A 72,089-nucleotide genomic window follows, 5' to 3' on the forward strand; every position below is an offset into this window, starting at 1 on the left:
AATGATAAAGAATTCTTGCCAGATTTTTGTTGGGTCCAATTTGACAATGAAGAAGTCTTGAATAATGGAAAACATTGCTACATGTGATATGCTCAGACTCAGTTATATCTAATAACTCCATATGCACATTGGATAACCTTTTAGAGACAATGCTTCTCTCATATCGTTACATTTCCTGTACATATTAACAAGAGCACTGCCCAAAATCACCTTCCTATTAAATCCATATAATTTTATTTATCTGAAATTTCTCTTAGTTTTGTTTAAGTTTCTTTTTTAATCTTTACTTAGAGTTATAGTTTAAGTGATGTAGCTGAAATTTTCAGTGAGGGTAGGAAAGTTTCTTACTTGGAATAAGGTTCAAAAATACCCCTAACGTTGACCGTTAGGATCAATTTTACCGCTTGCGTCTAAAATTGTACAATTTTATCCCAAACTTTGGCAGCCAAGAGTAATTTTACCCTTAACGTTGGTAAATTGGGTCAATTTCTCAATTTGGGTCAAGTACTATGGTAAATGGCCCTTTAAGTGTGTATATGGAATTCAGGTTCTGTTTCAATATGTTTACACTCAGTAGTGATCTGTTTATGAAATTGATTTAGATGTTAGTTTTTTATATTCTGCCTTTTGACTCATTGTTTCGTTTGCAGGAGTCTGTCTATGTAGCTTTCTCTACTTTCATTCTTTTGTACGATAAGTTGCCTCTAACTTAACACAAGATAGGAAGGCATGCTACCAATATGTTGGTCTATGGCATATTTATAGGCTCTTATCAATGAATTTCTGGTTCTGGACTGCTGTTTTTCACACTCGATAAGCTTCTTTTTTTGTAGCTAGATGATCCGTTGCTACTGTGTTTATCAAATTGACTCAAATTTCCAATGTTAAGAGTAAAATTGCTCTTGATTGCCAACGATAGGGGTAAATTGCATCATTTTAAACGTTAGGGGTAAAATTGATCCTAACTATTAACGTTAGGGGTATTTTTGAACCTTATCCCTCTACGAATTTGTAGTTATGTTGATATTCCTCTTTGTGTGTTGATATCCTATAATGCTATAAATAGTAGGATTATATAAGGTTTGTGTTAGATTATAAATCATCATATTTTTCCTATTCATAAATAAATTGTTTAAAATAATGATAACATGTATTATTCTTATTTGCAGTGACACAACACATGGATTCTCTTGGCTTGTAGGCTAGCGTGTAATACCTAGAAAATCGAAGGAATTATCAAATGGGAACGTTTCTTCTTCATATGTAGAGGAATTGACAACAAAGATAAGAAACCAACTTGAAGAATAAATGGATAAGAAAATTAACCAAAATTGATGATGAACAAATTGGGAGAAGCTAATCCCAATCTCAAAGTTGAAGTAGAAGAAATTGGAACCGACAATGTTGTAGTTTCTTATAAAGATGATGCTCCATATGAAGAGATAAAGGATAAACTATATTATGTTTATATGACATTATAATTCTTTAGTTTTTTTTTTTATCACATAGCAATGTTAAATTCCAGTGCTCACATATTGACCTATGGTTGTACTTACATTTAAGAATATTGTTTTTTAACCATTTAACAATATTCTTATGCTATTATTTAAATTAAAAATGGTCTTTTAAAAAAATTATGTTGCATATAATAAGGTATTATATTAAAAAGTATTACATCGCAAAAAAAAATTGTTGCAATTGGATACAAAAAATTTGCTTCGAACAAAAAAAATATTAAATTAAAAAGTGTTGCAACTGTAAATAAAAGGGTTGCATTTAAAAGTGCATGTTGCATTTAAAAGTGTTGCAATAGTGTAAGAAAGAGTTACTTCGAAAAAATGTGTTAGCATAAACCAGTGTTGCAATTTTGTACGAAAGTGTTGCATTAATGTTTTTCTGTAAAAGTGTACGGATCTATAGATATGGCAACACTTATATTAGGGTTGCCTTAGGATACGAAAAATGTTGCTATTGTTATGAATGGTAACACTAATAGTGGTGTTACTACTGATGCGGTAAAGTGTTGCTAAAAACTCTATAGCAAGACGAAAAAAGGCAACACTTGTTTTTGGTATAAAGTGTTGCCATTTCTGCATAGGCAACACTTTTACAGCCAAGCCAACACTTAATGGGAGTTGCAATAGAGCATTTATGGTGTAGTGTTGATGTAAATGACCATAAAATCAACATCGTCCGTGGCAACCAGCAGATTGGAGTAGAACTCAGTTACAAGCCTTGGGTAGGTCAACCCGTTTAAGGAGAATAGTTTGGTCCATCCGTTCTTGGATATCCAGTCACTGTAAGGTTTCACAGTTTCTACGAAGCTTTTTGAGAACCATCGTGAAGCTACAACGTCTAAGCCTTGAACGTCGGAGTATACGGATCGAAAGGTTCTCTCCTCAGGTTCCTTAGTTTTCTTACCCTTGTCCTTCTTCTTTTTCTTAGAAGGAGTTGAGTGCTCAGTGTAAGGATCAACACTGAGAATGCTGACCTCGTCCATGGGTTGGTCATGCTGACCATGTCCAGTATGAGCCTCATCTTCTGGAGTATCAACATACTGTTGCTCAGGTGGGGAGCTAGGATTGATGTCTGAGCGATTATCCTCATATTGGTCATCAGAGAGATTCTGGGAATCAGACATGGTGTTCTTGAGAATTTCTTTGAGAAGATTTGAAGTTCAGAAGTTTAGAGAGAGAGAAGGTTCGAGTGCGAATTTCAAGCGTAGAGAGTGAATAGTGAGAAAATGTTCACTATTTATAGACGATGGATGGAGACTTGATAGGTTGGATGGAACGGTGGGAATTTGAACCGTCGAAGGTCAGTTATCACTAACATTAATTGCGAGAAACGGCGCATGCTTCTACTAATGATGACGCTTACGTCATCCTAGAGACTACGTAAATACGCGTGCAAACCCTAATTGTGCAAATTGCCTTACTCAGCAACGTAGTTGCTCAGCAGTTCAAGTTCTGAGGATATAAAGCAGTTTTAATCCATGTATGGTGAAAGATACTCAGCATGTAAAGCAACTCAGCATGTATGGCAACTCAGCATGTAATAAATCACTCATCATGAATCATACTTAGATTTTATTGAAGAGGATTAAACATACCGATAGCTTCTCTAAGAATGTTAAATTGCTCACGAGCCAGTAGCTTAGTGAACATATCTGCAAGTTGCTCATCTGTTGGGACGTAGGTCAGCTTTATCTCTCCATTGAGTACATGGTCTCTGATGAAGTGATGTCTTATGCTGACGTGCTTCATCCTACTGTGCTGGATTGGGTTCTTTGATAGGTCAATGGCACTTTTGTTGTCACATTTGACTTCAATTGTTTTAGTTTGAACACCATAATCTTCTAGTTGTTGCTTAATCTAGAGAACTTGAGCAACACAGCTTCCAGCAGCAATGTACTCAGCTTCAATGGTTGACAGGGCTACTGACGACTGCTTCTTACTGAACCAAGAAACAAGACAGCTTCCAAGGAAATGACATCTTCCTGAGGTGCTTTTCCATTCAAGTTTGTCTCGTCCGTAGTCAGCGTCAGTGTATCCAATGAGTGTGAAATCATAAGTATTGGGATACCATAAACCTGCATTCACTGAGCCTTGCAAATATCTAAGGATTCTTTTTACAGCTATGTAATGAGATTCCTTAGGGTTAGATTGATATCTAGCACAATAACATACTGAGAACTGAATGTCCAGTCTACTAGCGGTTAGGTAGAGTAGAGAGCCAATCATACCTTGGTACAATTTGCTGTCTACTGACTTACCACTTTCGTCAGCGCAGAGGACAGTGTCAGTGCCCATTGGGGTAGATATTGACTTGCAGTTCTCAAGTTCATACTTCTTTAATATCTCCTTAGCGTACTTGGTTTGATTGATGAAGATGCCATTTTTCCCTTGTTTGATTTGAAGTCGAAGGAAGAAGTTGAGTTCTCCCATCATTGACATTTCAAACTCAGTCTGCATCTGCTTACTAAATTCCTTACACATGGACTCATTAGTGGCACCAAAAATAATGTCATCAACATATATCTGAGCCAGTAGGGTATCTTTACCCTTCCTCTTAATGAATAAAGTTGTATCAGCTTTACCCCTGACATAATTTCTAGTCAGCAGGAAACTGGTCAGCCTCTCATACCAAGCACGTGGTGCTTGCTTGAGACCATACAGAGCCTTTTTAAGCTTATAAACATGGTTTGGGAACTTGGGATCCTCAAACCCTGGAGGCTGATTAACATATACTTCCTCGTTTATAACTCCATTAAGGAATGCACTCTTAACATCCATTTGAAATAACTTAAAGTTCATGTAACTAGCATATGCACATAAAATTCTTATAGCCTCTAGCCTTGCCACTGGGGCGAAGGTCTCACCGTAGTCAATACCTTCTTACTGACTATAGCCCTGAGCTACAAGTCTTGCTTTGTTCCTGACTACGTTCCCTTGTTCATCTAGCTTGTTGCGGAAGACCCATCTTGTCCCTATGGTCTTCTGGCTTCTTGGGTTTGGCACTAAGTCCCATACTTCATTTCTCTTGAACTGATCAAGTTCTTCTTGCATTGCACCCATCCAGAACTCATCGTGGTCAGCTTCAGAGAAGTTCTTTGGTTCCAGAACTGAGACGAATGCTACATTGCCGAGGTATCTCTTGAGTTGATTTTTGGTCATCAGGGTGTTTTCAACAGCATCAAGAATAGCACTCTCTGAGTGTCCTCTTGGTATTCTGATCTCCTTTGGTAGAGTGATGTCTTGAGCTGGTTGTGTTTCAACAATCTCTGCAGGTGTAGATTGGTCAGTGAAGACAATTTGAGTTTCGTTTTTACCTTTGGTCAGCCCTTGAGGTAGTGACTCAGCGGCTGTTTCTTGGTCAGCAGGTGCTGAGTGTGGATTATCCTCCGTCAGCTGCTTGTCTTTTCCTGCAGGGTTAGTTTCATCGAACTCAACATGTACGGACTCTTCTTAGACCTGAGTTCGTTTATTGAAAACTCTGTATGCTTTGCTGTTTGTTGAGTAGCCTAAAAAGATCGCTTCATCAGCTTTTGAATCAAACTTAGCAAGGCTGTCTTTAGTATTTAAGATGAAACATTTACAGCCGAAGGCACGAAAGTATCCAATGTTGGGTTTTCATCCTTTCCAACGTTCATAGGGAGTCTTCTTTAATATGGGTCTGACTAAAGCCCTATTAAGTATGCAACAAGCTGTGTTGACAGCTTCTCCCCAAAAGTACTTCGGAAGCCTATTCTCACTCAGCATTGTCCTGGCTATTTCAACCAAGGTTATGTTTTTCCTCTCAACTACCCCATTCTGTTGAGGCATTCTGGGAGCAGAAAAATTATGGTCAATGCCGCTGGCTTCATAGAATTCAACAAACTGTTGATTTTTGAATTCTCCACCATTATCACTTCGGATGTGAGCTAACTTTAGGTCTTTATCATTTTCAAGTTTTCTTACTAATGTTGAAAACGTCTCAAAGGTTTCATCCTTGCTACTCAACAAGATGATCCAAGTGTACCGAGAAAAGTCATCTACAATGACCAAGGAAAATCTTCTACCACCCAAACTCAGCGGCTGGACTGGTCCGAAGAGATCCAAGTGTAGCAACTCGAGCGGACGCTTGGTTGAGACAATGTTTTTACTGTGAAAAGATTTTTTAGTTTGTTTTCCATACTGACAAGCATTACATAACTGATCCTTTTCGAACTTAAGTTCTGGCAATCCCTCAACTAATTGCTTTCTTGCTAATTTGGCCAGGAGGTCCATGCTTACATGACCAAGTCTCCTGTGCCATAGCCAGGAATTTTCTTCCTTTGACACTAAGCATACATTTTTTGAAAATTTCTTTTCCAAATTCAGCATAAATACATTATCAACACGAGGGGCAGTTAAAATTAATTCATTTGTTTTTCCCTCGACTATTTTACATCCAGTGTCATCAAATATAACTTTTTTGCCGTTGTCGCATAGTTGAGCTACGCTCAGTAAGTTATATTTAAGTCCACTGACTAGGGAGACTGACTCAATAGTAGGATTACCACCAACGGTTCCTGACCCTACTATCTTACCCTTTTTGTTGTCTCCAAAACTTACGCTTCCACCTCGTTTACGCACAAGTATGATGAACTGAGTTTCATCACCAGTCATATGCCTCGAGCATGCGCTGTCAATGTACCACATTTTTTACTTCTCAGCACACCTCAGGCTTACCTGCAATATAGCTAGTTATTTTTAGGTACCCAAGTCTTTTTGGGTCCTTGTTTGTTAGGCTCAGCAGGTGAAACATCATATTTAATCTTATGACGACACACTTGGATAGTGTGCCCATTTTTCCCACAGAAGTGACAGCTGACCTTTCGTTGGGGATATCTCACTGGCTGGTCAGCACCCCAATGCTGAGCATGCCAGCACACCTTTGTGGTGTGTCCTTTCTTCCCACAGAAGTCACACTGGACATTCCGCTGAGGATTCCATCTCTACTGACTAGTACTTCGATACTGAGTGTTCAGAGGAATATTTCTTTTATTCGGAATCTTGAATTGATTCTGAATAGATGTGATGTCCTTTCTCAGTTTCTTAGAATCTGATTAGACCTTAGAGACAAACTTGTGCATAGTTTCTACGTTGCTATGCAAAGTTGAGTTGTCTTGGAGAAGATATCGAAGGTCATTGAGTTTGACCTCTTCAATCTCGTCACATCGCCTGCTGAGTGCTCTAACCTTCTTGTTACACTTTTTGATAAGTGTGTAGAGGTCACTCAGGGCATTTATCATTTCATTTCTGAGCAGGGGTAGTGATATTACCTCAGTTGAGTGTGCCTCATCGTTAGATGCAATGGAGGGGTCAGCATGCTCAGAAACACAGGGCTCAGTAAGCTCATCATCCATGAAGCAAATCTTTGCTGACTCAGTGGCATCAGCTTCTGATGATGATGACTCATCACTGTCACTCTAGGTTGCCACCATTGCCTTCTTGCTGTTCTTCTTTTCCTTCCTAAAGGTAGAACAACTTGATTTGATATGGCCAGTTTGATGACATTCAAAGCAAGTGATGGGCTTTGAGCTGTCCTTCTTGTACTTGCTGTCGCTGGACTCAGCTTTGTACTTGTCAAACTTCTTGTAAGGCTTCTTGGAGTATCTATCATTCTTTCTGAACATCCTTTTCATTTTTCTAGTGAACATGGCCATTTCTTCATCGTCTGTTGAGCTCCCATCAGTGGAGTCAGCTTTCATGACAAAAGACTTTTGCTTCTTGTCCTCAGACTTCTCCTTCACCTCAAAGTTCTTCATTGAGATCTCATGGGTCAGCAGAGATCTAATGAGTTCATCATACTTGTAGGTGGTCAAGTCTTGAGCTTCCTCAACAGCAGTTTTCTTGGCTTGCCAGCTTTTGGGAAGACTCCTCAGTATCTTCTTGACTTGCTCTTCCACAGTAAAGATCTTGCCAAGTCTTTTGAGCTCGTTGATTATGTTTGTGAATCTTGAGTTCATTTTAGAGATTCCTTCATCATCATTCATTTCAAACAGCTCGTACAACCTCATGTGCTGGTTCACCTTGGACTCCTTAACTTTGTTGGTTCCTTCATAGGTGACCTCCAGTTTCTTCCAGATTTCCTGTGCTGACTGACAACCTGAAATTTTGTTGTACTCTGCAGCATCTAACGCACAGTGAAGCATGTTTATAGCCGAAGCATGATTTTGTAGCTTCTTGAGGTCATCTTCTGTCCACTTAGTCTCAGCTTTAACAACCGTTTGGCCGTCAACAGTTTCAATAGGAACAAATGGGCTTTGGACTATAGAAAGCCATGCACTCATATTTGTTGCCTGAATGAAGTTTTTCATTCTGTTCTTCCAAAAGGTGTAGTTAGACCCGAAGAATAGAGGAGGCCGAGTAATGGACAGTCCCTCAGGAAGAATCTGAGTTGTCTGATTTCCTGGGAGGAAACGAGTGCTGTTCTCAGCCATTGTGGGGATCAGCTCAAGATAGTTATATCTTGCTCAGTGAGCTTTTAAGCTCTGATACCACTTGTTAGTCCCGTATAACATGATAAGATTAGTTCCAAGGGGGAGGGGATATGAACTATTCAAAATTTTTGTCCGTTAAGGCTGACTTCTTTTCTTTAAGAAAAGGTTTATACAGCGGTGCTGAGTAGTTTAAGACACAAGCTTAGTCAACTGGTGACTAAGTCTGTTTCTTTTCTTGAGTCAGGAGATAGCACTTGAGTCTATTCCTGAACTCAGCTTCTTAATGCACTTAACTCAGCGTGAGTTCGTTACTTGGTCAGTTTTATAGCAAGCAATATATAAAGGAGTTAAGGGTTAGAAATATGTTACTCAGCAGACATATCCTGGTTCGGCCTCTCCGCCTACGTCCAGTCCCCAGAACTCGTTTCGAGCTTTTTGAATCCTCTACTGAGCTCTTTAAAGGTAGAGCACGAAACCTTTTACAACAGAAGCTGAGTATACAAGAGTACCTTCCTCTATTCCTCTACTCACTCCTATTACTACCGCTGAGTACTATAACCGAGTACTCAGCTTCTCCTTTCTATACTTCTAGAAATGATAAGTGCTTGTCCTAAACAACAATTGCTAAGACACTTTAGATGAATAAAGTCACTCTAGACTTTTACACAAGATTGGAATTGGTGTAAGATTTGCTTTGCTTTTCTCACAGAACTTCAAGTATCAATTTGGTCAGCGTTTTGACTTGATTGAAGATCTGCCTCGAATGAAGCATTTGAGTGGCCTATTTATAGTGACACTTGAGGCACCGGTGATTTCGAATTTTGAAATAACCGTTGGAGTAAAACGGCTTCCTGTCGCTTTCACTCAGTACGTGATCAGCGTCCTCGGCCAATCATATTCTTGTATCTTCTGTCTTCGCCAATGCTCAACAGCTTTTCGTCAGATGAAACAGAATGTTCCCACATTTATGGCAAAGTCTTCCAGACAGCTTCTTGCGCCTTCTGAGCTTTACCCAAAGTAGAAATACTTTGTCTCCAAGTTTATTCTGTTCTGCCGCTGACTTGTACTTCTTTTCGTTCAGCTCAGCAGCTTCATCTTGAAGCAATTGGTAGAAGGCTTCTCGATCCTTTTTGGTGCTGGGCTTGTGTCTCACTCAGTACAATGGCGTTTTGAGTCTACTTGGACCGTGAGGCTTTGATCTGTTGACTTGGGCTTGACTTCCTCTTTTCGGCCTTTAGGCTTTTTTATCTTAATGTCTTATAAATCAAATAACTCAACATTGAACAAACACATTAGTGTGAATAAATCAAAGCATTTAAATTTAATGTGTTTAGAATATTTTTTCATCATTAACATGAATAATTTTGTCAAATCAAAATCATGTGGAAAGGTGTTTCAACAAAGTTCCCAACCATGGGATACCCATGTGGATGCAAGTTCAGAATTTTTACAATACCAATGCCTATAAGATCCAGATCGAATCTATAGCTAATGGAAATCCAGAAGAATTAGAACCTCAAGCATTGTATGAAGTGATCGAGAGAGTTGCAAACACTAGCTATAATTGTCATTCTATACGAAGTGATGGAAAAAGAACTTCAAATGACCCAAGTGCATATGCAATAGCAAAACTGTCGGCTCAGATGGAACAGCTCATTAAGACAATGGGAAATATGAACGTTTCTATTGTTTAGAGAAGCACACCTATGCATAATAAGATGACATTAAATGAGGCTTGAGGTGGAGGAATCATCCAAACTTTTCATGGAATGCAAACAGGCAACCAACTGTGCAATAACCTTTTAAGTAGACTCACCAAAGACAACCATTTCAACAGCAACATGCATCCAGATCCGCAAAACCATTCCACAAACCACTTGTTGAACAACATGAAGGGAAACGAGATTTAGAATCAATGATGATGTAGTTCATGAAGCAAACCAAAACCTCTATCAAGAATCTGGAAACACAAATGCAACAGTTTGCCAACATCATTGCATCAAAAGCGAAGGGAGCCTTACCAAGTGATAGGGATAAAACTATCTAAGTCCTAAAGAGCAAGTGAACTCTATCATATCAAGTAGTAAATGTTCCTAAGAACAGTATCGATCCCTCCGAGACTAGTATCTAATGCCTTACTCGTACTCGAATTCTATATTATCTAACGATTGAATTAAACATGCTAAGTCAGTAACCTTAACTACTAAGAAAGCAATTAAGCTAAATAAGCAATTGAACAATTAATATGTTTAAATGAATGAATGAGAAACTAGGATTTAGGATCCCGGTGCTAACTTCTAAGAATCGATAAGTGTATATTGTATGAAATTAAAGGTTAACTCGAGACGGTGATTTTCCAATGGGAAATATTAAATCTGATCAACAACTCACTAAATCTACCTCAAACACTATTAGGTCGATGCTTGGTTATGCAAAATCCCTAAAAGTGTTTGAAGGCATTAGACGCTATGAGTACCAAGGCTAAGCCGTAACCTAGACTACGAAGCCGCATTATCCGATTAAGGTATAGGATTAACTAACATGCTAAATTGATTCGTTTACTTGATTAGGTTTCACAATTCAACTTCTCTACCCAATTACTTGGTTAGGTTTCTTAGATAGAGGTAAGCATTGATTTTAGTTAATTCTCGGTTAATCCTACACGCTTATTTGGTAATCCCTATTTGCTAAGCACGGTTCACCAATATCCTAGCCTAAAGTGTCTTAGCTCATGTTTGAGCCAATGCACGGAGGCATAATGAGATGTTTGAATAAGGACTTTAGTTTATCGAGTTTAGATTTGTTGATTCAATAATAAGATGAAAGAGGATGGAACTTGAAATCAAATAAACTGAACTTGATTCATAAAAGGTGAAGAACAATTAAATGTCAATTTGCTTAATTTAAATTAATGACGAAATGGAAATAATACTGAAATATAAAGACATAAAAGTAGAACTGAGCTAAAGATAAATCTACTCTATGTTAAGTAATAATAAAAATTGATAATAAACTTCTACTAATAACTGATTGATTCTTAGAACATAATTTTGCTTGCCGAGCACACAAGTGCTTGCTCACCAAGTAGAGGTCCCAAATGAGTTGACCCAAGCGTTGACTGTCTATTGGTGATGTGGCATCGATTGGTGAATGTTGCTCGCTGAGTGCATCAGTGCTTACTCGCCAAGCACTTATTGGCAGTTCCCTTTTCTTCCCGTTTTACTCTGTTTCTCGTGCATTTATCCCTGAAACAGCTCAAAACACTCGTTAGATGATAAATAGATAGAAGACACTATAAACTAGGGAATTCAGGTTAGAAAAGCATATAAAACGGTGTTAAACTGCATCTTAGACTCTATATAATATGGCGATAACAACATCCTCACACTTTGAACCTTGTTTGTCCTCAAGCAAGTCTTCGGATCAAGATAAAAACAAACCTCAAACATTTAAGCTACTATAATTAGATAACAGGACTGATTTCACTCAACATTCTACCATCCTTATTTGTGCAAAACAAAAGATGATAGAAAACTTAGGACATAGTTGAACTTGATCCTTAGGCTTCGATTTTCTAAAAAAGCATTACACTATACAATAAATGCTAATATTGAAAGTGTGAACTACTGTAGAACCTCACAAGGTGACCTCTCAAGGCTTTGGATTTTATGTTTTTGAATAGCCTTTATCTTTTTTCACTCAGGGTTGAAGTGTTTGCACAGAAATTATATACAAGCATTGCAATAAAATGAGAGATGTATTTTGGTTCCTTTAATCGCCACCACTTGCTAATCTAATTGATGATTTAATAAAAAAGGTCTTTACAAGGGTTGTAATGTAGGTTGAGGAAAGGTAGGGATGGGGAATAATATGCTAAAATGGAAATAACTCTAATCATGTGAACAATTTTTGGAGTAACTAGTGTGTTTTGTGGAATGAATGATGGTGTAAAAAGTTAGAATTTGTGATTTTTCTTTTGGTTTTTCTAACTCTGTTGTGTTTCTCTTTTTCTTTTATTTTTCTTTTCAGCAATTTTAGCTCATTTGAGCTTCAGTTTGTGCGAGTGGTATAATTTCAGCTGCGCATTTGATGGTGCTCGGCGAGCTGAGTGAGTTGCTCACCGAGCAGCTGCTGTATCAGCTGTTTTGAGTCTTCAATCCATGAGGTTGGTTTACATATACTTCTTCATTTATTAGTCCATTAAAAAATGCACTTTTTACATCCATTTGAAATAACTTAAAGTTCATATAACGGACATAAGCACATAAAATACGAATAGCTTCTAACCTTGCTATTGGACCAAATGTTTCTCCATAGCCTATACCTTCTTGCTAGTTGTACCCTTGGGCTACAAGCCTTGCTTTGTTTTTGACTACATTGTCTTCTTCACTTGGTTTGTTTCAGAAGACCCATCTGGTTCCAACTGTCTTTTTATTCTTGGGATGAGGGACCAAGTTACATACATCATTCCTTCTGAATTGATCCAATGCTTCTTGCATAGCGATCATCAAATATTCATCATTTTCAACTTTGGGAAACGTCTTAGGTTCCAAAACTGAGACAAACGCAGCATTGCTCAAAAGCTGCCTCAGCTGGCTTCTGGTCTTTATAGCGTTTTGGATAGAATCGATTATGTTTCCTTCAACCTCTAGGAATCTTTACTTCTATTGGAAGAGGGTTATCTTCACTGTGTGTGTTTCAACAATTTCTGTAGGGAGAGGTTCGCCAACAAAAATAATTTCAGGTTCAGTTTTACCTTTGGAAGTTCTGACTTAATTTGACTCAATGGTCTGACGGTTCTCAGTAGGTGCTGAGATTGGTTCTTCTTCTAGATCATTGCTAGACTTCTCTGCAGGGTTCTTTTAGTACTTATTCTTCTAGTACATGGGTTCTTTTATTGAAGATTTTATATGCTTTGTTGTTTGTTGAATAACAGAGAAAAATGGCTTCATCAGCCTTTAAATTGAATTTTGTAAGACAGTCTTTAGTGTTTAATATGGAACATTTATAACCAAAAGCTCCGAAGTATCCTATCTTGGGCTTTCGCCCTTTCCATAGAGTTTTCTTCCGTATAGGCCTAACTAGAGCTCTATTGAGAAATAACATGTTGTGTTAACAACTTCTCCTCATAAATACTTCGGGAGATTATTTTCGCCCAGTATTGTTCTGGCCATTTCAACCAGAGTTCTGTTCTTCCTTTCAACTACCCCATTTTGTTGGGGAGTTCTAGGAGCAGAGAAATTATGATCAATGCCTCTGGTTTCACAAAATTCATCAAAACAGTTGATTTCTGAATTCTCTACCATTATCGCTTCTGGTATGAGCAATTTTCAAGTCTTCCATTCTCAATTTTCTTATAGAGTCCCGAGAATGTCTCGAATGTTTCATCCTTGCTATTGAGCAGGATGACCCAAGTATATCGAGAATAGTCATCCATTACAACTAGTGAAAATCTTCTTGCACCCAGACTCAGAGGTTGAACTGGTCCGAAAAGATCCAGATGTAGCAGTTCAAGAGGATGTTTAGTTGAAACTAGGTTTTTACTTTTAAAAGATTTTCTAGTTTGTTTCCCTGATTGACAAGCATTGCATAAATGATCTTTTTCAAATTTAAGTGTTGGCAAACCTTCAACAAGTTTCTTTCTTGCGAATTTGGCCAGAAGGTCCATACTTACATGACCAAGTCTTCTGTGTTATAGCCAGGAGTTTTGTTCCTTTGTTACTAAACATATATCTTTTGAAAACGTATTTTCCATATTAAGCATAAATACATTGTCTATCCTAGGAGCAGTAAGTATAAGAGAGTTGGTCTTATTGTCTATTATTTGACATCCAGAGGCGTCAAAAGTTACCCTTCTACCTTTATCATAGAGCTGAGCCACGCTGAGTAGGTTGTACTTCAGACCTCTGACTTGGGAGGCTTCTTCAATAGCAGGGTTGGTTCCAATAGATCTAGAGCCCATTATTCTTCCTTTCATGCCGTCTCCGAAACTCACAGGTCCTCCTTGTTTATGTTCTAATGTGATGAATTGAGTGTCATCATCTGTCAAATGCCTTGAGCATGCGCTGTCAATATACCACATCTTTGACTTCTGAGCACATCTCAGGCTTACCTGCAAGATAATCAGTGATTTTTAGGTACCCAAGTCTTTTTGGGTCCTTTGGGGTTAGTTTTAACAAGTTTAATATATTCTTCCTCAAAATATCCATTCTTGTGCCATCAGTCCTTAGTGGTGTGGCCAAACTTTCTATAGAAGTCACATTAGACTCTTGTTCGTGGATTCCATCCTTTCCTACTAAAAGTATTACTTCCAGAGTACTAACGATGGTGGTTATGTTGCTTCTAAGTTAAATGACTCTGAATCGATGTGATGTCCTTTTGAATGTTATTTAAATCCCTTTGGACTTCAGTGACAAACTTATGCATGATTTTCAAGTTCTCATCTTGCCTAGTATTGTCCTGAAGGAGATGTCAGATGTCTCCAAGTTTTACTTCCTAAATTTCATCACATCTTCTTCCTAGTGCCCTAATTTTTTTATTGCACTTCTTTACAAGTGTATAGACATCACATAGGACATTTATCATTTGATTTCGGAAGACAGACAGAGAATTTACCTCAGCATTCTGATGATCCTCATCAGAGGCATTGGAGGCTTCAACTTTTTCAGCAGCTACTTGTACTTCTATCTCCGCAGCCATGAAACATATGTTGGTTGTTTTAGTAGCTTCATGTTCAGAGGATGATGATTCATCATTGTCACTCCATGTAGGTTTGGAGGGTTCCTTTCTGAACTTGATATCACCTTGCTCTCTTCTAGATTTGTCAGATCGTCTAAATGGCTTCTTATATTGATCACTCTTTCTGAACATTCGCTTCATCTTGCGATCGAACATTACCATCTCTTCATCATCAGTAGTGCTTTCTTCTGAGGAGTTAGCTTGCAGCACTATTGACCATTGTTTCTTGTCTTCTGACTTCTCTTTGGTTTCAAATTTTTTCATTGAGATCTTATGTGTCAGAAGAGAACCAATCAGCTCATCATATTCGTATGTTGCTAGGTTCAGAGCTTCCTCAATAGCCATCTTCTTAGCTTGCCAACCTTTCAGAAGGCTTCTGAGGATCTTATTGACTTTCTCCTCTTCCGAGAATACTTTCCCCAATCTTTTGAGCTTGTTTATGATATTGGTAAATCTCATTCATGTTAGAGATGCCTTCTCCTTCCTTCATTTCAAACAGGTCATATAGTCTCATGTTTTGGTTCATCTTGGACTTCTTTACCTTGATGGTTGCTTCATAGGTTACATCCAGCTTGGTCTAGATCTCTCAGGCTGTCTCACAGCCTGAGATTTTGTTGTATTCTGTAACATCTAAAGCACAATGAAGCATATTTATAGCTGAAGCATTAGTTTGCAACTTTTTCAAATCATCTTCAAACCATCTATCCTGTGTCTTTATGACAATAGTTCCCTCTGCTGTCTCAGTGGGTTTATATGGGCCTTTAGTTATTACCAACCAAGCGCTCATACTTTGTGCTTGGATAAAATTCTTCATTATGTTCTTCTAGAATATATAACTAGATCCAAAAAACAGGGGAGGTCTGGTAATGGATAGACCCTTTGGAAGAATTTGAGTGGTCTCATTACTAGGGAGGTTTTTTGTGCTATTAGCAGCCATTAGGGATCTTAAGCTTAAGATAGTGTTATCTTTTTAGTAGAGCTTGTTAGGCTCTGATACCACTTGTTGGTCCCTTGTGAGGTTATATTAGTTCCAAATTAGGGGGGTGAATGGAACTATTAGTTAATTTTAATTCTTTGAAAATTTAATCATTTGGCATTCTTTGATTATAGAGCACAAAGGCAAATACTTAATATTAGAGGCAGGTTCAGACAAGCATAAAATGCCATCTACTGAGCTTCATTCTGATTTTAGATAGTACACTTATAGTTGCCTTTTAGTTGGATAGAGCTTCTGATGATGATGATGATATATATATATATATATATATATATATATATATATATATATATATATAAAGACTGATCAAATAGAAGCAGTAAATATCTATAGAGAAACGACATCAGAGCATAAATCATCAGAAGCAGTAAGGTAGAGTTAGAAAAATGTTACTCAGCAGATTTATACCGGTTCATCCTTTAGTCTACATCCAGTCCTCATAATACCTTATTTTGAGCTTTAATCCACTATAGTACTCCTTCACGGCTAGAGCACAAACCTTTAAACAACAGTCAAAGCCTCTGTAAAGTACATTCCTTTACAATATCTCTCAGCTATCTATTTTTCTGCTATTTGCTTATAACCTAAACAAACAACAGAGCTTTTGATGTAATATTATGAACAAAAAGAAGTTCTTATAAAGAACACAATGAAGATCTAAATATTTCTTTTGGACGAACACATATATGAACAATGACTTGTGTATTTGAATATTGCTATAGACTTTTTGAAGATTTGATCTCTTTGATTGCTTGTGAGTCGTCAACTTCAAAAGGAGCAAATGGCTTGGTATTTATACTAGAGACTAATGAAAGATCCATTTGAATTTGAACCAACCGTTCTGAGGAAATAGATCCTATCAACATCAGCTTCTGACGTCCATTGTCCTTTTAACAAAAAGATTTCTGTTGCATACTCCAGAGGCTCTTCTGTCTTGAGCCGTGGTTTTCTATCAACTTTTTACTACAATTGTGACAAAGGCACTATTGAAGGGACATTGCTTCTGTAGCATATACTTCTTGTCAGACTCGGAAACACGCGTGATGTCCTTTGTCAATGCTAGTTGTCATTCCTTTTTGCTTCTAGGCTTCGATTAGAATGAGGCTCCTGGATAGTCTTTGGGCCTTTTAATTTTTGTGAGCCCTTTTCCTTTTGTTTACTGATAATGCCTTTGTCTTAAATCATTCAACAACAAAATTAGTGAAAGCAAATCAATTTAAATTTAGAATTCCTGATTAATGAATTTTGTGGTTCTGACTAAATTATTTTTGTCAGAATAAAAAACTCTTGGAAATTGTGTTTCAACACACGTGTCCTTCGCATAAACAACTACACCGAGATGGAATAAACACTAGACAAAATAGGTGGTTAGAAGGTAGCTAGCTAAGCATATAATTTACAGATTTCTTTTTCAGCCCCAACAACGGCGCCAAAAACTTGGTGTGGTAAATATGGACTCTAGCAAGTGTACTAGGTCAAATGTAGTGATGGTAAATCCAAGTATCATTTCCACATGGATTGAGAAGCAAACAATGTGAAATATTGATGCTCGAAATATGTAACTAGCAACCTAAAGGCAAGTGCACCTTATCGTGATCAAGTAATAAGTAGTAAGAAAAGTATTGTTCCCACGAGGATTCTATTTATATCTATTGATTTATGTGAATTTCTATTATCTAAGCAATCGAAACTTGAATTGTTTGAGATACTAAACTAATGAATTTAAAACAATTGAATAAAGTAAACAAAGAAGGAAACAAAATGAATTTAAATATGATGTAAGTCACTAGAGCAAGGCTTCACCTAACCTAATGTATATAATCCACACAATAATCCTATCCAAGTTCTTAAGTTTTAATCTAGAGACGGTGATTATTTCCTAAAGTAATTAACCTAGCTTTGGTCTAGTCAAGATTAATATAAAGGTATAATGAAAGCATTAAGTTCTCTGAAATAACCCCAAAGTTAAGTCGTGAAACTAAACCCTAAAAAACTGCACCGCATAGACACGGGTCTAAACTATGCAATTCCATTAATTATCTTAGTGTCGGCCAACCAAAATCATTAATTGTAATTTAGCTAAATATTGGCCAAATATCTAACTAGAAAATCAAGCTCTATAGTTTAATTCTCTAATTAATAAATTATGAACTCGAAATCAGATTGCAAGTAAATCATATACTTCGATTAGGATCCACCATGTCTCTAGCTATGGAGGAGTTAGTTCATGGTAGATGGAAAGAAAATAAGAAATTTAATAGAAAACATAACTAAAGTAAAGAGAAGAAAAGATGAAGTGAGAATAAACTTTGAAATAAAAACTAGAATTGGTTACAAAGGTAGAAAGGAAATGAACAACAAGAAAACTACAAAAAGTCTAAAAGAGAGAGATATAGAGAGTGTGGCGAGGTCTGTTCCATGTCTATCTTCATGCTTCCCAATGTAGGTATTTATAGTTGCACATGCCTTCATGCATTCCTTGTAACTTCCAACTTTAATGCCATTAAAGAGAAGATTGATGGAGGTTTGAATTCTTCTTTGCAACTTCATAACTTTAATGCAATTAAAGAGAGCATTAAAGGAGCATTAAAGGAGCATTAAATAGCGTAACTCCCCCTTGAGCATTCAAAGACTCTTCAAATAGTCATAACATTCCTTGGTTGGTTATTGAGGAATTTATAACAATAAAGACTTATTTAAAGAGGCATGTATTCTTCATTCTTGAACTGCTACGAGGTCACCGACTAAAAAGACTTTTGATAGGACAACTTTATTTACTTAAGTAATGATTCCATAATTGAATGTTTGCCCTAAAAATACCTAAAAACACGGAAAATTTTAGGGTACTCCTGGAGTAATACTCCCTACCACTCAATCCATGACACGTGTATATGTATTTCTCTTTCCACCAATCGTATCCATGTAGTGAAATTCTATCACAATTTTGATTGGCCGGGAGTATTACTCCAGGGGTACTCTAAAATTTCTCCTAAAAACACATAGAACAAGCATTAATTCTTAAAACATAAAACTAAACATAAAATAATTATAAAATATTAAAAACTATCTTAAAATGCATGATTAATAGAATTAAAATATATTAAAAACTATATGAAAATGGAAGACAACAAACATTACCTTAAAAACTAGAAAACATTAGGTGAGGGTGTATTGAAATAACACATATAAAATAATAATAATTTAACAGGTGTTTGAAATAACTTGATAAAAGGTACATGTCTAACACAAACTCATGTAATTGCTTTGCACAACTATTCCAATCATACAAGAATGTTAAAAGTTCATGGTTCGGATCTCTTTCTTCTTAAGTCACTAAGGTCCGGTCTCCCATACTCCAAAGATAATAAGAATACAGAACAACCAAGTCTCCTTACATCATTTTTACTCAAGCATTAAGTTCTAGAAAGCATTTCATAAATGAAAACCCCGATGCATGACTAATCATGTCTCCATCCATAGTAATGCATGCAAATATGTGATTGTGCAACTTGAGAGCACTCTTATGCCATCTCTCATTACTCTAACATAGATTGATCAACCCTAAGAATTAAAAACCCCTATCCACAACCATTCACAATAAACATTCTTCATTAATTGATAACAAAAGTACTTACAAAAAACCAAATCAAGGCTGGCTAGACCTACAAAAATGACTACTCACTCATTGTCATGAGTGAACAGCCAACTCGCGTTAAGAACGACCCCTAAAGTTAGAGCTTTTACTTCTATAATAACTATGGCGGTCCAGAGATCAGATGCCTCCACCAACCAACAAAAGATTCTTTATATACTTACACAAAAATTAACCTAGGTCAAAGGGAAAAAGTGCCAAACAATTGTTCATTATAAAATGAGATTAAATCTTGAACCTAGGTTGAACTACTAGTGATTACAAGTCTTGGAAGTGGATGTTAGCTGTAATCCACATCTCTTTACTCTCTCTCTCTCTGTCGTTGGATGACCGTGTAAACCAATAAACTCATCAAAAGATCTGTTTCTATCATGAATAGGATGTTCTACCCTTCTACGAAGCTGTTTAGGAGGAATCGTTCTCGAGCTGTTATTTCTGGTTGTTTCTTTCTTGGATGGATGAAAGCTTTGTCTTTTTAGATGCTTTTCCATGAATGCATTACCTCACAATCTCATCCATCTTGCTCGTATCACATTCCCCCCCCCCTAATAGATTTAGGACATGGTTTCTTATAACCTACTAATTAATTAATAAAACATAAATGAACAAACTCACTACAACTTATAAAAAAAATATAACATTAGAATTCACTTATTGGGATTAGTCAACTTATGAAGAACACCAATAATAATAAGTGTATCTCATCCATGAAGAGAGTCGCTTCTCATTCTTACTTCATCAATAGTGCACTGAGTCATTCATCTCTAAAGGATATATGTATCAAAATTTGTTAACATAAGACGAGAAATTCCTTATTTTGCAATGCAGTTAATTTCTGTTCAATGAAAGAAATAGATATGCTAAAAATTTGAATGCACAAGACTATGAATTAGTATTTGTTTGATCATGATCAAAATAAGAATCAAGAAAATTTGTCTCCCATTTTCTAAATAGTATCGATAGCCGCACGATGCGTGGGTTATATATTATCGTTTAATTAATATTTTGCTTGACATTTTAAAATATTGTGTTATTATTGTAATTGTTTTTACTATTTTTCTTTTGTGAAAATAATTGTGTAATTATTATATTCTTTAAATTATTAGTTAATACTCCATCTGTTTCTCAATGTTTGTCGTTTAAGAGAACAAAATTTGTTTCATATTAGTTGACGTAGTGGTCATTTCAAGAAGATAAATCTATCAACTACCCATTCTGTCCCTGGTTTACTCCATCTTTCCAATGAGCAGTACTCCTCCTGGTCTTTCACTATTTCCAATACATAAAGGATAAAGAAAAGAAGTTTTCAATAAAAAATTTGAATAATGCACTGCCGTATTTAAAGTGACTTTTGGAATTTTGTTAAATTACACCATGATCACTAAACTTTATCCGTTTTAATATTATGGTTATTGAACTTCAATTCTTAACGGTATGATCACTGAATTTTACATTTTTAACACCGATAGCTACTCAACGCCTCAAACTGACTGTTGACGGTCTCAAAATAAAAAATTTGAAAAGTTAATGATATTTTAAAGAACTTTAATTCTTAAAAATTTTCTTTTTCAGGTTATTTAGGTGTTACTGAACTTCAATTCTTAACTGTATGGTCACTGAATTTTATATTTTTAACACCGTTAGATACTCAATGCCTCGAACTGACTATTGACAGTCTCAAAATAAAAAATTTGAAAAGTTAATGATATTTTAAAGAACTTTAATTCTTGAAAATTTTCGTTTTCAGGTTATTTAAGTGTTGTTTGGTTAGGAGAATGTAAATTTCTAGAGAGATAAAACTCCAAAAAAGATGATTTTGGAAAATAATTTTTTTTGTTTCATGGTAAATGTCGTTCCGAACAACTTTAATTGTTGGATATTTTCATTTTGAGGAGTTAGCTAAAATTGAGTAGCCACCGGTAGTAAAAAAGTGTAAAATTTAGTGGTCATACCATTAAAAATTGAAGTTCAGTGACCATAATGTTAAAATTTATAAAGTTCAATGGCCATAAGTGTAATTTATCCATTGGAATTTTAACCCCAAATCTGCCTTGGGCGTAGAGCTGAGTAAATTTCTTTTATGTGAAGATTAATTACTCTTAATTTAATCCCATTTACTAAATCTCCCGCCTGAAGTAGTGATCACAACATTAAAAGAGTCCCACAATTATTAAGGGTAAATCTGTCAATTTCTTATAAAATATTAACATTAATTACAATTCTTAATCTTTGTGCATTTTTCTCAAACGACAAACATTATGAAACAGAGGGAGTACTAATTAAGATTGACTTGAGTAGTTAAGGGCCTTAAGTCGCTTAAGCTAATCTCGAGTTCGAGTCCTAGTGTACGCAGAAAGCTTCTCTTGGAAGAGGATCCACCTAAAAGGTGTCTAACGAGCCTCGAATCGAGAAATTAGGAAAACTATCAAAAAGAATTATTAGTTAATTATTTAAAGGTAATATACTTTTATTATTATTATTATGGTGGATATTATATATAATTTTTCTTTATTATTGTATCAGTAGTTATTACTTTATGTTTTTAAGGACTTTATTATCTTTTCTATTTTATATATAGTATGTGTTTGAAAATTAATTATTGATTTTTATACTAAGGTTGGTTTGAGTGGCTAAGGGTCTAAAATCGTTAAGTTAGATCTCAAGATTGAGTCCTAGGGTACGCAGAAAGATTTAATTGGGAAAGGATCTTACTTGCCCACAATATTTCTCTCTACTTATTGGTTCATATAATATATATATATATATATATATATATATATAAAAGTTAAAAAAATATACTAATTTAATTTAAGGTTTAATTATTTAAAAAAAAACTAAATGGACTTAATTAAAAATATAAATTATAGTAGTCCTAACATATCTAAGAACATATAGGCTGAAATGTGGCTTACCATCATACTTGTGTTTGTTTTGTCATAACCATTCACCTCCATATTATTTTCAATCACCAAATCCATGAATTGGTCTAACCACAAGATCCTCCAACCATCGTTCTATTAACATTCAGCTTGACTGTATTAAATATGAACAAACCAGCGAGTTGAAAGAATAAATACAAATTAAGGAAGGAAGCTTCAAATCCAATGACATATGCATTTAACCCAATAAACCAAATGAAAACATAGTAAAAAGGGTTAATATGACCCTTCAACTTAGTTTTGAGGATCATTTTACCCAAAAATAAGATCAACTTGAAAAAAAAGCAAACATGAAAGAAGTCTTACACCATTAAATTTGAAAACAAAAATTGACATTCAAATGTGTTAAAATTAAAATTAGGAAACATAAACATACTATATTAATACAAACTCCTAATACAAATTCAAAGAAGAAAAGAAAAGAACAAGAATCTGTTGTGAACTATAAACAAAAGGACATTAGAAAGAAAAATAGATGTGCATAAGTTCCAAATGTAAGTTGAAAATGGCAAGACAAACAACCTAAGGACCTATAATTTTAAATTCAACAGTTACAATAGGACTACAAATAAAAGTAACTACACTTATGATTGAATTGTGTAGCTCCAAACTCTAACTGGCAAAAATTAATTGCAATGTGAAGCTCTTGGACATGGCTAGCAGAAGACACCAGATACACATCCATGATATGCAACCACCCATTTCCGACATGGAAAGTAGAGTAAATAAACATTGTGTAGATGATAAAAAGTAGACATAGACAACCATCCATTAACATATCATAAAAAAGCCAAAATTCTACCCTTTCTGATCCTCCCATCTTTCTTTCGTCTCTTCTTTTAGAGGATAGGATTGGGGTTAGTCTTCCTAGGCTGATCTCGGGTTAGTTTTCTTTGTTTGTTTGTTTTCCTTTCCTGTTTCTACCAAAAAAAAACCAAAATTGCTAATATTTAACAAAATCAAAATGTAAGGCGTATCATGCATTCTAGCTTGAGCCTCCTAATCTTTGAACATGAATCCTATTAACCCAACAAACAGTTGACTACACAGGATAAATGCCCAATGAGATATGAAATTCCCAAAATCATGCATTGGATTATATGAAGACAAAAACCTCATGCAATTTTTTTCTCTTAAATTCCATATGTATCACTCCACTGGCTAAATAATAAATACACTATTTTATTTCTAAAACTATGACATTTGTTCAATTTAGTTTCCCATGTATTCTTTTTCTAGTTATTCTGAATTCTCACACTACAAGAAATTTGGTCTTTTATGACGCACAAAAATTGTCATTAAAATATGATTTTTCGTCACAATATACATTATGTGACAAAAATTAATCGTCATAGTGATCGTCACGGCAGGAGCGTGGCATTATGTATATATGACGAACTTTCATCTTGTCATCAATAATTTTCTTTTATATGACGAACAAGGACATATGTCACTATATTTTTTGTTTTAGTGACGCTTATTTTGTCCTATTATTGTAAGTAATTTGTCATATAATACTTTATTTCGTCACAATAGTAAACATTTAAATGACGCTTTTTAGAATATTCGTCACTTAAAAACATATTTAAGGTGACAAATACTAATAAAATATTGAAATTATAGAGTTTTAGTAACGATATAACCGTAGCAAATTTTGTCACATAAGATTCAATATCGTCATGAAATCTAAATATTAAATTGACGGAATTCTTATTGTCATAAAATTTTATAGTTAAGGTGACAGATATCTATATTAGACTAAGATTATAGAATTTTAATGATATTATAACTATTATAATTATTGTCATTTTACATTTAATTAGTAAAGAATAATAAATAATAAAAATCATATTGTCATTAATAGTTCACGTTTAATAACGAGAGAAAGCGTTTGTTACCTTATAATAAGAAAATGCTTATTGTAACTTAATATACATTATGACATTATAATCTATCATTAAAAGAATAATTTAATGATAAAATTGTTCACCTCAGAAAGTTATGTTTTATGGCAACTGTAATTGTCAAGAATTATTATAACAATATGTATTTTCATTTAATAGTAAACCCAAGTTTGTTTAAAACAATCCACATAACTTTGGAAATTTCAACAAGTTTTTGTAACTTCATACATAGTAATTTTTACAAATACGAGCACAATCTACAAATTAGCCACTTCTACCGCTACTGCCTCACATCTCCCCAATCTCTGCTGCACCCATCATCAAAAGACCAAGAAAGCCAATAATTAAAACATAAATATAACACCACTTGGAGTGAAATCAAAATTCAATAATACATTAAAAAAGTCGTATACCTTTTTATAATTATGATCATGAACTACAAATTCCATGGCAAATTTATATCCCTCATTGCAAAGATCACAAGAAATCACATTCGTTATCTCTTTCGCTGCGTTTGAATGTTATGTTAACACCTGAATTTTCATAATATACACAAACTAAGAAGTCACCAAGAAAAAAAAACAGAAGTAAATTCCCAAGATCATATGAACTCATGACATGTTATTAAAGTTAATGCTACTGATTCTAAGTTTTTGAAAATCATTAAACACTTCATGACAACATGTGTGGAATCGTATATATCAATAATATAGGACCAATAACAACATAAGTTATAATAAAATTAGCAAAGCCACTTGGAATGGATTTTATAATTTTAGGGATCCATTGAGGCAATGACTTCAAGAATTTGAATTCCAAATTGTCTTGACAAAGTCCAGAGGCAACTATTAAAAAAACAAAGATAATGTTTTCCCTCAAAATGCATCTAATTCATATAAATAAGAAGATAAGGAGAAACAATTGCATGCTTATGGCATACTTAAATATTTATCAAATGATTATAAGACTAAATAGTAGCTCAAACAACAGTGAGGAATTTAGAAAATTTAAATCCAATCAAGCAACATTTTAAACTAAACAAAACAAAATGTAAATATAATAGTTTGCGATATATCAACTCCAAAAGCTCATATAATATTTAACTTATGTTAGAATGAACTAAAGAAGTAATAAATAGCTAATAAAATCTTTAATGTTGCAATTGCTTTTGGGTTCAAGTATAATTAGATTCTGACATTCTGTGTGCTACCTTTAAGGATCCAATCTTATCACCTCGAACATGTTCTCTAGGCTATAAACAATGAGATTTGGTTTTTAATATTGTCATATTTCTTGAAGGTAAGGCCTATAAGGATTATATAGTCATTTCACCAATGGCAATTATAAATCAAATTGGAGAATAAAACCTACAAACTTGAAATAGTCTGTCAATTAACACATTTAGCAAGCATATATTAAGTATATGAACTCTAAATGCATAACTCTATAAGAAAAAATCAAGCAATGCTGAAGAATACAATAAGAAAGGAAAAGCTTCAATACCTGGAGTTTTCAGGGGTTGCAGAACCTTTTTTAGCTCTGGACAAGTTTCCCGCTACTGCTTTAGAACCCAACGCCGTTAGAACAACAGCATAATCTTAATCAGAGTTTTCAAATCAGTTACACAAAATCAATTTTTAAATCATTCAAATTTAACAAAACACAAACAGAGTTCTTCAATAACCAGAATAGACTATAGTGATTAAGGAGAAACAGATAGATGCTCACAACCCGAGAGATGCACCACGAGCAGTGGAGGTTAGAGAATATGGAAAAATCCCACGATCAATTAAGGAATGGCGAGAAAGATAGAGAGATAGGAATATGAACGGTTTTTTTTTACTGAAATTTTGTGAAGAGAAGATGGGTTGCTGAAAAATCTCAAACTAATTGTACGTAAGAGATGGCTTAGGTTTGGGTCGTGGGCTTTTCTTCACTAGACTTTAGTTTTCAAGTTTTAATCCATTTATAATAATACAATTTATTATTTTTAACATACTAAACATAATTATTAGATTTATTATTAATAAAGGGATAAGGTGCAAGTTTGCCTCTAACATCAGGGGTAAAATTGCACCATTTTAGACGTTAAAAGTAAAATTTCTCCTAATTATAAACGTTAGAGATATTTTTACACCTTGTGCAAAAAAAATTAAAATTAATAATTTTTATCTATCCTATAGACAATTAGACTGCTAGAAAAATAGGGATATATATTAAACTTTATGTTTGCGTTAAAAAAAATTATGATAAAATAACTTTTTATTTATTTATGCTAAATGAAAATAAATATAAAATAGCAACAAACCAATTTCACATATGTTGACAACATATCAACCATTTATATGTCATATTTCATAATGGTTTTTTCTTTTGAAAAAAGCGGACATGTTTTATTGTTAAAAATATATAAGTAATTGTTTTATACAAATGAATTTTACATGACAATCAATGCTTATTAAAACTAGGCTTAATACATTATTTGCCCACTAAACTTGTCCAAAAAGCTTGATTGGCTCCCTGAACTTCTAAAGTATTTTGATAGCCCTCTTAACTTGTATAAAATGTTCAGTTAGCCCCATAAACTTGTGCATAATATTATCAATTGATCACTCGGTTGTAAAAAAAATAATATCAACATATATGACGATATTTAAATAATATCATAAAAGGTAACAATAAATGACGAAATCTAATTTGTTATAATTTGTTTGAGTTGGATTATCATTAATACAAAGTGTCACAAAAAAACATTTTGTACTATGACGAAAAATTTATCATCAATTATCATTATTTCGTCATCAAAAAAGTTTCCCACCAATCAAAAACTATAGGTTACGATATTTATCTTATCGTCATAAAATATATTTAATTGTGACGAATTGGCAAATCAATGGAGACGCTTTTAAAAACTATCATGAGAAACATAACAAAAATGACGATGGGTAGAATTCGTCATGGTTGATAGGTTATTGGTGACGAAATTACGTTCGTAGAAAAAATAATCATCATAAAAGGTCATATTTCTTGTAGTGTCACTTACATTTTTACTACACAATGAATAATCTATATTTGTGTTGGTTACATAAAAAAAAAAAAGAATATGGTCAACCAAAATTCCTAAATGTATTTTACATCTCTAAATAAATATCCTAAATGTATTTTACAGTTGAAAAATATGCATCAATAGAAAAAAATGTGAAGTTGAAGAACCAAATTAATATCCTAAGTTCATGAAGATTGACTTTGAAGCAATTTTGAATTGCCAAATTGACCTATAATTACAAATAAGTTGTAATTTGTAACAACTTATCCACGAACCTCATCACAACATCTTATCATTGCTGCTTCATAATGTTTCTTCTTACTTAAGGGATGACCGTTTCGATAGGGTTTCAAATCTTAAACATTAAGAATGATCAAATCACTTCCTTGTCGAGATCTATTATCAAATCAAATTACTTGAGAAGAAAATGACAAAGATCCAAAAAATGATAAGTTGCACACATTTAAAATGAAATCATAATCTCTATAAAAAAATGAAATCATAATCAACTTGAAAAATGTCAATAAATAGGCTCCACTTATGCTACCAAAGTGACCAAAATATTCTGATAGAAATAAAATGCATAATAATTAGAATCACAAAAGGCAGGTAATACCTCAAATATTGCAGAGATACATAAAGATTTTAAATCTATCCCACTATTAAATAAAAAATAAATGAGATAAATTTGTTGCGTCCATACCCGATGTACAAAACAAAAACAAGAAAGTAAATCAAATCAAATTCAACTAAATAAATTGACCAACCAAAAACAAAAATTAGATAAACAAAAGAATACATGTATTTAGAGTATAAGTCTTGATTCAATTACTCCAACAAAGTTCCATAAACACAAACAACCGTTTAAACTAATTATATTAACAATTCCAATAAGGTAAATGAAAATCAAATAAGGAAAGCTCATAAATCACTTAATTAAAGTTGAACAATGAACCTCTTGAACTCAACTATGATTCTTTCCATAACCAAATGATGATAATCCTTATAATTCATATTTTTTTTTTAGTTTTTCAAATATCAAATCATGATTGATTAAAGAATAACATCTAGCAAATTATAGGTGGATGCACAATAACAACCAATGCAGTCGGTTCTTAAAAACTCATTGTAACAAAGACCCAGACAATCATGTCAGCAAACCAATCACAAAGACTTCCAAATCAAAATACATTCCATTTTAGCCAAGAAAATGACAAAGTAATATGAAAGGAGAATATATTTAAAGTTCAAACAAGAGAAATCTGTAACATTGAGGGAGATCAAACATTAGACTTAATATGGAAGGAGAAAAGATCGAACATAATAAAATATATCTTACGAAATAGAAGATACAACAACAATGAAAGAAGAGGTGTGTAACGATAGAATTTCTAACTTTTTTTTATTAATTTATTGATTGATTGATATATAAATATAAAATATGATTTTGTTTTGTTTTAACATATCAATGTATATGCTTACTTGTCATCTTTAAAGATAGTTGTTTATTTCGGTTATTATATAGAGTAATAGATATAATATATAGACAAATAAAGTTATAAAAAGGACATTAGTAAAAAAAAAATTAGTAGAGAGGATATAAATTGATGCGTAACTATTTTTCTAACCCTTTTCTTCTGACTTATTTATACTGCTTGCTTTTGTGTTTAAATCTATAACTTGTGCTTCTGACTATTGTACTCAATAGCGTGTTTAAATAAGTCACACAGAGGCCCTTCCAATTAAGTGGCCTAGTGTTTAAAATGTTCAGAAGTAGAATCAAGCTTTGTTCCTGCCCAACGCAGCAAACAAAGTTTGCCTCTGATTCCGAGCTTGCCTTGTGTTATCGAACTAAATTCCGTGAGAAAATTATAAAAGGTTAAATTTATCAAATAGTTCCATTCACCCCCTTTGGAACTATATTCTATCTCATAAGGGACCAACAGAAAATACCATAAAGTCTTAGCTGCTACCATACTTTCTCTGTATTATCCCTAGCTAGTTTCCACCTAGAGGCATTACAAGATGGATATCCTGTAGCGCTCTCATTAACATCTCTATACAAAATGCAGTCATTAGGACATGCATCAATCTTCTCATATTTTATCCCTAAAGCAGAAAGATTTTTTTTCCCATTGGTACACATTGATATTTCATTCCCATAGGACAGAAGGGTGTGAAGCAATAATAAGATATCGGTATAATAAGACTCGGTTAAACCATGTTTGACTTTCAAATGAAAGGCTTGTATCAAACCATTCATATTGGTTGATTTAGTACAACCAGGATACAAAAGCTTGTCTCCATTAAGTACGAAATGCATAAATTCATCTGACTCTATTGAGCACCCATCTTTTGATGAGAATCAGATCCATGCCAAGAATGAGATTATATTATCGAATTTTAGTCCTTTATTCGATAATCTTATGAAGCGTGTGAAGTTCAAAATGAAATCATTTAATCCCTTTCGAGTTACACGAATATCAAATTGAAAACGGATCAATTAGAGTTAATTCATTTTGAATTTGGATTTTGAGGGAATTGAATTTGGATTTTAAGGAGATCTAATTAAGTTGGATAATAAGTTTTGGATGGTGGGAAATTATTTACAATTTCAAGAATTGCACAATTTTTCTTTGGTATGGGACTACATGAAGAATTATGAGGATGACTTTTACTTTGACTTTCTAGGTAATAATTTTGACTTGCTTAGTTACTTTTTTGCCCTTATATTTATTATGTTTACTTTAGTTATGTAAGGGCAAAGTATGTCCAACATGATTTAGTTTTTAGTCTTTAAATATTTCCAATTTTCTAAGTTTGTAACAAGTTTGATATTAATAAAAATATTACTCTTAAGAGTTTGTGAATGGTTTCTCTTGTGTTCTTTGGGACACTACTTTGAACAGTTCGGGATTAAATCCTTAATTGTTAGAGACTGGGATTTGGTCGTTACAACCTAGTTTTGTAAGGGTTCTTTTCTATCCGACCCTGATTCGTTAGCTTTCCTAGGGATCAAATCTAGTTGTCGGGTTTTCGAGGCACTGTTCCTCGTGGGTTCGCATCAGTTTGGTATCAGAGCCGAGCTCTAACTTTTCAGGTTTTATCTATCCATAATATTCTTCCATATTTTATTTTATTTTATTTTTTTTTTTTTAATTTTCTGTTAGAAGTAAAAAGAAAAAAAAAGAAATTATTGTTCTAATTTTGAGAAAAAAAAAATCCAAATTCAATTCCCTCAAAATCCAAATTCAAAATGAATTAACTCTAATTGATCCGTTTTCAATTTGATATTCGTGTAACTCGAAAAGGATTAAATGATTTCATTTTGAACTTCACACGCTTCATAGGATTATCGAATAAAGGACTAAAATTCGATAATATAATCTCATTCTTGGCATGGATCTAATTCTCATCACGAAGTCATAGCTTCGGCCAGGAAGAACGCAATTATGAGCTTCGGCGTGGGCCCATACGACGACTTTGGATCATGGTCAGAGCTCAACCGCCAAAAAACCCAATAAGTTGATACCATATCAGGTGGTTATGAAGTTTTTTTATGCTAAAAGAAAACTAGGTTAACATTGTCAATTTCGACTATTGATAACCTCAAATAAGAAAATTCAAAAACTTAAAATATATTCATATTAGATATTTTACATACTAACAACAACAGTTCGTCACAATTTTATTAAACACTAATAATTAATCATCTAATAACAAACCGCTAACAGCAATAGCAAACAACTAACTATAACAGTAATAGCAATCGTTATTATTTAACAGCTGAACCAAATAGATCTTAGTCTAAAAACACACTATAAAGTTTATGAATTTTGACAAAACTATACTTAATCCCTCCATCTATAAATTATATTTAAAATACAAGTTTACCTTCTATCACTAATTAATTTTCATATATGTCTATTTAAGTTATATTTGAACCTCATTTTGAGAATGGACCAAATTGGACCAGCTGTTCCATCCATTTGAGGTGTCTACTAACCAGCAGATGAGAATTAGTTTGGATATATATATGACTTAAAAGGTACTATCACGGTGGTGTGGATCCTCTGGATTGATAAAAAAAAATTATATATATAAAAATTATTATAATAATACAAGCATGATCACTAATATTAGTAATAAAATTGCATAATTTAGTATATTTTTTAATTTAAAAATAGATAATTAAATTTATAATAATTTATTGTTCTAATTTGAAATGATAAATATATTTTTCGTATAATATGCGATGTTTTTATTAATTCATGGTCATTTTTTATAAAATTAAAATTTATGAAATAATTAATAAATAATTTCAATACATGTTTTTTAATAAAAAAATAGTTTTTTATAATTCATCTAATTACTCGGTTCGATACTCGTTAATCCTCTTCCAATTAAAGTTTTATACATACTAGGATATAAACTCTAGATCTCTAGTTTAAGCGACTTGATGCTCTTAACCACTCAAATCAATCTTAATTAGTTTAGTAAAAAATAGTTAAAAATTATATTATTGGTTTTCTAATGTAGCATGTAAAAATTAGTTTTTTAATTATTAATTTATCAAATATGAAGCATTGAAGTAATTTATGGTAGATTAATTTTTTCATTTTGTATATAATATTTAATACATTATTGATTTTATATATATATATATATATATATATAGGAATACACTTGGGACCGGACTATTTGTATAACAATTGGGAGGTTATTAATAAAATTTCTCAACACATAAAATTTTAAATTTTTATCATGGACATGCATGGTTTATATATAATGTATAACAATAGAAATTAATTGAACAAATTAAATATTTAGAATTTCAATTTAGAGTTTAGGTTTTCAATATATAGATAATTGAAAGAGTTTTATGGGAAAAATGTAAACATCAATGAGAATACTAAATATTTATAATTTCAAGTTGTAGTTTGTTTCCAACTCATAGATAATTTCAATAGTTTTTTTAAATATTTTATAATTTAGTTTGAATTCTTAATATATATACATATAAATATATAATTATTACTATATAAAGACATAGTTTCTAAATGTGGGACTTGAAAAGTGTATAACAAATAACGTTTGGGAGGTTATTCCTATTTATAACTGGTCCAAATTGGGACCGAGTTTTTTTATAACAAAATAGAGGTTATTCCTATATAGAGTATTCCTATATAGAGGTTTTACTGTATATGAAAGCTACACTCATTATTATTTTAATTAAAATATATATTATTATAAATTCGATTACGTACTTTTAATTAAAAATCACTTAATAATAATATCATTTTATTATTAATATTACTTCTCAAACATTAATATAATAAATTTAATTAAAGAATGTCTATATAAATTAACTAATGATATAAGGATAAACTTATCATTTATGTAAAATTTATAGATGATGAGATTAAGTAGTTAGTTTTGTCAGAATTTATAGACTCTCTAGTTTGTTTTCTAAAAATAGAAGGACTAAATAGTGTAATATCTACAAACTCATGGACTCACTACGTCGAAAACCCTTTTAACTGACGTTTTTTAATAGTCATTTCGAACAAAAAAACTATCACGGGGCTCATTGTCGTCTTATAATGCTTCAGTTGCAGTTATGATCTGTCAACTAAAATAACTTCACATGACAGCGACCAAATTGCTACATGTCATCTGATTATGAATTATATGACGGGTTATCTAAGAAAAACTCTTAACAAATTTATATTCTCATGGCACCATGTTTAAATAATCTATCAAAATATTAAGTTAAAATGAAGCTATTATGTTAATGTTATGACAATTTTAGTTTTCCTGACTGTCGTTGTAACATAATTCATATGACATAATTTGTACTAAATTCTGTCAAAGTATTAATGTTTAAAAGACAATATATCTAGTCATATTTGTCAAGTTAAAGAAGGTCACATCACATTATTTTTAAATAATCTGTCAGCTAAAATTCTTAAATGTAGTTGTTATGACAGTTTTAGTTTATATACCTTTTGTTGGAACATAATTAATATGACAAATGGTAAGCAATTGTATGTCGTTAGATGGAAAGTAAAATGACAGTTTCATGTTGTAATCTCTTTCATTTTATATGAAATCCAAAAAATCCAAAAAATTGTATAATACACCATAAAATTGTACAAACACCAAAATGAGCAAAAAAATCATATCAATTCAACAACAAAAATGTTGTGAAGAACACAATCCTAACCAAAGGTTTTCTCATTATAAATCTAACATATAACTATGTAGGAAGTCTAAACACCTAAATTTTGAATATGATGACTTAGTATGCTCATTTTTTACAGGATCTTTCATCCCTTTGCCCCCTACAACACAAAATACTCATTATAAACTCATCTAGACTGCCTATTAGATTAGATCACTAAGGCAACCATGATGAAATATGCAAATACAATAAAATAAAGCTTGATGAAATATAGAAATACAATAAAATAAAGTTCAGTTTCACAAAACACTATACCATTTTCCCTTTCAAATGACAGAAGATATGTGACAGACTTTTTTTCCTATCATCTGATTATTTTCGCGATAATATTTTAAATTTCTATCATATGAAAGCTTAAGTGTAAAAAACCTTTTACAATGACATACGTCTGTCATCCTAAAAACCAGATTTTAACCGAAAAGGTACATATCATCATATGACACTATTTATATATATATCATTATTGTCTAAATACAAAAAAGCAGCAAATTTTATCAATTTCGTGGGGGAACAAACAGTTCTGAAATTTTTATAAGCGCACAAACTTCTATACGGGATATAACATGCCATTCTGAATACACATATTCTTTCACTCACCTTCTTCATCCAACTAACCTCTGAAAAACCTAATCTCTTCTCCATTTTCTCCATATACATCTGAATCGTCTTTTTCCTCGTGAATTTGGCATCTTGGTAAGTATTTGTTTAGGGTTTATTTAAGGGGTAAATTTCACTCATGGCGTACAAACTTTATCCTAAATCACACTTTGGTGTACAGACTTCAATTTGTCACACTAATATATACGTACTTAGGGGTGACCTCCCACTATGGTATATGGCCGGTTAAAATGACCGGTCAAAGCTCAGTCAACGCGCCACCTCAGCTTTGACCGGTCAAAAAAAAAAAAAAATATTCAACCACTAATATAATTACTATTATACCCTCTTCTTTCTTCTTCCTTTCCCTCCCCCATTCTATTCTTCCTTTCTCTCACTAACTCTCTCCATCTTATTTCTTTTCTTTAAGAAATCTGTAAAAAATCAATTAACATTGGAGCAGTGTAAGTGAATCCTGGGGCATGAGGTTTGTTTCTTCTTTTTCTTTCAGGGGTTTTTCAATTTGAATTGCATCCCTCTTCATCTTCTTCAACCCTAATTTCATCTTAAACCCCTTTTCGCCAAATTATTATTATTTTTTTGCTTGTGTCCGTATTTGATCAGACGGTCACTGCATCTTTATTTTTCTGTTTTTCAGATCAATTATCGTTTTTCTTCTTCCACAAGCTTATATACGACAAAGACATATTCCAAACGCCCATGATCTGACTCGTTACTGATTCTGCTGCTGTTTCTTCTACTACTTGTACCGGCAATGATAAAGCCGAGATTAGCGAGTCGGCAGTCCGGCATATTCAACTCTTCGATCGTGATATCTGGTCGTGCACGACCTCATTAATGGTAATTTCCTAACTGTTTCTTTCTTGGTTTTCTCTTCAGTTCATATTCATTTTTTTCTTTAGTCTGTTAAAACTATGAAATTCTTGTGTAGATGGAAGAGATGATATCGGGAGGCCTGATTCTGATAAATTTGAAACCATCTTTAACAAAGTGGAAAGCTTGCACCAGCTGGGTATTCGTTTACTATTATCTGGTCTCTGTTCTCCCTTATTTATCAATCTCTTGTTGTGGATTTACACGAAGAAATGGATGGTTGAACTGTCCTTTTGTTGGATTAGATAACATTATACATTTAAAGAAAAAGATTATTTTGATTGTTTAAGAAATAGTGGGGTGTTGTGGTAGTACAAGAAAAGACTGGAGGGAAATAGATCTCCGGCAAACATTCATATGTTTGACATTCAGAGCACTAAATTGTTAGTAGAAGCCCTTGATGCTAAATGTGAATTATTGGAATTAAAGATGGAATTAGATTTAGTTCTGGTCAAGGTCAAGCCCATCCATTTTGTAGTGGCCGGTTTCTTAAGAAAATAAATAAGATGGAGAGAGTTAGTGAGAGAAAGGGAGAGGAGAAGGGGGAGGGAAAGGAAGAAGAAAGAAGAGGGTATAATAGTAATTATATTAGTGGTTGATTTTTTTTTTTACTTTTTGACCGGTCAAAGCTGAGGTAGCGCGTTGACTGAGCTTTGGCCGGTCATTTTAACCGGCCATATACCATAGTGGGAGGTCACCCCTAAGTACGTATATATTAGTGTGACAAATTGAAGTCTGTACACCAAAGTGTGATTTAGAGTAAAGTTTGTACACCATGAGTGAAATTTACCCTTTATTTAAGTAATATGTTGTGGTTAAATATTAAGCCGGTGAAATTAATATATTGGGTTTCTACATCTCCATATCATTAAATCTGCATTTGAGTAACAAAATACACTCTCTGCATGTTAGTTGGGACCTCATCTACTGCATATTCTTTCAATAATTTATAGTTAGGTAATCAAAATATGGGTTTTTGACCTAACTTTTGGGTGAGAAATTCTGCAAAATAAGGTTGTAAATTTTGGTTGGCTATATGTATATTCATTCTTAAATTAGGGTTCTATCTCGTTTTACTGCATGTTCAACTATAAGTTTGTTTATTTGTAATGTGTACTTGGTATTTTGATACTGGGTTTATAGTCTTGGAGATCTATTTTGATAGGAAATTGTTTATTTAATGTTTGTTATTTGTTTGTTTGTTAAAGTATGTGTTTTACTTATTGATTGTTTATATACGTTTGTTTATATACTTTTTGTGTTTCAATCTATAGTTATTGTTGATATGTAAAGATGTCATTGCCTATAAAATCAATCCAATGTAGTGGAATATTCAGTGTTAGTAATTAGTTAGAATATAACTGATTATAGATTTGCGTTTATTCAAGATGGATAAATCAGAGATAATGGCTGATAAGAGATATGCTAACAAGAGTTTCTGAAGTTTGCATATGATAATGCTCCGAATTCAGACTATATTTTTTGTCCTTGCGTAAAATGTTGTAACATCAGATGTGGTAGTATTTAGTTTATTAAGGATCATGTAATCTGTAATGGAATTATGAAAACTTATAATAATTGGATATGACATGGTGAGTATTCTATTGCAGGTCTCAAATCATTAAAGTGAGGGTTCTGAAATAGTTGAAATGAACTTTGAGTTACAGGTAGATTTAGAAGAAGATGATGCGAACTCACGAGAAACAGTGCCTCGAAAACCCGACAACTAGATTTGATCCCTAGGAAAGCTAACGAATCAGGATCGGACAGAAAAGAACCCTAACAAAACTAGGTTGTAAAGACCCAATTCCAGTCTCCAACAATTAAGGATTTAATCCCGAACTGTTTAAAGTAGTGCTCCAAAAAACACAAGAGAAACCACTCACAAACTCTTAAGAGTAATATTTTTATTAAAATGAAACTTGTCACAAACTTTAGAAAATTGGAAATATTTAAAGACTAAAACTAAATCATGTTGGACATACTTTGCCCTTACATAACTAAAGTAAACATAATAAATATAAGGGCAAAAAAGTAACTAAGCAAATCAAATTATAACCTAGAAAGTCAAAGTAAAAGTCATCCTCATAATTCTTCATGTAGTCCCATACCAAAGAAAAATTGTGCAATTCTTGAAATTGCAAATAATTTCCCACCATCCAAAACTTATTATCCAGCTTAATTAGATCTCCTTAAAATCCAAATTCAATTCCCTCAAAATCCAAATTCAAAATGAATTAACTCTAATTGATCCGTTTTCAATTTGATATTCGTGTAACTCGAAAGGGATTAAATGATTTCATTTTGAACTTCGCACACTTCATAGGATTATCGAATAAAGGACTAAAATTCGATAATATAATCTCATTCTTGGCATGGATCTGATTCTCATCACTTCGACTATTTGACGTCTGAAGGTTTCTCTTGGGGAGCTAATTAAGGAGACATGTGGACTAATGAACACTCTAGATTCCAAAAACACGCTCCCCAATCTCATATATGTCATAATACGGAAAGATAGGGTCTAAAGATGAATCATATGTTACCACGTGTCCATGTACACCTCATTTTTACTTATAAATAGCTTGGAAGCCCATGTTCACAAGTATCTTACTTCAATCATTTATTACTCATTTCCCTGTTATAAGTTAGCTTGATATTTCTTTAGATATCTTCTGACTTTAGCATCAGAGAAGGTTTGTTGGAACACCACCCCATTTTCTGACGTTTATTATGAACTTAGATCACTGGAGATCACTCGAAGGTGAAGTTTTCAAGAAGATTCATATCACCACTCATTTGTAAGTCGACGAAACCACAAAGTTATATTTGGAATTTGTCAAAAAAAAGATGCAATCCAAATTAATAAAAACAATCTAAATAAAAACTAAAAATAAATTTTTTATTCAATCGGGTAAAACCTTGTTCTTTCGGTAATAATATTATAGAAATATGAATAATATCAAAAAATAAATATGTTTTAAAATCAAAAAAATAATTTTGTGAGCATCAAATATATACAAATATCGTTTAAAAAAATATATATATATACAAATATCTTTTTTCAAAAAGTTTATATTTAAAGCTTTTCGTGAAAAGCTCCAAAACATTGCGATTTCTATAAAAATTATGGGACGTTGTTGTTGTATGACTCTAATTAAGTACTACATTTTTACTGTTTAGAATGCATTCAAAAAGCTATAAGTGTAATTAAAACATAAATAACGTTTTGTTTTTGTAAGTGGATAATTCTTACAAGAAAAATAACTGTGTCGAGGTTATTCAATTTTTTAAATTTTTTTATCTATGAACAGAGCATAGAGATTTATACAATCCAACGGCCATTAGTAATTTGGCATAATCCTCATGGTCCGAAATTCTCAATGGGTCTATATATTTAGGTAAAATGTAAATAAGTAAAATTAGTCCAAATTAATATATGCATTTCAAAAAAACACCGCTATATAAGGACGCCCCTCTTTCTAGCTGCCTCCACTCTTCATTTGGCTGTCTGTCTCTGCTGCTTCTTCTCTTAGGAAACCAATAAACAGCAGAGTTTCTCCGGGAGAGAGACCGCCGCCCAGGCCCTTCTTTGTACATCGGCTTGGTTTGTTTCGATCTTTCTCCTTTTCCTCCATCTTTTTTAATCTAAGGTATGACAGGATCTAACTATGTTTAATTTTCTGCTTTATTGTCTCTCTCGATTTTCTGTTTCCGATCTAAGAATTTCGTGTTTGTTTTCACTCTTCAAGTTGAGATCTGTAGTTAGTTAGCATGTTAGAATTTAAGTCTCACTTCTATTGACTAGTTTCTTCTCAGTGTCTTCTTTTTGCTTCATCAGTTGCTGTTTAGTATAGACTTATTGTCTTAGATGGTTTGATTTTATTATCTGATCTGAATTTCTCGTATCTAGATCTGTACCTTTGCGATTTGATCTGCTTCAAACATATAGGTCTAGTTTTTTTTTTTTTTTTTTTTTAATTTCTAGATTCCCCTCCTACATTTTTGGCTTTTTGATCTAGCTGTAAACTGCTGTACCATTTTTTAGTGATTTTTTCCTACTTGTGGAACTAAATGCAAAATTTAATGAGACTCGTATGAGATAGCTTTCGTGGATAACCAATTATAGATATTACTCTTCTCCAGAAAAAACGGCTCTTCATTTTAAGAAAAGTAAAACATTTTTCTTTAACAATCTTATGAGATAAAAAATAATGTTGAATTGCTGTATCACTGTCATCTTAACCTAGATTTCAAATATACTTCTGTGGTGTGATTATAGATGAAGGATTTTGTGCATTTTCTGATCACTAATCAGCAAGTTTATATATTTTCTAAACTGCATTAAATAGATTGTAAAGTTGGTGTTTGTGGATAGATTGGGAGAATTTCTTTGTAGCAAGAGTGCTCAGTAATTAATTGATTAATAGTGTGGATTCAGCATTTAAACTAATCAGATTATGACATACTTGTATAAATAATTGTATGCTGGGTGCATGATGATGGCATTCAGCCAGCTTACAGGTGTTCTTCTATGTGTGTGTTTGTGTGAATGTTGCTTTTTGTCCATGTAATGTTGCTCATTCCATGTTTTTAATTTTATGCAGTTCCGTTCGAAAATGGCTGATGCTGAGGATATTCAGCCTCTTGTGTGTGACAATGGAACTGGAATGGTGAAGGTTAGTTACTTATTTTTCGTAAGAGAAATCATTTTGGGTTTATGTTGCTCCATTTTGTTATTGTTGGTGGTTCTTTATGCAGGCTGGTTTTGCTGGTGATGATGCTCCTAGGGCAGTCTTTCCTAGTATTGTTGGAAGACCTCGACACACTGGTGTCATGGTTGGGATGGGTCAAAAAGATGCCTATGTTGGTGATGAAGCACAGTCTAAAAGAGGTATTCTGACCTTGAAGTACCCAATTGAACATGGTATTGTCAGCAATTGGGATGATATGGAAAAGATTTGGCATCACACTTTCTACAATGAGCTCCGTGTTGCACCTGAGGAGCATCCGGTGCTGCTCACTGAGGCTCCTCTAAACCCCAAGGCCAATAGAGAGAAGATGACTCAAATCATGTTTGAGACCTTTAACGTGCCTGCAATGTATGTCGCCATTCAAGCCGTTCTGTCATTGTATGCCAGTGGTCGTACAACTGGTACGTATCAAATTACCATGTATTTGATTCAACATTACAATGTTTTGTAAATGAATGCCTCATTGAATGGTATTTCATCTATACAGGTATTGTGCTGGACTCTGGTGATGGTGTGAGTCACACTGTGCCCATCTATGAAGGGTATGCTCTACCACATGCTATCCTTCGTCTGGACCTTGCTGGTCGTGACCTTACTGATGCTCTGATGAAGATTCTTACAGAGAGAGGGTACATGTTCACAACCACCGCAGAACGGGAAATTGTCCGTGACATGAAGGAGAAACTTGCATATGTTGCCCTCGACTATGAACAGGAACTTGAGACTGCCAAGAGTAGTTCTTCTGTGGAGAAGAACTATGAACTTCCTGATGGCCAGGTCATCACCATTGGGGCTGAGAGATTCCGATGCCCAGAAGTCTTGTTCCAGCCATCCCTCATTGGAATGGAAGCAGCTGGTATCCACGAGACAACATACAACTCTATAATGAAGTGTGATGTGGATATTAGGAAGGATCTTTATGGCAACATAGTTCTCAGTGGTGGTTCCACTATGTTCCCTGGAATTGCTGACCGTATGAGCAAGGAGATTACTGCCCTTGCTCCAAGCAGTATGAAGATCAAGGTGGTTGCACCACCAGAGAGAAAATACAGTGTCTGGATTGGAGGGTCTATCCTTGCATCTCTCAGTACCTTCCAGCAGGTGACTATTATGTTTTTACTCAACTTTGTAATTCTATTTGTGAGTGTTGTGTAACAGACTGACATTCTTTTTTTTTTTTTTTTTATGGTTTATCAGATGTGGATTTCCAAGGGTGAGTACGATGAGTCTGGTCCATCTATTGTCCACAGGAAGTGCTTCTAAGCTCTACAATTACTTTGAGGAGGAGTCCGTTTTTACATTTAGTTGGCTTTTTTTTTGGGTCAAGATGTGTTGTGAACTCAAATATGGTTGTTATGGAGAAAGTGTTGGAGGGTTGGGTTCATGAAAGGTTGGATAGTTTAATGATGTATCAAGAACAGAGCATAATGGTAATGTAATGGTTGGTCTGGGATGTGTGGTTGGGAAGAGACACTTTGGTACTCAAGTCACTATCTATTGTGATTCATCTATGTGTTGTAGTAGGATATGCTTTTGTAGCCTGAGAGTGATTGATTTGTGGTGCATTTTCTTCAATTTTATCCTAGTTTTCTGGTTTTAATATTTGAACATTATATATATATATATATTTTTTTTCCGCCTTTGAGAATATTAATGTTAATATTTATTGTATGAGAAATTTCATTGTCAGTTTGCACTGAAATTAATAGTTAGTGCTGTCTGAAGTAAGCAGAGCGTTTTTGTTTGATTGCATGGGGTAGAATAGAAGGGCCGGCGCCGAGTATAATGCTTGTTTTTGTATTAATAGTATTATAGTATTAGTAATTGTACTTAATATTCTGAATCAACACGCTATTAGCCGGCAGCTTCTATTTAGTTTTTAGATAATTATTTATATTATTTGATTTAGAAAACACCAAGTCAAGTCAAGTGTGCATCAGGAAGCGACTTGAAAAAGGTGGCTCTGTTTGGTTGTGCCGCATCTTTTCCCTTTTTCCTCTTAGATCTTTGCTCTTATGCAATTTCATCCATTTCTATAACTTTCTCCTCAAAAAATTTGGTTAGTCACCATCATCATTGTTCAATAGGGATAATGTGCAAATATATTTATCCCCAACGTTTAAAATTATATAATTTTACTCCTATCGCTGGCAGCCAACAACAATTTTACTCCTAACATTGGCAAGTTGAGTCAATTTCAGAAATTATTATGAAACATAAATATTTTGTTCCTTATTCTGCATTAATTACATACCAGTTTGTTTAAAACAAAAGATTTCATATTTTTTGTGATTTAATAATAGAGTTGGAGATTAATATTTATAAATTTGGTGAAATATTTTTGTCCAACTCGTACAAAAGATGGTATATTTTTAAAATTTTAATTTTCTTTTTCATATCTAATCCTATGTTTTTATGATAGTTATTAATGAGTTATAAAAATGACTTGCATGTTAATTGTAGATAACAAGGTTCATGATTGAGAAAACAATTTGATGAATTAATTCTCAAATTGACTCAGCTTGACAATGTTAGGGGTAAAATTGCTATTGACTCTCAATGTTAGGGGTAAAGCCGCACCATTTTAAACGTTAGGGATAAAATTGTTCCTAGTTTTAAACGTTAGGGTATTTTTACACATTATCCCTATTTAATAAGTCCTACATATCAAATAATATATATATATATATATATATATATATATATATATATATATTACTTTCAATCAATTAATAATATAGTTAATAATTCCTACCAAAAAAATAATAATATAGTTAATAATGAATATGTATTGAATTAGATTCCACCGAGAGCTTTTTAACACCCATGCGAATGGCGAGTTTAATACCTGACAAGATACCCAAGAGCTCCGCAGAAAAGGAGGAGCCCGTCCCCAAGTTATGGGTAAACCCCGCCATCCAATTGCCACCAGCATCCCGAAGAACTCCTCCAGCAGCAATTCTGCCATTGCTAAGGCAGGAGCCATCAGTATTCAACTTAGCAAACTCTTCTCTAGGCTTACTCCAGCCAACTAGCAGGATCTCTTTATCCGGGGAGGGGAGAACAAGGGAATCTCTTTCAAAGCTTTGAGTAATAACAAAGAGCTTCTTCGAGAAGAAAAACAGTAAATCAGGAATAAGGACAGCCTTACCCGCAAATAATTCTTCATTCCTCCACTTCCAGATTTGGTGACAAGTAATAGCAAAGAGGATGGCACCGTGCTCCATGTTGGCCAGCAAGTTCCCCTTGGCTCCTTGAGAGAACCAGTCCCTTTCAGAAAAGGCCATGAAGGAAGGGAGGATGTGATGAGGGAGGATCCCTTCCCAGATCTTCTTACTATTTGGGCAATCCCTCAAGGCATGGCACAAGGTTTCCACATTGCCTCTGCATCTACTACATGCACTAGACTCAGTCAAGTGCCTTCTGTGCCTATCCGCATTCGTAAGGAGCCTGTCTTTGATACCCAGCCAAAGGAAGCTCCTGATACGGTAAGGGATCTTGAGGGACCATATGGACTTCCAAATCTCCAAGGGAGGATCAGCCCTATTAGGGGTAAAAGCTTCATAGGACGATTTACAAGAATAAGTACCATTATTCGTCAAGGCCCAGCAATGTCTATCCTTATCCTCCTCTTGATTGCTAATCTTCACTCCTCTAATGTTAAGAAGGGTCTCCAGACTAAAGAAAGAGTCGAACTTTGACCAGATCCAGTCTCCCCCCGAGTCCACCACATCAGCAATTTTCCAGGAAAGGAGATCAGCCGACGGAGGGGCATTACACACATCAATCAGCGGTTTATCACCAATCCAGGTGTCATACCAGAAGCTAATAGATCTACCATTACCCACCTCCAGGCCAATCCCCGTACAGAATTCAGCAAACACGGCACTGAGCCCTTTCCAGAGGAAGGAACATCTAACAACCCTCTCCTTCGGGCCACCAAAGATTCTATCTTTCCGATAAACAGGATTTCAGATAGCCAGGCTGTTTGTCTGAAGAGCCAGAATCTCATCAAAGCTATTTTGAGGCTTCGTCCTGCCTTTGAGTATCTTAATTTCTCCCATATTTTTAGGGAGCAAAACCGCGTGGCGGATCGCTTAGCAGCTGCTGGGCATGGGAGAATGTTAGGTGTTTCTACCCTCTCAGTTCCTCCTTCTTTTCTTTTGCCTTCTCTCCTAGAGGATAGGATTGGGGTCAGCCTTCCTAGACTGATCCCGGTGTAGGTTTTTGTTGGTTTTGTTTTTTTTCCTTTCCTTTCTTACCAAAAAAAAAATATGTATTGAATTAAACAAAAATAAATATCTATTAATATTTATTATTAACTGAATAAATTCTAATAATTTGATTAAATTATTTAATTAAATTAAATATTTTAAACTTGGAATATACGTTTTTTTTCAAATATTAATCAATATTAATAATTAACAAAAAAAAATGTAAAATAAGTTAAAAATGAATATATAATATAATATAATATACATTTTGAAAAAAACGAGTAAACATAATTTATTAAATTAAAATGGTAAAATGCATAATTGAAATAATGAGATTTGCCAATGATCAATCAGTAAAGTCATTGATTTTAAAGCGTGCTCAAAGGTGTTCTACTGGATCCAGTTTTAGTTGACCGTGCATTTTTTTATTGCGGATCTCTAGATCCTTTGAGAGATAAATATCAAAATCCAGAACATGCCTATGTTGAATATCATCAGGAACTATTGGTTGAGAAACTTCTTTAGGAAATTTTCTTGGGTAGGTGTGTTTCTTATTTTCAATAGTCATATTATGTAATATTACACAGACATTCATAATATCGAGGAGTTTTCTTTTATGCCAAGTTCATGTTGGTTCATAACTATTGCAAAACGGACTTGAAGGACCTCCAACGCTCGTTCAACATCTTGCCTTTGTTTTAGGGGTGTCAAAATGGGTTAATAGGTCGTAAACATGTCATGTCATCCTACTCAGGTGACCCGTTTATTGAAACCCAGACACGACTCGTTTAACTTAACGGGTTGACACGACACGACTCGGTTAAAACACAGGTTGACACGGGTCAACCTGGATAACCCGTTTAACTAAATTAATAAATAAACAGGTCAATTTTTAACACAACCCGTTTATACTTAACGAGTCAGAACATCCTAAATGAGTTATCTGACCCATTAGCACTTTAAACTTTCAATAAAATTTCAGCAAATCCATTAAACAACATTCAGTTCAAGTTCAACATAACAAAACATAAAAAAAACATCCAAATAGTTCAACATAAACAACAAACCATAAAAAAAACATTCAAATAGTTCAACATAAACAACAAACCATAAGAAACAAAATGCAAAATCCACAAAACATGAAACAACAATAGGAACAAATAAAATCATAACATTCGATTGACAGCAGCGGAATTGGCATCTTGCTGATTAGGCTTTGGTTCACGGGGTTCCAAGTGTAATTCCATCAACTCCTTTTCAAGTTCATCAACCTCCTTATAGTTTTCATCCACACCTAAAAAAAATATAAAAACAAATAATCAGAATATTATTGAAGTATTTAAACCAAAAAATAATCAAATCATGTGAAAAGATTTTACCATCAATTTCACAAGAAATCCAATCTTCAGTACATAGCAATGCTTCCACAACATCAGATTTTAATGCACCACTATATTGGTCAAGAACTCTTCCACTGTTGCTAAATGCACTCTCTGAAGCTACTGTTGTAATTGGAATAGCTAGCACATCTTGGGCCATGGCTACAATTTGATGGCATCTAAATTGATTTGCTTTTCAATAAGCTAATATGTCTAAATTGATCTTTCGATCCATTCTTGGCTCATCAAGTTACAAATCCAACTGAGACTTTCGAGGTGTAAATTCTATAGTATCTAAAGAATCAAATTCCTATACAATATTACAAATATATACAAAAACCCATCAAAAGTGTGTTTATAAATGATTTTTGTCAAATGAAAAAAAGAAGTAAAATAAATAATAGTTTAGAGTAATATACCTTGCCCCAATCTAAAGCAACAAATGAAGAAGAAGTTTGTTGTTGATCCATCATTGAATTGTGCTTGCTTGCATTATTGTCACCACTTGACCCACAAAGATTTTGCTTATGTATAGAATTTTCATACTCAGAAAATAAGCCATACAAGTCAATCCTAACTTGTTTTGCTTCGGTCAACCCATCATCACCATAAAGCTTCCTATAACAATACTCAATAAAACCTAGCTTGTACATAGGATCCAAAATCACAGTAATGGCCAAAATTCTACTATATGCACTCCAATACTTTTTAAACTTCGCCATCATTTTTGTTGCCATGGAACTCATATACATATCATCACTATTCATGTTTTCTTTCAAAGTCAAATGAGCAGTAAACACCAATGGGAAGTACAGATTTGCAGTCATATATTTGGAACCCGAGAAAAGACAAGTAATATCATTAAAAACTCTAAGAAATTTGCAAATCTTTTCTACATTAACCCATTCATCTTCTGATGGACAATGCTTGAAATTAGAATCACTCAGTCTAAGATGAACAAAAGCATTCTGATAATATAAAGCACTATCGAGCAACATAAAAGTTGAATTCCATCTAGTAGGAACACCTCGCCTAAGACCTTTTTTGGAATCTAGAGTGCAAAGACTGACACACTCTAAGAACTTGACTTTTCTAGCTTGAGATCCCTTAACATACTTTATAGTTTCCATAATCTTTAACCGAATCATCAATTTCTTTCATACCATCTTGCACTATCGAATTTAAAATGTGAGCTGAACATCTCATGTGAAAAAACTCTCCATGATTCAAAAGACTACCCTTGCTATTCAACAGTTTTTTCAACAATTCCACATATGTATCATTAACACTTGCATTATCCAAAGTGAGTGAACAAACCCTACCATCAATTTTCCAACCACACAAGAAATTATGAATTTTTTCACACAAAGCTACACCCGTATGTGGAGGAGGCAAATAGAAAAAGTTCAAAATCCTATTTTGAATAGTCAAATCTTTATCAATAAAATGTCCAGTCAAACAAATATACTCATCAGTTGTAATTGAAGTCCAACAATCAGAAGTAAGGCATATCCTACTAGTGGTTGACTCCAACAAAGACCTGACCTTATTTTTTTCTCTACTATATATCTTCATGCAATCAACCTTACAAGTATTCCTCGAAAATAAATTCAAATCAGGTTTAAAATACCTAAACAAATCCTTAATCCCGTTCCATGTAACAAAATGAAAAGGCAAATCATGTTTGATAACAACAATAGCAACTAACTCTCTAAAGTCATTAATGTCAAACTTTGTGTGTACAATTGTTCCATCAGTCAAAGCTATCATGGTTTGACCTATATCTCTAGTATCTTATCTAGGACACTTCTTTATATGCCGTGACAAGTTACATGTCCCAAAAGCGCTATCAGCCTTGTATGATTTCCTACTCCTCTTTCCATCGCTCTTAGCATTTGCATTTGTAGTCTCTCCTTCTCATTCATCATCTACCTCCATGACATTGACATCATCATCACTGTCAATAGTTTCAATATTTGCTTCACTCTCAATTTTAATCTAACCTACTTCTGTAGTACTAGTCATCTGCACAACAATTAAAGACAATATCTAATAAGCTAATCTATATCAGAAAGTTTAGTTTAATATGCTAATAAGACCAAAAACACATGAATCTATAATCTGTATCAGAAGAAAACACCAAAAACACATGAATCTGTATCACAACAACTTGTATCAAAAGAAAAACTCAGAAAACACATGAATCACAAAACAGAAAAACTGATTTTCGTTAAACAGGTTCATGTGAATAATAATCGGTATCAGAAAACAACTTGTTAACATAATAAACACAACAAGTAACATAATGATCTGTATCAAAAGAAAACACCAAAAAACAATGAATCACAAAACAGAACAAACAGTGATAATCAAATATAATAACACAAATAAAAGTCTCCAATATAAAAAAGAACCAAGAAAATAAACTTAAAAAGTAAAGGAAGAGTTTTCAGAGATAACCTTCTTCATAGAGAGGATGGTAAGGAGATCAGAAACGACGGCGGAAAGGTAGCGGCGGTGGAAAGTAGTTTAGGGTTTGAAATTTTTTGAAGGAGAAAGGGAAATGAGAGAATCGGTGTTGTGGGTTGGTGGTGGCTGGATAAGTGAATGGAAAACCTAACAATTTGTTACATATATATATCAAGCTCAGAAATTACTATTATACCTATAATAAAATCTGATATTTTTAATATCTAAACGGGTTATACGGGCCGGATTTGGCGGGTTAGTGAAACAGATTGACCCGACATGTTAACTCATCTAATATTATACGGGTTGTAATGAGTTTGTGAGTCAACCCGCGACCCAACCCATTTATTAACCGAGTTCTACGAGTCGACCCATTTAACACTTTGACCCATTAAGCCTCAACCCTAACTCGCTTAATTTGCGGGTTACACAAATCATGTTATTGTGTCATGACCCATATTGACACCCCTACTTTGTTTGTAACGGATTTGTTAAGGGTCATTGGCATGTGGAAAGCTTCTCACGAAAGCATCCCATTCATGAAATATACCAAATATTAGGTAGTAACCCATATTGTACGCCCCTGTTATTAATAGTAAATTGAACTGGTGGAGTTGTTCGTTGTAAATTGTCTTGGAACAAATTAGATATGCTCAAAACCTTAAAATCGTTGTTCGACTCTGTAATACCAAAATATGCGTGCCATATCCAAAGATCTACTAAAGCGATAACTTCAAGCATGATTGTTGGATGCCCATAATCTCCTCGGGTGTATTTCCATTTCCACGTAATTGGACAATTCTTCCATGCCTAGTGCATACAATCAAAATTGCCTAGCATTATAGAAAACCAATGTTGTTCCTCGTGCATCAGAATCAAATATTATATATCAGCAGAATTAGGCCTCTTTATATACACGGGCACATACATTTTGATAACAATACGACAAAGTTTTTGTATTCACCAAAAGCATCAGCGGGGGATCCATACACAAACATATGCATATATGTAATGCATTTTTGTAGTGCAGACAGACCGTTTATTTTTAGAGCATCAACTCTTTGTTGGAAATAACTTGTGTGGTTTGGCAAGTCATCCACTATATATTAGAACATATTTCTACTAATTGAATTGTCTGCGAAATATTTCATCCGAGTAAACCGGTTTAGCCGAAAAGTAGTCATTATATAGACGTACTGCAGCAACTTCACGATCACGTCTTACATATTTTCTTCGCAGATGTTTAAAAGTTTGGGCTACTTGTTGTTGTCTTGTTCAATGAGATAGAGATGAAGTTGTTCATCCTCTTGAATCATCTAGATCATCATGTACCTTTGTTCCTCGAATTCCACACTACTATTTGAAGGTATTTTGGTTTGAGATTGTGAGGTTGTGTTGCTTTGAAGATTGTGAGGTTATTTGAAGACATTATATATATATATATATATATATATATAAGAGATCCAGTGTGATAGATTTATTTTAGTGTGACAAGTCTTATTGTGTGATAATAACCAATTTTGTAATTAACCAAGGGAGGTGGCAAATTTGTAAATAAAAGAAAAGAGAAAATTGTTTTATTTCTTTTCTTTAAAATACATTTTCCCGGCTTTTCCAACCTCGTTTTTCAAAAAATATTATACCGTTGGAATCTTCGTAATTAGACGGTCATTTTAAGATCCCAGAAGCTCAGGTAAAAAATATTCCGGTGAACATAATCCGGCGATCTATTTTTTGTGAGAAAAAAATGTCCAGAAAATTTTCAAAAACTTCTAGAAAATGTAAAATATTATTCTGAGAAACTTTAATTCTTGACTCAAAGTGAGATTCCTTACGGTTTAGTCCCAAATCAACGGAATCCAGCGATTAGATGGGCGTTTTTCGAAAAAAAAAACAGAAAGTGCCCAAAAATTTCTTAAAAAATTCTAAAAAATGTAGAACATTAATCTGAGAAACTTTAATTCTTGGGTTGAAGTAGTATTTCTTACGGTTTAGTCCCAATAAAAAATTTCCTTAATTTTATCCATTTTACATGTTTCAACAATTTGTTGGGTCAAAACCGTAAGGAATATCATTTTGAGCCAAGAATTAAAGTTTCTTAAAATGATATTCTACATATTTTGAAATTTTTTGATAATTTTCTGGATACTTTTTGGTCATACCTTTTAGCACTATGTGTTGGAATATTTTGTTGGAACAATATAACAATTCTGTTGGAACAATATGAGTATTCTGTTGGAACAATATAACTATTCTGTTGGAAAATTGCTACACTGACTTGAAACAATTGGTACACAGATTTATTATGTTGGAAGAATATAAGAATTAGAATTATTTTCTAAATAATATAACTAATATAAATTTGAAGATCCTATATTAAATGCTAAAAAACAAAAATGAAATTGAAGACATAGATAATAAAATTGATTTGGAACAATTGGTAAACTGATTTATTATGTTGGAACAATATAAATATTATGCTGGAATAATATAACTATTTTGTTAGAAAAATTGGTAAGCTGATTTATTCTGCTGTAACAATATAAGTATTATGTTGGAACAAATGGTACACTGATTTGGAACAATTTCGTATACTGTTGGAACAATGTAAGTAGGACAAAAAAAAACATGTCTAGAAAATTATCAAAAAATTCCAAAACATGTAAAACATCATTTTAAGAAACTTTAATTCTTGGCTCAAAGCGAGATTCCTTACAGTTTTGACACAACAAATTGTTGAAGCATTTAAAATAGATAAAATTAAAGAAAAAGTTTTATTGGGACTAAACCGTAAGAAATCCCGCTTTAACCCAAGAATTAAAATTTCTGAGAATAATGTTTTACATTTTCTGAAATTTTTTGAGAATTTTCTGGGCATTTTATTTCTCACCGGAAAACGTCCACCCGGATTCCGTTCACCGGAATTTTTTTTACCTGAGCTTCATCGATATCAAAATGACCGTCTAATTTAGACGAGTCTAATAGTATAAAAAATTTTGAAAAACGAGGTAAGAAAGGTCGAGAAAATATATTTTAAAGAAAAGAAATAAAATAATTTTCCCTATCATCTGTTTCCTTTTATTTACAAATTTGCCACCTTGTATTTTTCAATTATTATTAAAACAACGTACTTTTGTTATGTCACACAATAAACTCCGTGCCACACCTAGACCACTTATCGCACTGGATCTCACACACATACACACACATATATATATAGGAGAGATCAGGTATGACACATTTCTTATGGTGTGATAAGCCTTATTGTGTGACAAGGACCAATTTTATAATTAACCAGGGGAGGTGGAAAATTTATAAATAAAAGGAAAGAGAAAATTGTTTTATTTTTTTTCTTTAAAATTCATTTTTCTGACTTTTCCAACCTCGTTTTTCAAAAACTTCTATACCGTTGGACTCGTCTTAATTAGACGGTCATTTAAGATCCCAGAAGCTCAGGTAAAAAAAATTCCGGTGAACAGAATCCAGCGATTTGTTTTTCTGTGAGAAAACAAATGCCTAGAAAATTTTCAAAAAATTCTAGAAAATTTAAAACATTATTCTGAGAAACTTTAATTCTTGACTAAAAGTGAGATTCCTTACGGTTTAGTCCCAAACCAACGGAATCCAGCGATTAGGTGGGCGTTTTCCGGCGAGAAAACAGAAAGTACCCAGAAAATTCTCAAAAAATTCCAGAAAATGTAAAACATTATTTTGAGAAATTTAATTCTTGGGTCGAAGCAGTATTTCTTACGGTTTAGTACCAATAAAAAACATTTCTTAATTTTATCCATTTTACATGCTTCAACAATTTATTGGGTCAAAACCGTAAGAAATCTCATTTTGAACCAAGAATTAAAGTTTTTTAAAATGATGTTTTACATATTTTAAAATTTTTTGATAATTTTCTAGGCACTTTTTGGTCTTACCTTTCAGCACTATGTGTTGCAATATTTTGTTGGAACAATATAAGTATTCTGTTGGAACAATATAACTATTTTGTTGGAACAATATAATTATTCTGTTAGAAAAATTGATACACTGATTTGAAACAATTGGTACACAGATTTATTCTGTTGGAAGAATATAAGAACTAGAATTATTTCTAAATAATATAACTAATATAAATTTGAAGATAATATATTAAATATTAAGAAACAAAAATGAAATTGAATACATAGATAATAAAATTAATTTGGAACAATTGGTAAACTGATTTATTATGTTGGAACAATATAAGTATTATGCTGGAATAATAGAACTATTTTGTTGGAAAAATTGGTACGTTGATTTATTCTGTTGGAACAATATAAGTATTATGTTGGAACAAATGGTACACTGATTTGGAACAATTTCGTACACTGTCGGAACAATGTAAGTAGGACAAAAAATGTGCCCATAAAATTATTAAAAAATTCCAAAACATGTAAAACGTTATTTTAAGATACTTTAAATCTTGGCTCAAAACGAGATTCCTTACGGTTTTGACCCAACAAATTGTTGAAGCATGTAAAATGGATAAAATTAAGGAACAAGTTTTATTGGGACTAAACCGTAAGAAATCTCGCTTTGATCCAAGAATTAAAGTTTCTCAAAATAATGTTTTACATTTTCTAGAATTTTTTGAGAATTTTCTGGGCACTTTTTGGTTCGCCAGAAAACGCCCGTCCGGATTCCGTTCACCGAATTTTTTTTACTTGAGCTCCAGGGATCTTAAAATGTCCGTCTAATTTAGACGAGTCTAATAGTATAAAAAAATTCGAAAAACGAGGTTAGAAATATTGAAAAAATGTATTTTAAAGAAAATAAATAAAACAATTTTCGCTATCATCTCTTTCCTTTTATTTACAAATTTACCACATTGCCCTTTTCAATTATCATCAAAACTATGTAGTTTTGTTATGTCACATAATAAACTATTTGCCACACTTAGACCCCTTGTCGCACTGGATCTCACCCCTATATATATTTATATACACAACTCATATAAAAAATGTTATCTTTTACAGTCTGGATACACCTTATAGGCTGGAGACTACTTGTATCAATAATTTAATTTTTACAGCCTAGATAAAACTCATAGCCTGGAGACAGCTCATATCAATACTATTAACTTTATAGCCTAGATACAACTCATAGCTTGGAGACAGTTCATATCAATAATGTTAACTTTTACAACCTGGATACAACTCATGGCCTAGATACACCTCTTAGCCTAGAGACAACTCGTATCAATAATTTTATTTTTTTTACAGCCTAAATACATTTTTAATAGGGATAAGTACAAAAAAAAATGCATGTGGTATACCGGTTTTGCGAACTGGGACCTGTGGTTTTTTTTTTACAAACTCAGGTCTGTGCTACACGCCGTTAGCAAACAGAGGTAAAATTGACTAACGGTGTTAAAATTCAAAGCGAAAAGAGTTAATTTGGTCCTTATATTTATTTATTTTATAAATTAACACCCCTAATTATCTAATTATCACAAATAACCCCCAAAATCAAAAATAAATATCAAAAATACCATCTTCTCATCTCTTTTTAATTTTTAATTTTCCTTCTTCTTTCTCTCTCTTCTCTCTCTCTTCTTCTTCTTCTTCTTCTTCCTCTCTTCTCCTTTCTTCTTCTTCTTTTTAATTTTTTTTTTGACATTTCCATTGAAGAACGTCTGGAAATTCCAGACGTTCTTCAATTCTGGAAATTCCAGACGTTGAAGAATGTCTGGAATTTCCAAACGTTGAAGAACGTCTGGAATTTCCAGACGTCTTCAACGTCTGGAAATTCCAGACGTTCTTCAACGTCTGGAAATTCCAGACGTGAACGTCTGGTCCAGACGTTCAAGTCTGGAATTTCCAGACGTTGAAGAACGTGAACGATGGTAGCGGCGTGCGATGACTTCAGAAGCAACAGACAGTCGGTGACGAGGTAGGAGGGTCGAAGAACTCTGGCGACAGTGATTCAAGGTTCTACAGTAGTGGGTCTGTAAAATTTTTAGGTAATATTTTATAATTTTTGTTCAATTTTTACATAAAGTTGAAGACTTTGGCATAGTTATTGGTATTTGAAGCTTGGTTTTCTTTATTGTATGAGGTGAATTTAGGATTTTTAATAAAATTCTTTGAGAATTAGGTGTATATAATTTGCAGAACAATTTCATTTTTAACATTGAAAAAATTTAAAAAAAAGAAGAAGAAAGGAGGAGAAGAGAGGAAGAAGAAGAAGAAGAAGAAGAGAGGAGAGAGAGAAGAGAGAGAAAGAAGAAGGAAAATTAAAAATTAAAAGAGATGAGAAGATGGTATTTTTGATATTTATTTTTTATTTTGGGGTTTATTTGTGATAATTAGATAATTAGGGGTGTTAATTTATAAAATAAATAAATATAAGGACCAAATTAACTCTTTTTGCTTTGAATTTTAACACCGTTAGTCAATTTTACCTCTGTTTGCTAACGGCGTGTAGCACAGACTTGAGTTTGTAAAAAAAAACCACAGGTCCCAGTTCGCAAAACCGGTATACCACATGCATTTTTTTTGTACTTATCCCTTTTTAATAAGGTTGGAATTTGAAATAATGATTATAAAATTCAGCAAAAGATGCTTGTCTCTTTGCTCTGCCATTTTAACTCGTTTCAAACTATTCCATCAGATGTATTGTCATTTATTTTTACCTTTTACGACTTTTGCTGCTTTTTTAGCCACCTTCTGACCCATTGAACGTTGTTCGTTCGCTCCTTCTGTTTCACCTTCACTTGCCTCATGAGTTGAGCCTGAAGATGTGCATGCACCTATTGAAGAATTTTTTTGTTCTTTTTGAAGAACATTAAGCCTTGTTTTTATCTGAAAACTCATGCCACTTAGGTTGCCCTTTTAGGATTTCCCAATAGTGAATATAATGATTTTTTTTAAATTTAATTTCTGAGTGAATAGTTCATTGACCTTACCAATTACTTATGCTTCGTCATGGCCACTCATGCACTACGTCGATAAGCCATTTAGATGTCAGTTCAAAACCGCCGTCCTATAAGAAATAAAACTGTCACGAGGCTTGTTATCGTCTGATGGATCTTTAGACAATAGTTGGGTTCTGTCATGTGAAGGAATGTCACATGACATAAGCCTATTGGTAGACTGTCATATTACTCGTGTTACGCTGACAACTTATTTATTATTACCGTCACCTATATGGGCATTGAATGACATCCTACTAATTAAAATTGTCAAGATATATTTGGGCAATTGGCATATTGGTAACTGCGATGATAGTTTGAATAATAATTTCTGTCGTTGTAGCTTGTTTCAGATGGCATAGGTCTTAATCAATCATGTCAATGGATTTGTTTTCGGATGACAGATTCGTTTCTTTTTGTGTCTTCCTATTTTTGTTTAGATGACAATTTTTTTGATTAAATGTGGCTCTTTGCTTTCTTCTTCAAACGAGTTTCTGATTTTTACCTGAATAATGAACTTTACATACTCAATGAACATGAAATTTTGTATATCAATAATTTTAAATTAATTGGAAACTAATGCTCATAATTTGTTTACGTGAGTTCAAATAAATTTCTGAGTGTATTATAAAAAATAAAAGCAATACATATCCATGCGAACAACAAAAGGCCAGACTTCATATCTCGGCCATATCGAAAAAGCAAGTCCTTTTGAGTAATTCCCAAGTCTTGATGTCTGCATAACCAAAAGTAGGTCATTAATTACAGATCATTATTTCAATAACCCTAAACCCATTTACCATTTCCCCTTCCATGACCTTTCACTTACCCACCCACCTCTAACTAGTATAAATATAAAGCTTTTCACTTCTTCAAGTTTTACTGCATTCTAAAAAAAAGTTCAAGCCAAGATTAAAAGTCCATAAACCAGTATATGTACCCTAAGCATACAATGAGGTATGATGTTTGGCACCTCCATATACTCGTTGAGTTGGAGTTGGCCCAACTCCAGCAGGAGTCACCTAGATGGCTACTCAGTTGTTTAGGTATCTTACTCACCCAAAAGTTGTGCATTGTTCTTCCTTTTCTATTTTTGCTAATTCATGCTTGCTGCTATGCATGTCCTATGAATAGAGACCAATTAAAATGGTCTTTCATGATAAAGGGCCCTCAATACACTCCGTATGAAGGAGGTGTATACAAAATCAAAATTCTCTTCCCTCTCCATTTCCCCTCCACACCTCCATTTGTAAGAACACAAACTTATTAATACATTGTAATATTACATATATGCATATCACTGATGAAATTATTCTTATTCTCAGTTTTGCTTCAGGACTAGGATTTATCATCCTAATATTAGTCCTTTGGGAATGGTATCTCTTCCCCAGCTACTTGCTCGCCCTTCCTTCCCGCTACCATGGTTAGATTTATCTATTTATCTATGCATTTATCTATCTTTGGGGTCTAATATATCTATCCATGTTTGGGGCCTAATTTATCTATGGATTTTCTAGCCGGTGTGGCGTATTTATGCAATGATGATAGAGCTCTTCATTGAGGGGACATTTCCTGGGCAAGAACAAATTACTGAGCAATACCTCGGCAATAGGGCAGATTATGTTTCAACTGCCATGAGATGGACTGAAGAGCATGCAAGGGGGGCATGATGTGCGAATAGCATGCAAGGAGGACTGCATGCTAAACAAACATTAGAGTTGGAGGTTGAACAAGTGAAGAATTGGAGAGGCATGAAAAGCAACTAGAAGAACAAAAGCTTCAAATTGATTGCCAAGGGAACTGGCTTTCTCAGTGCATTTTCTAACTTGTGCATATATGTCTTATTATGTGATGAACTTATTCCTTTTTTGAAATACAAAGTAGACATCTAATGAACAACTTATTCGTATAAGATCATGGTAATCAGTTCATATGTGTATTGTTGAGCGATTTCCGCAAGTGCACGGTTTCGCTTGTAGTAATAAAAAGATATCGATCCCACAGAGAACGCTTTTTAACGAAAACTTATATTAATTCAGTTTAAATACAATTTAAGGTTTATAAAATAAATAAACGTTATTTGAAATTGGTTTGGTTTTGAAATTGATTGAACAAGAATTAGGGTAGAATGTGTAGAGTGTTAGAAATGTCTTCTGATTTAGGGATGAATTTACAAAACAGGAACATTTAGTTCTTTTTAGAAAAACGATTAAATGTATTCATTTACATTAAGCAAAGAAGTCAACTTTAAACTTTGTACATTATGAAAATGTAATATCATAAGCTCCTTCAATGTATTGGGCTTTGAACTGCTTTCGATCTTAATCCAAAGTATCGTGCCCTAATCAACCTGGTACTAATCTTTAACATTAAAAGTACCAACTCGTTTAGGTTGTTCAACAAAGTTTCCTTGTAATGATTTTGAATTTAACTACGTTTTAATGAAAACACCAGAACTCACTTTAGTGGATTGGTTACCATAAGTGCTACTTAAAAATGAATTGAAGAGAACCAACTTTATTAGATGAAATATGAATTGAAACAAGTTTACAGAGAACAGAAAGCATGGAAACTTTTGACGATTGCAAGTGAAAGGTTGTCAATTCTTCCCTTGGGCTTCGTTAGAGTTTGTCAGACTCCGGGGCGAATCCTCTACTCAATCTTCTCGTTGTATCTTCGTTATAGGGATGCGGACGGCCTCTACCAAAATGTAAACTAATAAGACCGAATCTAAACGCTACTGTGTTTGTAATTATCTTATAAACAATGTGTGTACACCATATTGCTTTTTACAGAATCGAACTCTAATCTCTGACTCATTTCTGAGTCAGAGTTTCTACATAAACTTTGCTCTAATCTAACTCTCTCAATATTACATTACATAACATAACATAACATGTTACATAACATAAAAACAACAACAACAACCTTTCTCTCCATATCAACTCTTTATTTATAGATGTTGAAGGGTTGTGATTGAAGTGATGTGTCCTTGGTGAAGAGTTGTATCCGTTGGTTAAGAATTGTGTCTATTGTGAAGAATCATGTCCGTTGTGAAAGGACGTCTTTATCCACTTGAACGAACGCGTTTCTTGGATTTCAGCATGTGTTAAATGCTCTTTGTGAATTTCTGCACTTACCGAGGATGGTAATCCGCGGCCGTGAATGACGTAGCACTGAGCTGAGTGACGGACGAAGGGAAAAATGGTTAAACAACGCGTGTCGCGACCGCGGGTTTGGGATCCACTGTCGCGGCCCGGTAGGTTTTCTTTGTTCTTTGCTTTCGTTCGTGTCTTCGATTTGGCGCTTTCGATTTACGTCGTCTTTGACTCCTTTTGTAGGGTTTTTCTTCTGTTTTAGATCCTTTTTCGTTCCTATTTGGATTTTACCAAATATTTAGGTACCTCGCAAGAAAGAAAGATATTTGGAAGTAAAAGTACTCTAAATAGATATAAATAACATAAATTCGTAACAATATTGATGTAAATATTAATGATATTTTAGGTATATTTTGGGCTTAACATGTATATTCAAGTTACACCAAAAGACATCTAATCAGTTTAAGTTAATCCGTTCATATGTAGATTCATATCACACCCGAAGACATCTAATCAGTTTGCTATCTAACTTGTTTGCTGATCAATCATATCGTTTTCAAGTCATAAAAAAACATACAAGTATCCTAAATTGATATAAAAGTTCACACCTTGACTACATGCTTCATACACATACTCAATGAATTTAAATGGCGAAATCAGTTCATACCCAATATAACTCACATATATGTCAAGCAAACATACAAGCTTAGTCAGTTCATACCAATTTATTTAGTTGCAGCATACTTATTCAAGTGATGAAACATATATGTCTACAACTTCACTAATGACCCTTTACATGGCGAAATTAGTTCATACCAATATAACTCACGTATATGTCAAGCAAACATACAAGCTTAGTCAGTTCATACCAATTTATTTAGTTATGGTATACTTATTCAAGTGAATGAAACATATATGGCTACAACTTCACTCATAACCCTTTACATGGCGAAATCAGTTCATACCAATATAACTAACGTATATATGTCAAGAAAACATACAAGCTTAGTCAGTTCATACCAATTTATCTAGCTGTAGTATACTTATTCAAGTGAATGAAACAGATATGGCTACAACTTCACTCACGACCTTTTACTAGATACATGCTCAATGAACATCTAAAGTATAAGAGTATGGCTACAACTTCACTCATGACCCTTTACTACATACTTCATACACATACTCAATGAACACCAAACAATTTGCAACATGAAGCATCTTCTTCCTTTACTACAATGCTTCATACACATTTATATTCATACACATACACATTTATATTCATACACATTTCTCGAATAAGATAACAATCAATAAGTCACGAGTGTTTGCTAAAACATTTGTTGAAAAGAAAACTCGAATAATAAGACACTCGTGACTTACTGAGACTAACTTTCTAGGCTGAGCATTCCGCAAAGTCACAAAAAAACTCCTTTATCAAACAAGCTTGGTGATTAGAGGCTTCAGAGAGTAGGAGAATATCATCAGCAAAGAAGATATGGGAGATAGCAGTGCCACCATGGGAAAGCTGAACAGGTCGCCACTCACCTTGATGAATCACATCAATAATCATATGGCTTAATCTCTCCATATATAGCATAAAAAGATAGGGAGACAACGAGTCCCCTTGTCTGAGCCTCTTAGATGGCTGAAAGGCCCTCAACCATTCCCCATTCCACAAAGTCTGTATGCTCGACCCTCTAACACAAGCCATGATCAAAGACACAAAAGGATCTTCCAGTCCAATAGCACTAAGAGTCTGCTCAAAGAATGACTAGGAGATTCTATCATAAGTTTTTTTGAGGTCCAGATTAAGCACCATGAGTCTCCACACTCCCCTTTTTCGCTTGAAAGAGTGGATTGTTTCTTGAAGAAGGATAATGTTATCAGCTATCTGGCGACCATGCACAAAGCTGCTTTGGGATGGGTTGAAAATAGAACGAAGAAAAGGCTTGATGCAGTTGAAAATACATTTGGTTATCACTTCGTATAAAATGTTGCATAAACTGATTGGGAGAAATTGAGCAATGCTTTCTGGATTAGCAACCTTAGGTATGACGGTAAGGAAAGTTTGATTCCAATCTGAAGGGATATTGCCCGTTGACAAGGCATGTGACACCGAATCAGTGACATGTTTCCCAACCAATGGCCACAACTTCTGAAAGAATCCAGCTTGATACCCGTCAGGACCAGGGGCCTTATACAGACTCATGGTAAAAAGCGCAGTGTGAATCTTAGTACCAGAAAATGGCAGTTGTATTTGATCCAAATCACCATAAGGTAGGAGCGGAAACTGACAATCCGTATACAGGGGAGGCTGATTCTGCACTTCCTTCGTATATAATTTTGCAAAAAAGCTCGAGACCATTTCCTTAACCGTGTCTATATGTAAAATCCAGATGGCATTTTAATTTTTAGCCTTTCAATTTTATTTCTGCGACGTCGAATAATGGTTGAAGTATGGAAAAATGAGGTGTTCCAGTCACCAAATTGCAGCCATTGCATCCTAGATTTCTGAAACCAAAGATTTTCCTCTTAAAGAAGCATATTATCCAACTCAGTAAGCAGTTTCCTCTCTAACCTTATCATCCCTTGGGTTGCTCTGACTGCTATTCTTTACTGAACCCCTGCTAGTCGACAAATGATTCTCCTCTTGATGTAACCAATGTTGCCAAACACCCGTTGATTCCAGTTCCGGTGAATGGGAGTGAGACTATGTAGCGCTTCCTGAATATCTGGCTGACTATTCCAATTATACTGAAAAAAGTGCTGAAAAGTGATATGTTGCATCCATACTGACTCAAAACGAAAAGGTCTATGCACAGGATGAGCGGGTTGAATACGAAGATCCAGAAGGAGCGGAACATGATTCGAGCGGTGACGGGGGAGATGCCGAACAACTGCCTCCGGGATAAGATTACAAAAATGTATATTACAAAGAGCCCTATCAAGTATACAAGCCATTCTGGTCCGCGAGGTCAAGCCTTTAAACCAGGTGAAAGCCGGTCCCATAAACTCCATATCAATCAGCTCCATATCATTAATCCAATTTGCAAAAAAAAAAAACTGCATCTATCCATGACATATGGCACCTCCCTGCTTCTCAGCCCCACTTTTAATACAGTTGAAATCTCCTATGATAAGCCAAGGAGAAGAGACATGAGCTTTTATTGTCAACATTATTAAGATAAAATCACTTGAAAACCATCCGAGGACGGACATAAATAAAGCTTGCAAGAAAAGACAGTCCTTGGTTCAGGCCTCCCACCAGAGTAACAGAAGAGTGAAGAAATCATCTATTACACGAGATAATAGATACATTTACCTTTTGTAGCATTCAAAAATAGCCAAATACCCCCACTGAACCCTTCAGTATCAATGACATCAACATCAGTAAAATTAAGCTTCCGACGTAGGTCTTCCGCTCTAGTTGAGGGGAGCCTAGTTTCCAAAAGAGCAAGAACATAAGGTCTGTGAGTAGATATCATAAATCGAAGAGTCCGGTGAAACTCATTACCACCAGCTCCAAAGTAATTCCAAGACATAATCATTAGAGAAGAAAGAGATCGGACAAAAAAGGCGATACAGAGGGGAACCATGTTAGCACGGGGGTATGCACCAACTCATCTAGACTAACATTCGTAGGGCAAGGAGTCAACGGAACTCTCGTAGCCATACCTTGGCAACTTCTCTTATATCTCCCATGATATACATCAGGGGCTATACTATTTTCCTTATTCTGGTTTTCCTGGTCAACATCCGTACTTGCATCAGTAGCATCACTTAACAGCATACCAAAGGTATTATGAGACTGCAGAATACAGATTCTTGAAGGATTAGCTTGCTTGCCCTTTGCTGCTTCCGGAAGCCGAAGCTTGAAAGGCAAACTTATTCTTCACCATAGCATCTGTTCCTTGCCTCTCCCCCAAACATGGCTGAGAAGTGGTCCTGGTTGCTCGAGGTGGAATAGGGGCTGCCACTTCAACCGAGCTAAGACTTCTGGTATCCGCAGCCCATGTGATAGTGTCTATTTTCTTCACCCCCGGAGTATATGTCCTCTTAGTTACACACATCCATTCTCCATACAAGCTCTCATTGGCATTAGTATCCATGGTCTTAGTCTCTTCATATCCCTGCAGTGCACTTGCAGTCTTCTTTGTATGTTCTTAGAGCTGAACAGTCTCATCAGACTTGTCCATTGTACCACGAGTGGTTCCTTTTTCCATAGGCATGGTATTGCCTATATTCACCGTAACACTTGTATGATTGAAGCTTTCCTTAAAATGACCATATCTACCGTATTTTGTAAATGCAGTATACAAACCTTTGTATTCAACATGATATGTCTAGCCATTAAGGAGGGATTGAGCAACAAGTGGGTTTTCAAGGTCAATCTCAACACAAACTCTGGCAAATTTTCCCCTAGTTGTACCTTTAGTATTCTTATCTGCTCTAATCGCCTTACCAAATGAATTTCTAATTAACATGAGGGCATCCTCCTGATAGTATTATAGAGGGAGCTCAGGAAAACAAGCCCAAACTACAGTAGACTCAACTGTGGATGTCCAGGGAACAAAGGAGGGAGACCATGTTCTCATAGTTAGATAGTGCCCTTGTACCAACCATGGGCCATCCTGAAGAACATGATCCCTATCAGATAATTTATCGAACTTCACTAGATGGAACCCGTGGCCAAGATCGATCAGAGCAAAACTACCTTCGATTTTCCATATTTCTGTGACTCTGTTTCTCAAAGCAATAAAACCAACATTCCTTCCTAGTATTTTAACAATCAGAGCATCATCCCAAGTTTGTGACCATTCTTCAACAAATTCTGGTTCAATGGTGATATCAGGGAAGAGGGGATTGCCATCAACAAACTAATTTTTCCTTTACCTGAAACACGAAGATCCACAGGAATGGGACGGGTTGCAGCTTAGGGTTCATCGATAAACATATCTGTTGAACGATTTCCGCAAGTGCACGGTATACGCTTGTAGTAATAAAAGATATCGATTCCACAGGGAACGTTTTTAAAAAAAACTTATTTATAATCGGTTAAATTTACTTTTAGGTTTATAGTATGGAAAAATCGTTTAATCGGTTTTGGTTTTGAAATTGCTAGAATGAGAATTAGATAGAGTATGAAAACGTTAGAAAATATTCTGATTTAAGAATGAATTTGCAAGATAGGAACGTTTAGTACTTTTTAGAAAAGTAAACAGATGTATTTGTTTGCATTAAGTAAAGAAAACAACTTTAAACTTTGTACGAATTATAAAGATGAAATAAATGACGGAACCTCTAATTAATTGGCTTTGAACATGACAAAACCCTTTCGGGATAGTTGCCCTTAATCAAATTAAAACTCTTTCGAGATAATAATTTGCCTAAGTGTTCAACAAAGTTTCCTTGTAAAGATTTTGAATTAAATACGTTTTAATGAAAACACCAGCAGTCACTTTAGTGGATTTGTTACCATAAGTGCTGCATAAAAATCTATCGAATAGAACGAACTTTATTAGATGAAATATAAATTGATACAAGTTTACAGAGAACATGGAGCATGGAAACATTCGACGACTTGCAAGTGAACGGGTTGTCAATCCTTTCCTTGGGTTTCGTTAGAGTTTGTCAGGCTCAGGGGCGGATTCTCTACTCAATCTTCTCGCTGAATCTTCGTAATAGAGACTGGGTCGGTCTACTACCAAAACGAAAAGTAAACTGGAACAATGTCTAAACGCTACTAAACTTGTTATTATTGAATAAACAATGTGTGTACAACATATTGCTTTTTACAGAATCGAAATCTAATCTCTGAATCACTTGACTCGGAATTTCTGCATAAATTCTATACTAATCTCTTTTTTCTACATCTCTTCAACTCTCCATCAACTCTTTATTTATAGATGTTGAAGAGTCTTGATTGAAGTGTCGTGTCCGTTGTGAAGGATCGTGTCTGTTGCGAAAGGACGTCTTTATCCACCCGAACGATCGCGTTTCGTCGAAAACGAAAGTGTGTAACTAGGCTTCTAAAAACTCCTGCTCGTACCGAGAATATTAAATTCTCTACCGAGAATGGGGGAGCATCAATTGGTCTTCAAACGAAGGAAAGAAAAGCTGGGGAACGCGTGTCGTGACCGTGAATTTGGGGGCCGCGGTCGCGGCACGGAACGTTTTTCGGCTCTTCTGCTTTCGTTCGCGTCCTCGATTTGGCGTTATTAATTTCTGTCGTCTTCGACTCCTTTTGTAGGGTTTTTCTTCTGTTTTCGAGCTCTTTTCGTTCCTATTTGGATTTTACCAAATATTTATGTACCTTACAAGAAAGAAACATATTCGAGAGTAAAAGCTTCCTAAACAGTTATAAATAGCATAAATTCGTAGCAATATTGATGTAATTATTGATGATATTTTAGGTATATTTTGGGCTTAACAAATCTCCACACTTAATCTTTTGCTAGTCCCGAGCAAAATTTCACTAAATTTATTCTCTAACTAATCTCTTTATGAAAATAAAACATATATCTCTGTATTACCTTTTAAATTAGTTAAGCCGAAAAGACTAACTTCGCATGGCAAATTTATACGCAAAATGTCAAACTAACTTAGTACAAATACGATATATCATTCGTCTTGTATTTCCAATTTTGAATTGAAGCATTCAGGATGATATAAGCACGCATGTTATTGAGTCTTTCGTCTCAAGGCATTTCAAAGCACAAAATTTCCTTTCCCAAACCTAAACTAATATATGAGATATATTATTTTAAATAAGTACTTGGGTTAATTATTTGCTTAGTTACGCCCGAGATAAGGGTGGTCTTGATCGTAACTTTATACGTATTTTATTACTTTGTGTTTGCTTAAGAGGTACCGACTATGCCATGGGTGGACGCAATCGTTACTTTAAACTTATACACGCTTATAATTTTTTTAAACGTTCCTTCCATACCTCGATTGTGATAAGGGTGGTCGCAACCGTGGCCAAAAGTAAACGGTACTTAATTATTCTTCCCTTTCATACCTCGATTGTGATAAGGTTGGTCTCAATCGTGGCCAAAAGTTAAGAATTCAACTAATTGATTAATTAATATGAATTATAAAATTGAAATTGTAAATTGGGAAAAAGAAAGATAGCACATTCATCCTATATTAACTTAAAATTCAACATGTATTATGGCTAAAGTTTCCTTAAAAACTTCAATTGGTGTTAATGTAAGACGAAATCAAACCGAGCTAAAATTGTTAGTTCAATTTAATGCCTATAAACCTAATTGAAAACTTAAAATAAGATTTATTGTATCATGAATTTCATGATATAAAATAGAGATTGAATATAAAGAATTTTTGAAACTAAAATACATTCACTCGAGACAATTTTACTTAAAATCGTATCGGAGATTTGTGAAAATTTTTGAAAAATAGTACCCGCATAGAAATATTATTTCTAACAATAATGATAACCTAAACAAATAATCATATTAACTTATGGTTAATTTATGAACATATGAAAAAAATGTGTTGCAATATATTAGTGATGAAAAAATAAAATGTGTTGCATTTATTCGTTTTGCAAAATAATATTTTCATAGCATTTATTCGTATACGTATAGAAATTGATATATGTATATCTCCTCCCACACTTAAATTGGACCATGTCCTCATTGGTGCAAAAATAATGGAGAAAACAGAAAAAATAAATACGAAATAAGGCATACGAAACAAAGATTGAAATTGTAGGAAATTAAACATTCAACATAAAATTAAAAATGGAAAATGTACCAAACATAGGAAAATTAAAATTGTACCAAATATAACAAGATAAAAATAAAAGGAAATGAAACAACCTATGCTCGAGGCGGGGAATCCGGAGGTGTAGGTGAAGTCTCCATATTTCGACGTCGGAAAAAGGAAAGCATCCGATGCCGAGTCGATCTATGCTCACGCCTCAAAAGGTTGAGGTTGTCATTCATCACCATGTTATTTTCTACCAAATCATCAATTCTTAAGTTCATTTGACGATTGTTGGAATTGATTTGGTCCAAAATCCTCCGCAAATCCACCGAATCATCCGCTTGAGGTGCTTGGGGTTGTGGTTGAGCTTGGGGTTCATCTGCCTCGCCTACCGCCTCTCCACCGCCTTCGGTACCTGCAAATTGAGAACTGGAAGCGCCACCACCCATAGTGCCACTAAGGTGGGCAATACGGGAGGCATACGAAATAAAGACGGGGGGACCTTGTGGTAGCAATAAATGAGCCCGCTCAAGAGCCGAGATGTCCAAAAGTGGAACATACCCACGGTATGTGGACATGTTAAAATAAGCCAATTCACCCCGAGCTCCCAACACAATAGCGGTGATAAAATTACAAAGAGGGATTTGAATGGTAGTAGCCCTCGAAGCACGGAACAAATTATCGAATATCATGCCAATGCTATCAATCCTCAAACCTTTAAACAAGCTATCCAAAACATATAAATCCCGAACCTGAACCTTTGAACTCTCCACACGACCAAACAAGGAGAAACTCAAAAATTTGTGAAAGAAGAACACACAATTGTCCTTAATCAGCTTGCTTGAAGTGTTTTTGGAATTAAAATAGTCTTGGTCCGAAAGAGTTTGCCAAACAGCATCATTATCAAAATCTTTAGGCTTATCATAAAAATTAGAAGTAGGGAAACCAAACATGTTTCCCATTGCTTCATAATCAATGATGTATGTGATACCATTATTCCTAAAAGAGATTGAGGTTTTCTTCTTGTTCATGGTCAAAGTGACCAAAAATTCCACCACATATTCATTAATACGCCGAAAACGCATATTAACGAATTCTTGCCAACCTAATGCCTCAATAAAAGCATCAATTCGAGTAGAGAAATTCAATGTTCGTACCGAATGGAAGTCTAAGAAGTGCATATCCACAAATTGGCGGTCGGCTTGTGAAAAATGTTTGAAACGAACGGCTTCCTCCTCCGAAGCGATGTCGAAATAAGCTCCACATTGAACCCGAAGGCGATTAGCTTCCGTAACAGCGGGCTTGTTACCAACACGCTTAGTCCTAACCATGGTAATGGTGTTTAGTGTGTTTTAGGGTTTGAGAAGAAGAAGAAGAAAAAGGAATTGAGAGAAAGAGTAAAGCTTGAAGATGAGTTTGGGGGTTTGAATTGGAAGTGATTGAAAATAGAAAAGAGGATAGAAATTGGAGTGAATAAATTGGGAAGAGTAAAAGTAGGTTTTTGGGGAAGAGTTTGGAGTAAGGGATTGGGTAAAAATAGAGGTGATGTGAGGTTTGTGTAAGAGGTAGGGTTATATAGGGTGATTAGGTGAATGTATAGGTAGAATAGGAATAGGAATAGGAAAAAATATTGGCAAAATCGGAATCAAAAGGGCATATATCACGCGTGTCGCGACCGCGAATAGCAAAGCCGCGGCCACGGAACGCGATTTTCAGGGAATTTTGCCCCTGAAATTCGTCCATTGTTGCTGCTCATACCGAGAATTATTAATTCTCGGTAGAGAATTGGTCTAAATGGCCTATTTGGGTGCCTATTGACATGGTTTGTGTATTTTGTTGATGATTTGGTTCCTGAACTTAATATAAAGTGTCCCTGCACTTAAAAACTAAAATAAATGACATTAATTGCAAGGAAAACCAAAGGTTTAACCTTAATAAATTGAATTAAAGTGTAATAAATTGGTTTATGAATAATTAATGAAACTTAAATTGTCATTGATGCATATAAGTTAAGAGAATCATATTAAGTGCATAATAAGTGCATATAAATATATATTAATAATATGAATTTAATCAATTGAATGAATTAATGTTTTAAACTAAATGAATGAAGTTTGTGAAAATTGGATTTAGTGTGGATATATGTTTTAATTAAGAAAACCATGATTGTTCAATATTATAGATTTTATATAGATTTAACCATGATTATATAGGAAATGGAAAACATAATCTAACCTTTGTAAAATTAATAAATGAACTAAAATGAAATAGAACTTTATTGAATAAAATAAAATTATAAAAAACAAAGAATGAAACCAAATAATACAAAAACACACAAATATTTACAAAAAGAAAAATAACTATAAACCTAAACTATTCTATATACTCATCCCTATCAAGCGGGATATTTCTGGCCTTAATACGATCAATTTGAAACTGCACGAAAGTTTCACGTTCCGGTGCAGACAGAAAGTGAGGCCCTACTCGAAAGACACGTTTTACAAGTCCTTCGTGCTCAAGAAATTCATAGTCAATTGTCGGGAAGAATTCTTCATCACTCCAAGGAACATCAATGGTACCCTTTGTACCAAGAATTATTCCACAGATTATGTTGCCGAACTCAATCTTCTTATCCTTGGATCGAGAAGCGGCGACAAGACCCTCCATCAGAATCTTTGAAGAATCTACTGCATTTCCCTGGAATATATCTCCAAGGACATAAAGATCTGTGCCACGGACCACACTACTGAATGTGCGCCCGAATAAACTGTGACACAGGAATTTGTGCAAATACAGCATGGAGTTGGAGCGAAAAGAGTGATTATAGGCGAGTTTTGAATTGAATCACCAGAAACCAGTGAGCATTCTCCAAATATCCGAGGATGTCATGTCTCGTCCAAGATGATGTTTGATTGTATCCCTTGGGGGAAAACCAAACCAAGCATGCAACTCGGGATAGCCGAAAGTAAAGATTTCGCCTTCTCGACGAAAACTGAGACGTACTCGTCGTTTATTAGTGAAACGCACGGTACAGAAGAATTCGAGTATCCAGTCGCCTATTATTGGAAATCGCATTTGGGCGAATTTGGTCCACCCTAGGCGTTCCATATAGCGGCTCATGTCATCAGTAATGCCTAATTGGCTGTTAAGAAATTCATCCATATACAACATTCCAGTGAAGAATTTGTAACGGAGATTCCAATAACGCCTACCTTCATCGTGATTGAAGATAGGAAAAGGCGCCCCATATCGCTTGGATAAGTCTGGGCATTTATTGCTTGAGGCAGCATTGTGCCTTGAAGGTTTGTATTTGGTAGGCATGGTGTTGGTTTGAAGGAAACAAAGTTTCTGTTACTAAATAAAAAATGGTGTTTTGAAGAAATCAGAGGTCTGATAAAGATGAAAAGAATTGTAATAGAACTTGAATCCTCTAGGACTAATTTATAAGAGTTTTAGATGAAAGGAGGTGTTGTTTTAATCATGAAAAGGTATAAAATGACACCTTTCGGGAACGAAGAAACTTAAGGTTTCAGTTGTCAAGAGGTTTGTCGAAAGGGTTAGGATGTTTCAGACTTTAAAGGTGCAGGAATTACGCGTGTCGCGACCGAGAATTCTGAATTCGCGGTCGCGACCCGCTGCTTTCCTTACGGAAATCAGGCATCGTAAGCTGTATCCTGATTCACGGTAGAGAATTTATGATTCTCGGTAAGTTCAGAGAAAATCTAACCTATTTGGACAAGTCTGAAAAATAGAATTCTCGGCAGAGAATTGCATGAAACTTCAATTTCATTCTAATTTCCTTAAATTAAATCTAAAATCATGAAATAAACATATTTTATGCATATAAATCATAACATAAAGTTATCTAATCACAAAAATTGGCATTTGAAAAATAAAATAAAATAAAATGAACAAAAATATAAAAAGAAATAAAACAAAATAAACTGTGATCGAAAAAATGAGTGATTTATACGTCAGAAAATCTTGTTACGAACGGAATTTCTATTTGTGAAATATTTTCGTAATAGATTTTACATCGATTACCATTAACTTTGAAACAAATTCTGTTAGGACCTTCCAGTTCTAAAGAACCATAATCGAATGTTTTGACGACTAAATATGGTCCTATCCATCTAGACTTAAGTTTTCCTGGAAATAAACGAAGTCGTGAATTAAATAACAACACTTTATCCCCAACATTAAAGTGTTTGACTTTAATTTTGGCATCGTGCCATTTTTTCACTTTTTCTTTATAAATCTTTGCATTTTCGTAAGATAGATGGCGTAACTCATCTAACTCATTTAAGTCGAGCAAACGTTTCTTACCTGCTTGTCGTAAATCAAAGTTAAGTTCCCTAATAGCCCAATAGGCTTTATGTTCTAATTCGACTGGCAAATGACATGCCTTCCCATACACTAAACGGTATGGAGTCATTCCTATTGGTGTTTTAAATGCAGTACGGTATGCCCATAACGCATTATTTAGTTTACAAGGCCAATATATTGTCTTGAGGATGAAACTGTTTTCTCTAGAATCCATTTGAGTTCTCTATTTGATATCTCCGCCTGACCATTTGACTGAGGATGGTATGGCGTTGATACGCGGTGGCGTACTCCGTATTTTTTCATAAGTGTTTCAAAACTTCGGTTTATAAAATGAGTACCACCATCACTTACGATGACTCTTGGACAACCAAATCTACAAAATATATCGTCAAGAAAATTAATGACAACTTTAGAATCGCTCGTCGGGATTGCAATTGCTTCAACCCACTTTGAAACATAATCAACGGCAACTAATATGTAAGTTTTACTAAAAGAAGGGGGAAAAGGTCCCATGAAATCTATTCCCCACATATCGAAGATTTCAACTTCTAATATGGTTGTGAGGGGCATCTCATCTTTTCTTCCTAGATTTCCTGTTCTTTGGCACTTATCACAACGAGTAATAAATGAACGGACGTCTTTAAACATCGTAGGCCAAAAGAAACCACATTCAAATATTCTAGCTGCTGTCTTGTTAGCTCCATTATGTCTTCCATAAGAGCTAGAATGGCATTCCGACATTATGGATTCATATTCATTTTCACCAACGCATCTCCTAATTATCCCGTCACCACAGGTCTTGAACAAAAAAGGATCTTCCCAAAAGTACTATTTAATGTCGAAGAAAAATTTATTCTTTTGTTAGAAATTTAATCCTTCCGGAACAATATTGGCTGCAAGATAATTAGCAATATCTGCATACCATGGTGACATGACGCTTTTCATTTGATAGAGATGTTCATCAGGGAAATCATCTCGTATATCGTTAGTTTCACCTATGGGACCGTTCTCATCTTCAAGTCTCGATAGATGATCGGCGACAAGGTTTTCTACTCCCTTTTTGTCTTTTATTTCTATATCAAATTCTTGTAACAATAAAACCCATCTAATTAGACGTGGTTTTGCATCCTTTTTAGCAAATAAATATCTTAATGCTGCATGATCAGTGTAAATAATAACCTTCGAACCTAACAAGTATGACCTAAATTTATCACACGCAAAAACTACAGCTAACATTTCTTTCTCAGTTGTGGTGTAGTTTAATTGTGCACCGGAAAGTGTGTGACTTGCATAATAAATGACATGAAGTTTCTTATCCTTCTTTGTCCTAAAACACATCCGAAAGCTAAGTCACTTGCATCACACATAATTTCAAATGGTAAATCCCAATCGGGTTTAGCAATAATAGGTGCACTGACTAAAGCTGTTTTTAATGTTTCGAAAGCTTTAACGCAATCTTCATTAAAATCAAAGGTAGAATCTTTCATGAGTAGATTAGTGAGTGGTTTGGAAATTACAGAAAAATTCTTAATAAATCTTCTGTAAAAACCGGTATGTCCTAAAAATGATCTTACTCCCTTAACAGTAGTTGGAGGGGGTAATTTCTCTATTACTGAGGTTTTTGCTCTATCTACTTCTAATCCTTTTTCAGATATTTTGTGACCTAAAACAATTCCTTCATCAACCATGAAATGGCATTTTTCCCAGTTTAATACCAAATTTGTTTCTTCACACCTAGACAAAACTTTATCCAAGTTTTCTAGGCACGAATCAAAAGAATCTCCATAAACTGAAAAATCGTCCATAAAAACTTCCATGATATCTTCAATGAAATCATTAAAAATCGCAGTCATACAACGTTGAAATGTTGCAAGCGCGTTACATAGACCAAAGGGTATTCTCCTATATGCAAATGTTCCGTAAGGACATGTGAATGTTGTTTTATCTTGGTCATCCGGGTAAATGTATATTTGAAAGAATCCGGAGTAACCATCTAGAAAACAGTAGAAAGCATGACCAGCTATCCTTTCAATCATTTGATCAAAGAAAGGAAGAGGAAAATGATCTTTCCTAGTTGCTTTATTTAGATTTCTATAATCTATACAAACCCTCCAACCAGTGGTGGTTCGCGTAGGTATTAATTCACCTTCTTCATTCCTTACAACTGTTATGCCCCCCTTTTTAGGTACGCAATGGAT

General features: G+C 34.1%; 1 protein-coding gene and 2 long non-coding RNA genes across 3 annotated transcripts; 2 read left to right on the forward strand and 1 right to left on the reverse strand.

The window, feature by feature from the left end:
- Window positions 1-24,335: 24,335 nt before the first annotated feature.
- On the reverse strand, window positions 24,336-26,011 carry LOC136228717 (uncharacterized). Its single transcript, XR_010688819.1, has 3 exons — window positions 25,700-26,011; window positions 24,610-24,729; window positions 24,336-24,504 (listed from the first exon to the last, which is right to left on the reverse strand). It is a non-coding gene; the product is annotated as an uncharacterized lncRNA (long non-coding RNA).
- An 8,496-nt stretch (window positions 26,012-34,507) lies between these two features.
- LOC136229031 (uncharacterized) lies at window positions 34,508-35,211 on the forward strand. Its single transcript, XR_010688955.1, has 3 exons — window positions 34,508-34,570; window positions 34,742-34,944; window positions 35,036-35,211. It is a non-coding gene; the product is annotated as an uncharacterized lncRNA (long non-coding RNA).
- Window positions 35,212-38,460: 3,249 nt separating this feature from the next.
- Window positions 38,461-41,367, forward strand: LOC136229052 (actin-7). The gene is made up of 5 exons (XM_066017602.1): window positions 38,461-38,630; window positions 39,585-39,656; window positions 39,739-40,132; window positions 40,219-40,832; window positions 40,929-41,367. The coding sequence occupies exons 2-5, from the start codon at window positions 39,597-39,599 to the stop codon at window positions 40,992-40,994; spliced, it is 1,134 nt and encodes a 377-aa protein (XP_065873674.1). The 5' UTR covers window positions 38,461-38,630; window positions 39,585-39,596; the 3' UTR covers window positions 40,995-41,367.
- Window positions 41,368-72,089: the final 30,722 nt, after the last annotated feature.

This window comes from Euphorbia lathyris, chromosome 5 (genome assembly GCF_963576675.1).
Source record: "Euphorbia lathyris chromosome 5, ddEupLath1.1, whole genome shotgun sequence".
NCBI lineage: Eukaryota > Viridiplantae > Streptophyta > Magnoliopsida > Malpighiales > Euphorbiaceae > Euphorbia > Euphorbia lathyris.

Excerpts from the sequence above, each read along its gene's own strand:
- LOC136229052 (XM_066017602.1), top strand. The coding sequence starts at position 39,597 with ATGGCTGATGCTGAGGATATTCAGCCTCTTGTGTGTGACAATGGAACT. Across the intron at positions 39,657-39,738 it reads ATGGAACTGGAATGGTGAAG|GCTGGTTTTGCTGGTGATGA; the intron begins GTTAGTTACTTA and ends TTCTTTATGCAG. Across the intron at positions 40,833-40,928 it reads CTCTCAGTACCTTCCAGCAG|ATGTGGATTTCCAAGGGTGA; the intron begins GTGACTATTATG and ends ATGGTTTATCAG.